The sequence below is a fragment of the Zosterops lateralis genome (assembly GCF_965231275.1).
Source record: "Zosterops lateralis genome assembly, chromosome: 3".
NCBI lineage: Eukaryota > Metazoa > Chordata > Aves > Passeriformes > Zosteropidae > Zosterops > Zosterops lateralis.
Genome location: NC_139764.1, coordinates 110848967 through 110907643, shown reverse-complemented (window position 1 = coordinate 110907643; position 58677 = coordinate 110848967). Strand labels below are relative to the sequence as shown.

Genomic DNA, 58677 nt, shown 5'->3' with positions numbered 1-58677 from the left:
CCCACAGCAATTTAGAGGCTGTACCTGCACAGGGTTTGGAAGTTTGGAGTGCAGAGAAGGAAGAGGGGGTGCCTTGGATGCAGCAATGCAGATTCAGAATGAACAGCAGCATTTTCACATTCACATTTCTGATGAAAATGCAAAATTTTTTAATTTTTTTTTTTTTTTTTTTTTTTTTTTTTTGCTTTGCCAGCATCCATTTTTGTCAGATTTCAAATCTGCATATGCAAACTAAACTCAGCCTGGTGATCAGCAGCTCTTCCTGTGCTGCAGGGAGGCACCTGAAGGCTGATGATGATGGAGAGGCACCAAGGGAGATGGAAGAGCTGTTGGCTGCATGTTAAAACTGTCTGACCAAGAGTTTTCAGCAGGAAAAGGAATCCCAAGTGGGTCAGGTTGGGGAAGGGATCTCAGTGGGTCGACTGGTGCCACCTCCCTGCTCCAGCTGGGCCATCCCAGAGCACAGGGCACAGGATTGTGTCCAGATAATTCTGGAATATCCCCATTGAGGGAGACTCCCCTCCCTCTCTGGACAATCTGTTCAGTGCTTGGTCACAGCACAGGAAAGTTCTTCCTCCTGTCCAGGTGGAACTTCCTGGGCATCAATTCCTGCCCATTCCTGTTATCCTGTTGCTGGGTCCCACACAGCAGAGCCTGGTCCATCAAGCACCTAGGACGTTCAACATTTTCAGCAAAATCTCATCCAAATCAAAACTGAAGCAAACACACCAGGGAACAGACAGGCACAGGGTGAAACAGCCCCTGGCCTGGTTTTGGTGTGGGATGAGCAATCCCAGGACATGGCTTGGGAATGGCCAAGGCTGGGGCCCCTTGCTGACAACCAAGTTGGATTCAGCCACCCAGATGTGACAGCCACAGGAGTGTTGAATCTCAAGGACGTGGCCAGACAGGGCCAGCTGGCCTCAGGGCCAGAGCCCAGGTCTAGCAGGGTGAGTTTACAGCAGAGGTGCTGCTCCCAAGGCTGGATGTCTGTCTGTCTGTCTGTCTGTCTCCTCACAGGAACAGACCACACACTGTCACCCGCTCCCTCTTCTGTAAATGTTTATTTTTAATTCGGTTGCGTAATGGATTTCAAATGAGCTGCCATAAGATAGCAGTGAAAGGCTGCAGCCACGTCCCTCTGAAGCTGCTCCATGAGGTTTGAGTGTTTTTTGGCCTGGATTTATCTTGGATAAATTGTCTTCATACAAAAAAAAAAACAAAAAACCACCTGGTGAGGAGCTGCTGAGGAAGAGTGGCGCTCCCACTGGTGATGCTCTAACACCAACCACTCTCAGTGGACACCTGAAATCAGGTGTGATCAGTCAAAATAAACCTGTGCAACACCAGCACTGCCCACACCTATGGCTCAGTATTTTTTTCTTTTCCTCAGACACAAGGAATCCTTTCTGCTGCCCACAGAACTCCAGAGACTACCAGTTCCCACAGCATCCCTGGGCACAGGATGTTTCCCAGAGGAATGCTGAACTCTTGGGAATACACAGATCCAAGCCTGAGTTTTTGCTGGGATGAGGTTTTGCAAAACCCGAGCTGGAAATTGGTTGCTGTGGTGGAAGTTTGAGGAATCATGGAAGGGTTTGGGTTGGAAGGACCTTAAAGCTCATCCAGTTCCATCCCCCTGCCATGGGCAGGGACACCTTCCACTATCCCAGGTTGATCCAAGCCCTGTCCAACTTGGCCTTGAACATTTCCAGGGATGAGGCAGCCAGACTTCCTTGGAATCTCCTGTGCTGATCTGAACACCACAAACTCTGTAAGGTGCCTTAGAGCCCTCTAAATCTTACCTGGACCTTCTGAGCTGCCTCTTACCACCCAAAATGGGCAGAAATGACCATTGCTTTATCACAACAGAAGCAGCTCAACTCAGTTTGGATTTGAACCTTCTGCTTCCTGTTCTTTCTGCTGGATTTGGGTGATTTCTCCCTGCAGGTGTCCTGCTAACAAAGCATGGAGGAGCTGGATCTCCTGGCAGGGTTGTGTGGCCATTCTGTGGGACCAGTGCTGGAATCTTGCAGGAGCATCAATGGTTTCTTCTCAGCTGGTCCCCAAATAAATGTTTTTCCCCTAAAGCAAAGTCCCTCCAAAGAAAATGTCTGGAAGTACCTGAAGGGAACATATAGGAAAGTTGGGACAAGAACATGGAGTGACAGGACAAAGGGGAAAGGGCTCAGATTGAAAGAGAGTGTCTTTAGAGGAGATATTAGGAAGAATTTCTTCTGTGTGAGGGTGGTGAGGCCCTGGCACAGGGTGCCCAGAGAGGATGTGGCTGCCCCTGGATCCCTGGAAGTGTCCAAGGCCAGGCTGGATGGGGCTTGAAGCCACCTGGGATAGTGGAAGGTGTCCCTGCCCATGACAGGGGATGGTCTTTAAGGTCTTTTCTAACCCCAACCATCCTGTGATCCTGTGGTTCCCTGGGGCTCAGCCTTCCAAGGATGGGAATTGGAGGCTGTGATGCTCCCAACCATCATTTTCTCATCCCAGCCAGGACCAGTCTCCACACAACCACAGGAACCTGTAGCGGGAAAGTCCTCTGGCATGGCTGGAGCATCACCTGGGGGACAAATCGACCTGGAAACGTGGCTGAGGCACCTCCAGAGGGCAGCAGGTGTCCAGGTGATGCTGTGTCCTGGTGTCCCCTGGTGTCTCCAGTTGTTGTCACCTGGCTGCTCATCTCCATGGATCACTGAGGGACCTGGCACTGGCTTGTTTCAGTCTTCACAGAATCCTTGGATGGTTTGGGTTGGAAGGGACCTTCAAGATCATCTAATTCCAGTCCCCTGCCGTGGGCAGGGACACCGTCCACTAGATCAGGTTCCTTCCTTGGGGTATCTACATTATTTTCCCTAGAGGTTCCTCCCAGGTGAGTCAAACACCAAAGACCAAACAAAGGACAATTATGCCTGAAATCCTACCACAGTCATGGAGGGGAATTTTCAGCCCATTTGTTTTTATTTCAAAGCTAAAAGTAGATCCATTTGGTGATTCCATAACTAACTTTGTAAGTGTGTGTATTGAGTTAGTGAATTATTCTTCCCTCAACTCAAAAAAAAAAATTCCCAAGACCTGAAGAACTAGAAATCATTTCCAAATAAAATCAAGGCCCTTTCCAAAGATTTTGACTGATTTGTAATAACTTTCCTTTGATAAACCTATTAACCCAATTCATTGCAGCAATCCATAAAAATAAAAAGCATTTAAAATCTCAGGACTGATATATGTTTTTTCCACCTCTCTTCTTCACTGGAAAGAAGGGATTTCAGTTCCCATTTCACTCAAAATATTTGTTGTAAATTAATTCCAGAAGTGCTAGTGACTAAAAATTCCTCCTCCAGTCTTACCTGTCCATCCAGTAAAGCTTCATCACCAAAACCCACAGCACTGGAGGGGTCTTTAAAAATGCTGTGGCTGCCCTGAACTAACTTCCTAGGCTTTGTGAGGAAGGGAAAGGTAAGAAAAGCCCATCTCAGAGTTTTGATTTAAGTTGGGGTGAATGAATGGTGGAGTCCAAGCTGCAGCTTCCCTCCCTTGTCACCCCAGAATCACTTCCTGCTCACTCCTCCAGCAAGAGCTGGGTGGAATTCCCTGGATTTGTAATTTGCAGGGATTATCAGGGAACACAGTTCTACTTCAGGAATTGGTGCCTTGACAAACTGAATCTGGGCAACCTCCTCAACCCAGGACAATAAAATGAAAGACCAATAATTGGATTTTTATAATTTTTTTTCCTCTCACCCCAGCTGTTGGAATTTTTTTCTATTTCTAAACCAAACTGACTCCTCTGGGGGCATTAAATTGTGAACAGCACTTGAAATGTGTTTGCTCATTAGATTCCTCTGTTTTGCTGTTTCAGACTGATGGATGAGCCGTAAAATCCAATGTTTGCAACACTCCCCAATGTCCACTATTCCAGAGAGATCCATCCTTTGGAATTTGCCTCCAGACAATTTCCCCTGTGGAAATCCATCAGACGAAGGGTGTTATCTCAGCCAGTGGTGATCCTTGAAACTGCAGGACCAAGAGTAAAGATCCAGCCTTCTCTTAAATAATATTTTCACCCCTCATGTCAAAAAAAAAAAAAAAAAAAAAAAAAAAAAAAAAAAAAAAAGGCTGATAAGCTCAGCCAGTCTCAGACAGGATCCCTGTTGTCTTGTTTGATGGGGGCCTGGCTGGTTTTCCTTTCTCCCTGTCTCAGTGTGCAGCAGCTTCATCCAGAATCCAGCAGGATCAGGAGGTGACACTCATCAGCTTCAGGTCCTCAGGTGAGTTGGTGGGTCTGGAACTCTGGGGGTGAAAATGAGGATGATGGAACTTCACAGCATTGCACAGTGAAAATAGGAAGGACCTGGAGCTTCTGGAGTGATTCCAGAGGAGGCCACAGAGATGATCCAAAGGCTGGAGTCCCTCGGCTCTGGAGCCAGGCTGGGAGAGCTGGGAGTGCTCACCTGGAGAAGAGAAGGATCCAGGGAGAGCTCAGAGCCCCTTCCAGAGCCTAAAGGGGCTCCAGGAGAGCTGGAGAGGGACTTGGGACAAGGGATGGAGAGACAGGACACAGGGAATGGGTTCCCACTGCCAGAGGGCAGGGCTGGATGGGATATTGGGAAGAAATTCTTGGTTGTGAGAGTGGTGAGGCCCTGGCAGAGATTTCCCAGAGAAGCTGTGGCTGTCCCTGGATCACTGGCAGTGTCTAATGCAGGTTGGTCACAGCTTGGAGCATCCTGGGATAGTGGGAGGTGTCCCTGCCCATGGCAAGGGATGGAACTGGATGAGCTTTAATGTTCCTCCCCACCCAAACCGTTCTGTGATTCTCTGGTCCCTGAAGACCCTTTGGAATGGAAGGCCCTGAAATCCCCCAGCTCAGGGAGATTTGAGCTGGGCCTCTCCCACAGCAGCTCCAGATGAGCCCTGGGTGCTCAGCACAGTCAGAGCTTCGTGCAGCACCACAAGCAGTTAATGGCACAGAACAGGGGGAAGGCAGATCTCACGAAATCTCACACACAAGTGATAAAGAGATACCAGGATGTGCTGGCAGCTCCCTCCTGTGCTCTTCCCCCTATGCCCTAAATGGCATCAGCTGTCTTGTACTTGTTGAAGAAAGGAGGAAGAACATGACCAGTCTCTTTAGGTGAGGTCTGAAGCGGAAACAGAACCTCAAATGGAAAGTGAGTGAAGTTACAGCCCGGTAACTCAGCTGATTACAAAAAAAGAAACTTCTCAGACTCGAACCTGACTGGTGATAAGCTCACTGAAAGTCAAGTGCACGCAATAAATAACCCCACCCCTTCCATTGGCCCAGACTGCTCTGGGCTGTGAATGGGCCAATTTAGACAACTCCAGACCCATATTTCTCCTCCCATTTTCAGACCAGCTTTATACCCTGAGGCTCCAGGAGATGACTTTCAGCTCACTCTGGCCTGAATGAAGACAATTTGGGGCCCTGTTTGCTGCTTCTTACAGCCTGAGGAGCCTCTGTGGGTTCTTCTAAGGTAGACTCCATTCTAATATTAGTAGTGTGTGAGAAGTGTGGTCACACTCTCCACTGCTATAAGTGTAACAAACCAGCTCCATCTGTCATTCAGCTGTTGGCAACAGGAAACCACCAACAGCAACTCAACACACACACACACGACGACAAGAAGAATTAGGGTTTTCTCTTTCTGCGTGCTCCAAGGATTGGAACTCATCAAAAGGAGCTGATGGTCCCAAGCTGATGATCTGGAAGGGGTTTTTCAGCTCTGGTGGACAGCTAAGATTGAGTGGGATATGATTTAATCTGAACACAGGACTCTCAAGGTAAGTGCAAATGTTTTTCCAGCAGTTTTCCTTCCTTCCTTCTGCCTGTTTTTTGTCTGGTGCTCCACTGGGTGTATTCCCTTAGGGTATTTAAAGATTTATGGACCAGCCTATGGATCAGTGACTATTGGAGCCTTTAGGGTGGGATGTCCAATGAGCCAAACTGCTGCTATGGACCAGGATAGGGGGAGTGTCTGTCTGTCCTTCTGGCAGGTTCCCAGTGCTGGATTTGGGAACATTGAGGTGGGATTGATGCTCCATGTTGGATGCTCACCCAGTAGGTTCACTCTCAGGCACAGACCAACCTTTTTTCTCTTAAATAAAAGCAGTGAAAATAGATGATACCCAGGAGTGAGTGAGTCTCATCCAACTGAATTTCTTGGGAAAGAGAGTGACAGGAGAAAGTGGAAACAGGGACTCAGTTCTGAAGTTGAGGGGAGGTGGAATTTTGGTGTTCAGCTTCCAACACAGCAGCCTTTGAGTGCTGCAGGCAGTGCAGGGAAGGGCCGAATCTTTAATTCCCCATTTATAGAGGTGCACATTTGGGATTTTTGAGAGTTTTTACTTTCTTCCACCCCACGGATGGTTTAACTGGTCTCACTGGATGCAATATTTTGTTTTCACCAGCTCCTCCACTGAAGCTGGTCAAACCACTGCAAAGTTAGTGCTGGTTGTAAGCAAAGCTTCTGGCAAAGTTGGAAATCCCCAACGGAGCTGTAGGAAGAGTAGACTTGCTTCTTCTACCCTGGATCTGCACTAAGCCTGTAACTGTCATTCCTGATTAAAATTTAGGTCAGGCACAAAATTCCAGAGCTCCAAACTGGAGTGTGGATATTTCAGGATATCTGTGCTTGCTGTGGCACTTTTGGGAGGGAATAGCACTTGCTGCCTTGTGGAGTATTTGCATCTCAGACTTCCTCAGGTGTTTCCTCGGGGCTTTGTGGCCGATTATGCCCCACTGAATCCGCTTTAGAGTCCTTTAGTTACTCCACTCATGATCTGGGGCTCTTTCATGATGGGCTGCTCTGATATTTAATAGATTATGGGGTTTTAACAGGACAAAACCAGGACACTGCCAGCAGTGATGGTTCCTGCTGCATGCAGAGCACACACACACGGTCCCGGCTCGGGTACGTGCTGGAGGTGGAGAAGGCAGATGGAAATGAGGAATAAAAAAAAGGACAACTGCAGGGCAGCCCAGGCACCCTCATTAATATGCTGGGTCAGTCATTCTGTCAAGGTTTAGGCCATTTTTATCAGAAGATTTGAGGGCTGCAGAGCTTGTGATTTCTCGTTCATATTCTGCTTTCTTCTCCCAGACCTCCCGCAGCGTTTTCTTCATAGTGGTACCCAAAAGTCAGTGGAAAAAAACACACTTCTTTGCTCATTCTTGTTTTGTTCTGCCAATACAGGGCTATTGCTGCCCTGTAAGGATTGCAAAGTCTAAACCTGAATTTTCTGGTGGAGGAGGAAAGACCCAAGGCACATTAAAGTGAAAATTTTGCAAAGTTGCAGCTGAATATTCTTAATCTTCTTTTCCAATGAGTTCCCATGTTCAGTTTAATCAGCGTAGGGTGTTCTGGGATGTTGTAGCATCTCAGCTTTCAGCTGAGATGGTGTGCTCACAGCTCCTCTTAATTAAACCCACAATATCCCAGGATGGGCATCCCATTCCCTCACAATTTGGGCTGTGTTTCCCTTTCAAACACAGCTATTAGCTCCCTTATTTCTGCTTTGTGACTTTCTTCCTGACTGACCTTTCAACCTTTAATTCTCTGTGGTGCCTTCATGGGCACATCAGCATCCAAAACGGCCTTGAGGACATTTTCAGAAACAGCCCAGGTTCTTTGTCATCTCAAGCAGGTGTGGAAAGGGAGGATTCACACGGGTGGATTTCACAGGGATCACAGGGATGTGCTGAGCAGAGTAGGAGCTCCTGGGCACAGTGTTACTTCATCATTGTTTGCCTTCCTTCCTTCCCCTCATTCTTTCCATTCCATCTGTGTAAAAAAAAAGGAGTTTCCTCACTGCTCCTCCACGGTTCACGAGCCTCTGGAGGCAACCAAGCATTGCCTCCATGTGGGTGAGTTCCCTTGTAGCCAATAATTTCCTGCAGGGGTTCTATCATGGGCAAAAAAATCTTTCAGGACACTTGGGGCTAAATCGTCACCAGCCCCAAAGTTTCCATCCATGTCTTAATCCCATGTGATGCAAGTCAGCTTTTTTCATTAGGCTGACACCACATTGCAAGATCAGAAGTAGCTGGGGGGTGGTAAAAAAAGGATGAAATTCCCCCTTGCAGAGGTCTTGGCAACAAATTACAGCCTCAGGGTCCTGATGCTGGTTGTGGAAGGAGCAGTTGCACCACTGGACATCACTGGACAAAACAGGCTATGCAGGGTCATGGTTCTTGCTTAAAAATAAATAGGAATGTAAACCAGAATTCCAATATTTCATGTGGGACAAGACATTTGCTTCTCACAGGTCAGCCTGTTTTCCATATCAGGTTTAAATCTATCACAATATCCAGCCAAAAAAATCTCCCTCGCCACCAAAAACCAAGCTGAAACCACAGTGACACCTTGTTTAGAAGTAAAAAAAATTAAGTTTAATTACATTTTTTTCCAAGAAAAAGTTGCAACTGAGCAATGTTCCTGTGGTTTTACAGAGCAATTTTGTCTTTGTTAATACTGGTCAGTTTTAATTTCAAAAATGTTGTGGCCTTGCCTATTCAAACTTCCAAATACCTGAAGGTTGAGCAAAGGTGTGGGAAGTGTGAACTGTGTGGAATTACTGCAAGGAATGATGTTGCTTCACTTGCTGGAGACACAGCAAAGAGGGAGGGAATAAACTTGCTGTCCACCATGGAATCATGGAATGGTTTGTCTTGGAAGGGACCTTAAGGATCAGCTCATTCCAGCTTCCTGCCTTGGGCAGGGACACCTTCTACTATCCCAGGTTTTTCCAAGCCGTGTCCAACCTAGATTTGAACAATTCCAGGGATGGGACATCCACCATGGGCAGGACAGACAGTGGTGACTCTTTCAGTGAAGGAAATTAGTGGTGGTTGTTAATAAGTCATTTTAAGGCTATGGGGATTGGAGATCTGGGATAGACTGATAGGAAACAGTGGGAATTTCCATCACTGAAAGCTTTGAAATACAAATTAGGGGGTGTCTGAGTTTAATGACCTTTGTGGTGTCAGTCCTAAATTTCTGCCACCCCGTGAAATACAACACGACTTCTGAACTGAAATACGCTTTTCAAAATCATCCCCCTGCATTTCCTCCTGTTTATTTATCTTCTTACGTACTTATAAAACAGTTTTCCAAATCTGACTCAATCTCACTGAGGATTTCTGCTCCTCTGGAAGCCGTGGAATGTGTTACTGATCAAAAAGCAGCACCCCTGGGGTCCTGTGTGTCAGGCACGTAGGACACACAGCAGAAATAATAAACACATGGCTCACAAATGAATTCTTTGATACTAAACAAGTGGAGAAGAATGAAAAATTCACTCAGTGCAAGGGATGTCTGGTCTGCCTTGGTGATGGCAGAATCGGGAATGATTTTGGTGGATGAAGTTTGGGTGAAAAACTCTTTTTGTCCCTTGATAAAGGGACTTTACAGGCAAGAGGTAAAAGAGGTTCTTGGCTCCATGCCCAGGTCCCTGTGGTCCCAAATTACTACAGGATGGTGTTTCCTCATCCATGGAAGGTCCCTCTTCTCCATGAAACCCATGGAGAAAGGGTGAAAAAAAAAAAAAAAACCAAAAAAACATAACAAAAATCCTGGTGCAGAGGAGCTGCCAGACTTCTTTCAGCCCAGACAGTCCCTTGCCCAACACCTGAGCCATGGTGGCATCCAGGGTTATGTGAACGACTTGGAACCACGAAATTTGGGTCAGAACATCTCAAAATGGGTCTGTGAGGGGATGATGCTTGAGAAGTGGGCTTTGGATAGAGGTTGTGGAAAAATCAAGGTGTCACCTGCAATGAGTGATTGAAAGAGGGAAAAGTGATGCCGTGCTAAACACGCAGAGGAATTGATAGAAAAGCTTTAAATTGAATTTTATCTTGACATTTTTTCCTGGCTGTGACTTGCATATTTGGCCTTGACCATTTTAGAAGCAGAGGAAGAAGAGCACAGCTGCTGGAGGCATTAATGCAGTGAACTTGCACAATTATTAATCTTTTTTTCCAGAGAAAGGTGCCAATACTCGTGGTGTTTCTGTGACAGAACCTTTTGAAAGGTGGTGATTTCCCATGGAATGCTATTTTTTCCCCTGAAAACTGTGGTGAAAAAAGTTGGAAAAAGCATTCTAAAAGTCACTGAGTGGTCTGCCAAGGAATAATAACTGTGAGTGGAAGGGAATTGTGAATGTGGGACTCTGTACAAGGCTGGTCCTAACCAGGTGAGAAAAATCCTGGTTGTTTCAGTGCAGTACTGCTGATGCCAGGCAGAGCATGGACACTGGCAAAGCAAGAAACTTTGGGAAATAAGATTTATTCTGGCTCTGAAACAATAAATTCAGTCCAGATCAAATATGAGGTAACCTGAGAGTGGATCAGCCCCATCACTTCAGTGTCATAAATAATGACTTTCTGTGACAAATCTGGTTGCGAGGTTTGGCTTTGTCCTGACACGTTTCTGTCTCCTTCGAGCACCATAAGGATATTTTGATATTATTTTAATTCTGAAAATCGAGTTAATCTTCTAATTTTGGGTAAAGGATTAAAAAGTAATGGGTTCCTTCTTTCTTTATGAGCATCAGAAAGGAAATAATATTGAGACAAGGTCTTGGCTGCTGCAAGTAGCCAAGAATAGTCATGTTGTGAGTGTGGGACAAGCCTGACAGAGAGGACTGGTCTGGGTAGGAAAAAGGCTTTTCCTCACGAGATCCAGACAAAATCTCTTTGTGGCAATTACTAGCAGAATATCTCCCATCAAGCAAAACCCCCATTTTCATCCCAGCCTCTGGAGATATCCCTGCAAAACCAAAGGAATTTAATAATAAATAATGGTAGTGAAACAAGAGAGAGTACATCTTCACCCCGCACTCAGGGTGATCTGGTGTCTGAGTGTCATCCCAAATACAGGGATGGGATCAGGAAAAATCCTCTGTTTTCCTTCAAACCAGGGAGAAAGGCATAACCTGTCTCTTGGAAAGTCGAGATCCACCAGGAGGGCTGGTGAAATCAGGATAGACTTTAAATAAATGTAAAAAACACACATGGATAAATATAATCCAGGAGCCACCACAGCTTCTGGGGACCAGCAGGATGCAGCCACTAAATATTTAAGAGTGAGAAAGGAAGACCAGTATTGCCTGTTTTAGTAATTGGGATGTTGCCTCAGCGTTCGAAAAGTCCTCGGAGAGCTCCAAAAATGGGCTCTCAAAATGGAGTCTGGTGGGTTGGTTATAACACATCAGCATCTTCCAGGAGCAGCAGGACACTGCCAATAAGCTTTTAACCTGCTGGAGGAGTGGGAACAGGGAGGTTCTGATGGTAAAGGAGACTACTCATTCCTAAAAGGGAAGAGAAAAGCTTGGCCAGCCCATGAAAACAATGCCTGGAGGAAATGAGCTGCTCAGGTTTTGCAGCAGCAGGATGGGGAAGCAGTCCTGGGGTCTGGCTGGGAGAGCAGAGGTACCTTCATCCTTCTTGGAGGGTTTGGAGCAAAGCTGGAGTCACCTCTGCAGCAGAAATCCCACCAGGAATGTCTTTGGCTCAGTGTGAAATGGGTGAAATGTCATGGGATGGGCATTGCTGTAGAAGGAGGCCGTGCAGGGGGTGGCTGTTGGGGTCATCCTGGTGGGCTGTGGGGTCATCTGGAGGGAGATTTGCTCAGGAATGGCTTCAAACTGACAGAGAGTAGGTTTAGATTAAATATTAGGAAGAAATTCTTCCCTGTGAGTGTGGGAAGGCCCTGGCACAGGTTGCCCAGAGAAGCTGTGGCTGCCCCTGGATCCCTGGAAATGTCCAAGACCAGGTTGGACAGGGCTTGGAGTAACCTGGGACAGTGGAAGGTGTCCCTGTCCATGGCAGGGTGGTGGCACTGGATCATCTTTAAGGTCCCTTCCAACCCAAACTATTTTGTGATTCTGTAATTCCATGATTTCACACTTGTGTAGGGACCTGCAAAGACACTGGAGAACATCTGGGGGCTGACGTAGGAAAACAGGGTGGAAGCCACCACCAGAAAGACTCTTCTTGGCTGGGTGAAATCACAGCCTCACAGGGGAACAGGGACAGATGGAGCCCATCTGGAGTGACTGGGAGCTGCAAATGAGGGACTTTCTCCCTTTCTAGTGCCCTTTTTCACAAGCCTTCTGAGGGTTCCTCCTCCAGCTGCTTTCAGAGGACATCCCTGGGCTGAGGAAGCAAATTCTCTGGGCTTCTGGACTCCAGAATTTCCATCTCATAGCCACGAGATCCCCAGGCTGGAGGGAACACAGGAGGCCTCAGGATGAAGGGATGTGCCCCAGGTGACACACAGGACACCTTTGATACCAGAAAGACCTCCCTGGGGTGCAGTAAGCAAACCACAACACATCCAAACCTTTTTTTTTAATTTTTAATTCTTGCTTTTTGAGCGGCTTGAACTGCTGCCATCACTGGGACAGCCTCTGCAGCAGGAGGCTGCATCTGCTGGGTTTCCCCACTGGCAGCAGTGTGAATGTGTCTCAAATCAGAAGCAGGTTTCTGTCTGGAGCTGCCATGCTGTCTCCCTGTTCCCAGGGTGACTTTGCAGACACGGCTTCAGTGCTCAGCCCTTGCTGCACCTCGTGGTAGCTCCTCCTTCCCACCTCAGCGGTGGATGACAGCAGCTTTCTAAAAGGGCAACTTCCCTTTTCATAGGGATAGGAAGTGAAGCTCATTTAGCAAAGAGAGGTCACCCACCAAATGGTGAGGCCCTGTCCTAAATCTCAAAGCATTCCATCTAACCTGAGACTGTCCTCTCCTTCCCAAGCCCCAAACCTGAGTAGCTCCACCTCCATCTCCTGCCCTTAGCTGGAGGAGAATTGGGAAGGGAAGATGCAAATTGGCAAGGGGGAAATTTGGCAAATCTGCAAGGGCTTCCTCATTTCTTTGTCTCTAAGAGCACCTGGCTGAGGACTGCTGGGCTGGGTGTCTGTCCTGATTGTCTTCAGTGTCACCCAGGCTTTGTCAGGAGGTGTCAGAGGATGGTGCCAGGCTCTTTTCAGTTGTGCCCAGCCACAAGATGAGCAGAAATGGACGTAAAATAAACCACAAGAAGTTCTACCTTAACCACGATGAAGAAATTCTTTATGTTGAGGGTGTCAGAGCAGCTGCCCAGGGAGAGAGTGTGGAGTTTCTTCTCTGGAGACATTCCAAACACACCTGGTCGTGTTCCTGTGTCACCTGTTAGAGGTGATCCTGCCTTAGCAAGAGAGTTGGACTGGGTGATCTCTAGAGCCCCCTTCCAATCCTAAACTGTTCTGGGATTCTGGGGTTCTGGGATTCAGAGATTCTGTGCCAACCCTCCATGGTGATGGACTCAGTGTGACTCCCAAAGATTTGCAGGCCCCTGTGCATGGCCCAGACCAGCCCTGCAGCCGTCCACGGGGTTGCCTTTCTCTGTCAGGAGCACAGCTGCACAGCCAAGGCTAATTCCCATCCCAAATTCCCAGGGGGGGCACCAGCCACGTGCACCCTGGAGCAGCCACCCCACCACCCACACCACCGTGTCCTCAGCCACCCTCTTGTTGTCCTTGGTGGCTGGTGAAGGTCTTCTGCCATGACCTCATCTCAGATCTGCTCTGTGAAGCTTTCCCTCCTGTAAACAACACCACCAGCGTGGGGTGACCTTTTAGCTTGTGCATCACACCCGTGTTTGTCCTGCTCAGTGGGGGCAGCTGAAGTGTAAACGACGTGAGGTCACCCCAACCTCGAGCTGGCTGACACCAAATGTCCTTTTCCCTCCTGCTGCCACTTATGACACAAAGATGACGCCATGCAATTACCCACAGAGGTGACTGTGGTGGTTTTTGGGGGGCCTCGTGTTTGCAACAGCTTAAGAAAATACACTGAAAACACCACAGAGGAGCCAGCTCGTTACACTCCCACCATGGGAAGCCTCTGTAGAAATAAACCTGCTTCTTATACAACGTTTATCTCCCAGGACAGAGTTTCAGCCTCTCAATTGAACATGCTGAGGCAAAGTGAGAAAGTCACTTCCTCAGAGCCACCCACAAGTCCCTGACCAGGTCTTAATTTGTTAGACCACGCTGCTATGGTTGAGTAGGTTCATAGAGGGATGGGTCTGGCTGGAATAAGATGTGTTTCATCAGTAAAAGGGCTTTTTTTAAACACTGAAAGGAAAGATCATTGCAAAGCCAGTTTGTTGGGTTGTTTCCTAAAATTTTGGTGGTTTGCATAATGGAAGCACAATCCATTCACAGACTTTTTCACTGTTTTTAATGACAGCTGTTAATAGCCTGTGGCATTTGCTGGGGTTTGTGTCTGGATTCTCTTTGTGTTTCTCGTCTTCCTCATTGTTATTTTCATTGGCCAGGTTGTCTGGGAAATGCAACTCCCACCCCCTCCCAGGTGATCATTTTTTATAATCAAAATAGAGCAAGGAATCCTTAGGGGGGGAGAAAAAGAGTCAGTTCTGACACAAAGACCTGATTAAAAAAAGAAATTCCATTAAAAGCGTTTGCAAAACCAGGCTGCTCCTGCGATCCGGGGGTGTAAAGCTGTTGGTCTCATGGATGGTGTGGATGTGGTGGAAGCCAGAGGCCTCTGAGAGGAAAATTTGGGAAGGGCCTTCAGCCCCATGGAGCATCTGTCATGGGTCCGACCAGTGGCTCGCACGTCCTCGGATCGTGTCCCCAGGAGCAGCAGCGTGGGAAGCAGGCAAGTCGGGGACATCCCACCCCCATCCACGTTCCCCTGAGGGTGGGGAGAAGCCCAGCAGGTTTTCCTCTGTCTTCATCCACTCTCTCATCCCTCCTTGTTCTGTTTCCTCTCCCCACAATCTGGGGGTTAAAGAGATGGTGGAGGCACTTCCCAGTGGATCCCTGCTGGATCCGGCACTGAGGGATGGTTTGCAGGGATGCTGTTCCCTCTGTCTGCTGCAAAAGGAGGGGAGGACAAAGAAGTGCCAGGTGTGCATATCCTGGCACTCCCATCCTCCCCATTCTCCTAGAGCCTGGAGGGGAAGAGAGGATTTGCTTGTGGGGAAGGCTGACAGGAGCTGGACACAGCTGGGATGAGTAGGGAAAGTGCTCTGGCATCCCATTGTTATTCTTGACGTGCAGTGGGAGGTGTTCAGGTGAGGATTTGGAGATGTACATCCTTCCCTTTGCCCTTTGCCTCAGCTGAGTGTGGTGGGAGGGAGCTTCATTCCCTCTGAGGCCTGACCCAAGGAACTGAATTCTTGAGCACCAGCCTGCAACGAGATTCATTTCTCCTCTTGGTCCTATAAAATGCTGTCCTCTTCCTAGGAAAAGTCATCCTCTGGGAGGCAGGGCCTCCAGGAAGGGCCTTTCCCAAGGCAGGAGTTTGGGTGGAGTGGAGCCCATCCATCTCCTCATGTTGGCAGGGCTGGGAGGGCCAGGACCTCCCCACATCCCTACAGATTCCTGTGGTGTGTCCTCCAAGTGCTGTGGAATGGAGCCTCAGGGATTCTGGCCAAGGGACTGTGGCTTGTGCCCACTTCCATGGGATTTGGATGTCAGATAGGGTTGGCCTGCAGAGGGGATTTCTCCCTGCTGTGCCCCAACTCACCCAGGACCCATCCACAGTTTGTCCCACACCAACATTGTGCAGAGAGATGTTTGAGTTGAAATTTGAGTTGAAATTTGAGTTGAAATTCAGGTGGAAATTCCAGGCTCTGCAGGAAGTGCTGTTGGGCAGTGCAGTTTTGTCACAAAACCTGTCCCACCTGAAGAACCCCAGAGTGTCTGGAGGTACCCAGAGGGACGTGCCTCATTCTCCTGGACTTATCCTCCTCCTCACCCACTCCAGTGCATCCCACTGCCCCTGAATCCTGCAGAGACATTCCCAGCAGACATCCCACCTTGCTGCCTGGGCTGAGCTCATGAGGGAAGCATGAAGGGAGGTGGGATAAGCAGTCTGCCCTCCTGCTTTTCCCCTCTCCAAGACCCTGATCCCTGGCTCTGTTTCCTGGCCTGCAGCTCCTGCAGCCCAGCCCAGCATCTGTCGGCTTCCAGCAGGATGGAAAGCTCAACGTAAGCAGCCATTTTTCCTCCAGACAGATGTTTTGATTAGGGAATGACAACTCTGGCAACAGGAGGCTGTTTTCTTCTTCTGGAATGAGCAAGAAGCTTTTATTATCTTCTTCTCTTTATTTTTTTTTAAATTCCTTTTTCTGTGTCTGCTTAAACTCAAAGTCCTGGAAATCTGTGTGCTCCCAGACCCGCCCCCAGCCTCACACAGCCTTCTCCCATAGATTGTTCCAGCTTTTCAGAAAGGCCTGGAACAGATGGATTTTCCTCTTGGTTCGCTTGCTTGGGCCAGGTTCACCTGCAAATCATGGCCTAAGAAAAATGGTAGATTTAGGGCAAATATAAAATATAATAGAAATGGAAATCTGGCTTAGATTGTAGCAGGAGGTCCTAAAAAAGGCCAGTGAGTTTCAGTCTCTTTCCTGAAATGTGTACCCCTCACTTAGGGATAAATCACAGGGCCACAAAGCTCCTGGATTTGCTGTCCATCTGCCCTGGGCTGCCAGGGAACAGATATTTCCAAGACAATTTGGTCACACTGGCTGTGCCCGGGACTGGGACCTGGACAGAGTCCAAGCCAGGGAGGAGAGATGGACTGGAATGGGGAAGGAGGAGGAGGATGGGGCTGAGAGAAGAAGGCAGCTACAGCTGCTTTGGGGTTTTTGGGGTGTGAGAGGTTTTATGATGGATCAGCCTCAACATCTCAGCAGGAGAGCCTGGCTGCTCCTGGGAGTTCTTCACCTTTCCCTTCAAGGACCTTTGGGGTGGACCAGAGTGTTTGACAGAGTCCTCATTGCACAAATACAACCTGGTATCCATCAAAGATCAGGACTGGATTGGGGTCTGAGCACTGCCAGTAGGATATTCCCAGTTCTCCAGTGAGGGTGCAACATGGAAACCTCAACATCTGCTTCACTCCCCAGCAAAAACCACGATGCTTCTTGCTCTGGGCTCTCCAGATCTTCACGGGGACTTCTTGCAGTGCTGGAATCATGGAATCACAGAATGGTTTGGTTTGGATTGGAAGGGACCTTAAAGCAGGGACGCCTTCCACGATCCCAGGTTGCTCCAAGACTCATCCACCCTGGCCTTGAGCACTTCCAGGGATGGGGCAGCCAGACTTTGGCCACCATGTCACAGAGGATGGCTGTGGCCTCCACCTGCTGCCTCTGAGAAAGACCTTGTTGATGGTTTCAGGGCTCTTTATAGCACAGCACGTTGGTTCAGAGTTGTCTTCTTAGCAACAAAGCCGCAAATTATTTCAAAATATGAGCTAAAAAGGACTTGACCGAAACCCAGCAGAAGTAGAAAATGGTCACAGCAAAAATCCCTTCAGTAGCAAATCTTCCTTCTTATTTGAGGAGCTGATCCACCAAGATCTTCCATAATCCTTCAATTTTGTGTCTTGCAAAGCAATCCAAGGGTGCCAGGTCAGGAAGTGTTCTGAAGAGCTGTTTTATTGAGGGAAAAGAGAATTGAATGCATCTGTGATGTGCTGAGAACTGGAGGAAAATTTTTTACTGATCTTTTTCGCTCCTCGCTGATGGAAAAATGCAAATCTGGAATACTTAAATTATTGCATCTGAAGTGAATTGATTTCAGCAATTCTTTCAGGACAGGGGAGCACTTGCAAAGAGAAATTCAGCATTTAAAAGCCTTCATAATAGGCTAGATCTGCATTTTCAAAGTAATATTTTAGGGTTTTTGAACTGATTTCCTTTTTAAAATGTGTTCTTAAAAAAAGAGACATTCTTGAGTTTTAAAATGAATTCAAATATCTGACCTTGATGAACTGTTAAAACACTTTGTTGCACCCACTGCAGAAACTGGATGGAAAGGGGGCTCATTTTGTGATTTCAGTAGGCTTAGGGGGATTTTTTTGGAGCTGCCCTCAGAGTGAAACTCTATTGGCTTACTTGGGTATTAAACTCTTTTTCCATGGCAGATTCGTGAGGTTGAGGCAAATGGTGAGCCAAGACTTCTGCTTTTCTGCTCGATTTGGTCTTGTTTCCTTTCCTGTACCCACCCATGCAATCCCAAGGCTGCCTGTCATTGGCCTCCACATCCCTTTTGCAGAAAGTGATGGATTCTCATCAGAAATGACTTTAGATCTCTTTGGCCCTGGGAGAGGAAAGCAGCCAACAGCAGTAGGTGGAGCAGGGCTGCTCACGGTAAAAATGAGATGGGCAAAGCTTTGAAATGACAGAACCTGAGGCAATGGAGGGAAACTGAGTCAGGGAAGTTTAGGTTGGATGTGAAGGAAAGGTTCTTCCCCCAGAGGGTGGTCAGACATGGATCAGGCTCCCCAGGGAATGGGCACAGCCCCAAGGCTGCCAGAGCTCCAGGAGTATTTGATAACGCTCCTAGGGATGCACAGGGTGGGATTGTTGTGATGTCTAGGAGCTGGATTGATGATCCTTGTGTGTTCCTTCCAATTCAGGATATCCTATGGTTCTATGATCTTTGGAAGAGTTCCTTTTGACTCATTCCTGCTGAAACACTTGAACCTGCATCCACCACCCTGTAACCAAAATACCACCTCAGCTACCCTTGTGAAAGCCACTAAAATTGCATTCTATCATTCCCCAAAGTGGGCACCCAGCCCATTTTAGAGGTTCTGCCCATACATCTGGTGTTCCTGCGACCTGCACATCTGTCCCACAAATTCAGGGCTGGCTCATTGTCCTGGTGTCTGTTGGCTTCTTCAGCTTGGCTCTTCCAGGAATATCTCTGCATCAAATATTTTTTACTCATGACTAGCAGCAGCTAGGCTGGAGTCATAAAATTGTAGAATATCCTGAGTTGTAAGGGGCCCGTAAAGATCATCGAGTCCAACTCCTCGACCTGCACAGGACCACCCCAAGAATTCCAATATTTTGTTTCTAAAACTGTTTTTTTTTTTTTGGTTTTGGTTTTTTTTTTTTGGTTTTGTTTTTTTTTTTTGATGCATATAGAATTATGAAATCCCAGAATGGTTTGGGTTGGAAATGACCTTAAAGCTTATCTCATTACACCCTCCTGACATGGGCAGGGACACCTTCCACTATCCCAGGTTCCTCCAAACTCTGTCTAACCTGACCTTGGACATTTCCAAGGATCCAGGGGGAGCCACAGCTTCTCTGGACAACCTGTGCCAGGGCCTCACCATCCTCACAGGGAAGAATTTCTTCTGTATATCAGATCTAAATTTTCCCTCTTTCAGTTTAAACTCATTACTCCTTGTCCTTCAGTGCATTCCCTGATAAAGAGGGATATGGAAAAAACTTTGCGTTGCCTTAAAACTTTTTTGTTCTGCTTGTTCTGCTTTGATTTTCGGTCACTTTAAAAAGAACTTGTTTTATTAATTTGGAGGTTTGAGGAAAAAAGTTTCCCCCCTCTTAGGAAACCCTCTTGGGTTTATTTATCAAATAAACCCAACATTTTTAGATGTGAAAAAACTATAAATTCACAAAAGGAAATTTCCATGAGTTTCTGAGTTATCGTGCTCTCCTTTCCACTGGAAAAAAAAATAAAAACAGAGTGGGAGAACTGCTCTGATTGGCTTTTCTCATTTGTATTTTTCTCGTGAAGACAATTTTTAAAAGCATGAATCAGAAGTGAAACACGCTGGCATGATGTACACTCAACCCAGCCGCCTTTATTTTGGAAAATAAAATTACTTAACAATTGAAGGGTCCACCAGCTGTGGACTGGGAGCTCCCCAGCAGCTCTCTATATCCAACAACATTTGCCTGCAGGACTATTTTGGGTTTTGTAAAACACCTCCTGGCCCAGAGGATGGTGGCGTTGGCTGCCAAAGGTGTTGGAGGCAACTGGGAGAGAGGGACTGGTGGATTTTGTAGGGACTGTGAAGCCCCAGAGCTGTTCTAACCCCTTCTGTGTGTGGGTGGGAGCCAGTGACCTTTGTGGGAGGCTTGGCTCGAGGTGAGCTGTGCTGTTCCCCTCTCGGAGCTGCTTTTGCAGGGCTGTGTCTCCGACACGTGTGTGGGGACAAAGCTGAGCCTGAGCGAGGCTGCAGAGAGGTGTTTGCAGGCTCAGCAGGGAGCAGGAAGGGCTGCAATGTCCCCATGGGGCTGCACAGGTCAAGTCATGGTCCCCACACCTCTCAGACCCTGCCAGGAGGAGCTGGGATGGCCCCAGGCCCCTGCTGGGACTGATTGAGGTTGATGTTCCTCCAGGCCTTTCCCATCAGTGCCATCACCAAAAAAAGATATTTGGCTTAGGGCCCAGTGATGAGGTGGATGATTATGATTAGATTTGTGGCTAATACAATAAATATTGCCAATGAATATCTAAATAGCAGCTCCATCATCTGTTGCAATGGTTATAGTGTCACCAGGTCATAGTTTCTGCTGTTCTGAGTCAGGAGACCTCCTCGCTTTCTAAACTGCTCAAAGAAATTTAATTGTGTCTCACTCACACCTTTAGTCTCAGATTTGGTCAATGGCATATGACTAAAGCATTACAGCAAATTCAGCTAGAAATTTACAGATTCTCATCTTTGGCCCTGCAGAATCAACAGTTTCAAAGCACCTACGGAGCTGCTTTAGGGTTTATTTCTGTATTTGACCAGAACTGAGAGCTTTTACTCACCCACATAAAAGTGAGTGTTCCCCATCTTTGGGCTGGACATCCTGCAGGTGTCCCTGCCAGGGTGAAGACCCATCCAGGAGCTGCCTTCCATCTTGGAAGATCAGTTGGTCCAGTGGTTCCAATCTCCAACAGCATTTTATATGCTTTTGCAGGCCCCAAATAATTGCAAACATATAATAATAATAATAATAATAATAATAATAATAATAATAATAATAATATAATCAAGAACAATAATAATATATTTATTCATTATTTATTATTTATTCCAATAATTATGTAAGCACCTGGCATTCTTATGATTGGATGAATTATATTGCCCGATGCAGAGCGGAAGGGGAGAGGGAGGAAGGATATGTGTGGGAGGATATATTTGATGCCCCAAATATCTTCCGTTGCCATCACGCATTGAGGGCAACTGAAAACCCCAAAAGAAGCATCCATGATCCCGTAGATGGTCTGTCAATCCTCTCATAAGATCATCCTTGTGACATGACTGGCAGTCAAAGCAAATTGCTGACTCGTGCTGTGTCTCACATCCCCTAAATCTGCCAAAAATGTGGCAGTTGCATGAATTATCTCTCATTTGGGAGCGGAGTATATCAAAGATCCCAGGATTTTCCAGTGAGACCATAACAAGGACAACAAATCAATGTCAAACATGTAGGTGGATTTTCTGTCTTTCACAGTTAGTAATGAGTGATAGCTAAAACTTATCCATCATCCAGCCTTGACTTAAACTGATACCTTGCTGTTCCCTGCATAAAGAGAAAATTCCAGCCACTCTCATGGCAAAAAAAACCCCATGATCCAGAATCTGAAATCCTGGCGCAAAGTTGTGGGTGGAAGAGCTGGAAAATTCTCCTAATAAATCATGTGCCATTGCACCACCAGATCTGCTAAGCAGAGCAAGCTCTGGGTGCAACCTGGAGGCTGCCAAATGAAAATGAAATTGCTGCAGGAACTGCTCTGATTGATTTAATAGGTGAAATTCCCCTCCCAACCATGCTGTCAGTGCCTGGAGCAGAGCAGAGGCATGGGGACAGATGGATGGGCCATCTGTAACCCCAGGTCAAAGGAAATCTCAGAGATGAAAAAGTTTTGGATGGGGGGGAAAGTGTGTATCCTGAAATATTTCACCAATTCCTTCTATTTTGCACACCTTATCAGTGATAATAAAAATAAAGCAGAAGGGAGAAAACATTAAAAAAAATCACCTTAAAATACTGTGACAGCTCCATTAGGAACCTCATTTCAGAGTCCCAGATTTTGAAATATTAGATCCATGCTAGAAAGCAAAAAAAGACTTGCTTTTACTGGGATATTTTTCTCTGTGAGTCTGGCTTGCTGGGAGCTTTTCTGAGCACACTGGTTGGAGTCTGACTACCACGACACAGTGCCAGACTGACATTTGGGGGGTGTCCCTGGACCTGAGGTCCATGATCACTGCAGACCTTGAGGTATTTTGGCAAGAATAAGAGTCAATGTGCCTCTGCACAGCTATGAGTATTCAGGGTTAGAATTTTGGGGGTTTTTGGGCATGTAGCCCACACCTTCCAAATCCTTTGGTTCAAAGCAGGGGTGGGGCAGACTTTGGCACAGGATGTTGCACTTCAGCAATGCTGGCTTCATCTGCTCCTTCATTTTTGAGGCCCCAAGCAGATTTTGGCCATTTTGGCTACCCAGACCCATTATTATCCTTGAATTCCTGACCGGAGCTGAAATTACATTTCTAGGATGAAAGTCAAACAGTCCTTAAGACCAAGTTTGGAAACCTTAATGCAGACCAGATGATGATCCATGGAAAGGGTTTGATTCAGTTGTGTCTAGTGATCCTTGAAGCTGTCCAGGAGGCCTGGGATATCCATAGGGTACAGGGAAACCTAATCCATGATTCCTGGGAGAACCAGACCTTGTGAGGACCCGGAGCACATCAAAAAGTACCAGAGTATCACAGATGGTTGAGACAAGTCCTCAGCCCACACTTTATTGACAGGATGGATACAAGCTGCACCACATTCCTTGAACTCCTTACGGTATTCCAAAGGGCCCAAGAGGTCCTGTGGCTTCCTGGGCAAACCAAGTGTGAGTCTGTGCTGGTGAAACATGAGGAGCAGCGGGACCGGCTCTGTGCATGGCCACAGCCACATCCTCGCGCTGCATGGGAGGGACATGGGCTGCAGAAAGCTCTGAGCAGCCTGGGGTGACTCCTTCTTGGGCCAGGGGCTGTGTGACCCTCCTGAGGCCCTGGTGCAGCTGAACAGCTCAGCACAAACCTGATATTAACTATTGATAAATCCATCTTCATCCCTCCGGCATCGCCCAGCTCTGGAGCAAGTTCAGTATCAGGTGGGGATCTCTGAGCTGGAGAGGGGATAAATCCAAAGCAGTCATTGGAGCTTTTTATTTTTGTTTTTTTTTTCTGGTGGCTCATAGTGTCTGTCTGAACCTCATTTGCCAAGTGTGAAACACCAGAGTCATGTGAGAACAGAAACTGTGGGCTCACAAGGCCCAAGGGAGCAGGAGGACAGGATGGGTTTTGACTCCTCTCTTCACTGTCCCATAATCCTGCAGTCTGATCTTCTCCACCTTGTTTTTCATGAGTACAAAGACTGGTTTGTCCCTCAGTGCCTCCACCTTTCCCCAAGAGCAGTCTCATTAAAAACATTTTCTGCGCTTCCTTCCAGGATGGGGTTGTTTGGCAGCAAAAATCAGCTGATGCCCAATGAGAAACACACCAAGGGCAAACCTCCTCCTGCCCCACCCAAGGTAAGGCTGCAGTTCTGTGTCCTTTTGAGATCCCCCCACAGCTCACTTGGTATCTGGAGTCATGCAGGCAATATTTAGAATCACAGAATTATTTGGGTTGGAAAGAACCTGAAAGTCCATCCAGTTCCACCCCGTCCCATGCAAGGAACACTTACCATTATCCCAGGTTGCTCCAAGCCCCATCCAACCTGGCCTTGGACACTTTCAAGGGTCCAGGGGCAGCCACAGCTTCTCTGGGAAACCTGGTCCTCCCAGCAGATCCCTTTTGGATCGGGATGGGAAGGGCTCTGAGGAACCTCTGTACATTTAAAACCCCTCAAATATTGTGTGTTGGTACTTTGAAATATCTTCTCATCAGCACTTTGGAAGCCAGGCTGATGTTGCTGACTTGCAAGATGGGTCAGATTCAGGCTAAGATTCAAAATTGCAAACCACAATGGAAACTTCACCACCGTGAGTCCTCAGCGGGTTCAGTAAAGAGGGTCTGCAGCCAATCTGTGTGGGGGTGAGCAGAGAATCAGAAATGCTGGACATCCCCTGCTCCCTTTGCATTCCCTCAGCCTCTGCTGGCATGGACACGGAGCAGGAAGGAACTGGGGAAGGATTTAAGAGACCTCAAATGACAAACTTCTTGTTTAAGCTTTGTAAGTCAGTTCACCTCTGTTGCTGTCCAAAGGACATGAATTTATTTTGTCCTTCCTTGCCCCTGCCAGAACTGCAGCCAGCACGAGAGAAACTCGAGGTGCAAGTCTCATGTGAAAGCCATCTCAAGCCCTGGGAAAGGGGAGGAATTGCCAATCATTGTTTTTTATGACAACTGGAGATGTTTTTCTCTCCTTTACTTCCATTTCTGAGTCCTCCCATGGCTATTCAGTCCAGTTTTCATGACAGCAGATGTCAGATTGACCAAGAAGATGTTACTTTCCTAAATTTCATTCTCTCCAGCTCACTGGAGAGGAGCCACTATCAGTATAAATACAGTATCACTGACCACCTCCTGCCATTCTTTATTTTTTTGCCACAAGCAATCATCTCTCACTTGTCAGGGAAAATCCAAATTTCTTCCACTTAAATGAGAAGTGGCAGCGGATGAGCAGCTCTCCCACCCCACACTGCTGCTAAGTTGGGGTCAAAGGGTGGTTCAGGCAGAAAACACGAGGTGTTTTTAGTTCTGTGTCTGTATTTCACCACTTTTGCACGTGTATAAAAATACCTGGTGTGGTCAAACACCCACCACAGGCACTGTGAGGTGGGTGAAGGCCAGTTTCAAACTGTTATCCCCCAAAACAAGGTGGTTCCATCCCCAGCTCTTTTGGAATAATCTATGGACAATTTACTAGTACCAGCAGCAGGGCCAAACCAGGGACAAAAGTCAACATTTAAAAATTGTGCCCAGATGAGCTTCAGTAACTTGCTGCTGTTTAATTTCACAGTCTACAACTTCCTCCTGAGGGACAGTGGAGGGGCAGCTGCAATCTCTGTGACCTGTGCCAGGACCCAAGGGAAGGGCTGGAGCTGGGTCAGAGGAGGCTTAGTCTGGATATTGGGAAAAGGTCTTTCCTCCAGAGGGTGATGGGGCACTGAACAGGCTCCCCAGGGAATGGGCACAGCCCCAAGGCTGACAAAGCTCCAGAATTGTTTGGCCAATGTTTTCAGGGATGCACAGGGTGGGGTTGTTGGAGTCTCTGTGCAGGGCCTGGAGCTGGATCAATGATCCTTGTGGGCCCCTTCCATCTCAGGAATCATAGAACCATTGAAGCACAGAATATCCTGAGTGGATATCCACAAGGACCATTGAATATTCCATGATTTCTACAGTTGTCTGATTAATTTGCTGTTACAGTCACTGCCTCTGTTTTTTGAATGTAATCTTGAGGAAAGGGTATCATACCCCCATGATCCTTGGGACAATTATTGCAGACAATATATCTGGTTTTCTGCTTCAAACAATTCTGCAGCTGCCATTTCTCAACTGGACCATTCATATCTCATTCCTCACTGGTCTGAAACCTGGCATCAGTGGACAGGGGTTGGATAGAGCAGGCTCCAAATGAGTGGGCAGCAGATTTCTGCTTTAACTCAGAGGGAAGCCAGGAGCTATTCCAGCTTTCTGTGAAGACAAGCTATGAACACATCATGGCAAAATGTGCTAAAGCCATCACAAAGTGTGAAGCCAGGCACAGGAGCTGCTGAGTGTGTCTGCAGTGGTCTCTGGACCAGACTCCCACTCGTCTGTGAAGCTGAAATCAGTCCTTCCTGAAACACAGCAAAGCAATAAATATCTCCTTTTTTCCTTTCTATTTCTATCGCAGGGAAGACAAGTTATCAACAGCCCTCATCAAAACCAAGCCTCCACACAAGGTAAGGTTCTGTTTTCTCTGCCTCTCCATGGGGTTTTGCAGGGTCATAGTCCCCAAATGTCAGGGTTGGAGGACGAGCCATCATATCACAGGCGTGTGGTTTTCTGTATTTGCAGCCCTGCCAGGCAGGGAGTTTATCAGAGTGGCTCAGAAAAGACAGTTTGCATCACCAAGTCTTTGCAGCTGCCAATTTCCCCCTGCTCATCAAACAAAAAAGGAGGGAAAAGCACTCCCTCTCCTTTGGAACCAGGTGATCTTTGAGGTCTCTTCCAATCCTGTGGTTCCACGGCTGGTGGATCAAAGGGAGGTCTGAGGCTGGAGCTGTGTGAAATTTCTCTGCCCTGCCTGCAGCATGACAAGTCATGGATGCTTCATGCAGTCAGCTGAAAATTTCAGAGGAAATAGCAGGCATCAGAGAGCCCAGAGAGGCTACAAAGAAAAGGAGAAGAAAGGAAAGAGGATAAAATAAGAATATACAGAGCCCCTGCCTGGAGAAGGGCTGCTGGCTGCATCCACCTCTGCAATTATCTGCGGGTCACAGATGGTGTTTGGAGATTATTGTCGTTTAGCAGGGAGCCCTCAGCTCCCTTTGCTCAGCCTCCAACAACAGCCCGTGTATATTTCTGTCAAAGAAGTTGTGCAGATTAAGGAGACAGAAAGAGATAATTAGAAGAGGGGGAAAAATAGAGGGAGTTTGGAAAAGGGCAGTTAGCAACATAGGAAAAATCTTCACATGGATGAAAGTGTAGGTGTAGCTCTGGTTTGTGGCTGAGGTGTTTTTGTTTTCTAAAATTCTTTTCCCAAAGAATTTTCTGTAAACAAGAGAAGTGTTTTTGTGACTGTACCTACATTACATTCTTTCCCTAGGAGGGATTTCTTCTTAATGTCCCTCTGGCCTGACCAATATGATTGAAAAAAAGTTGTCTTCTTATCACCAATCAAACTAGTCTGTGTAGAGAAATATTAAAAAAAAAAAAAAAAAACACAAAACAAAAACACCCCACGTCCCAAAAATAAAAGAGTAATTTTCAGCCTTCTAAAGTCGAAGTATTGTGTTGTAGTGTACAACAGAGTCAGGTAGGATTTGGGGAGATGGTGTGAGGGAAGAGGAAAGGGGGGTGGTGAACAAATGGGATGGGTGGAATGACAGTGTTTGGTCTTCTTAGGTCTTATGGGTGGTGATGGAGGGTCCCCACTGTGGGCCGAGCACAGGAACTCCTCTAACATCAAAATATTATTCAGATTTGGCTTTTGTTATGGAGATGTTCAAATTTGTGGGAGGTGAAGATCCTCAACCACGTGAGTTGGGGTGTTTCATTTTCATGGAAACACCATTTTTCCAGAAACTACATTTTCTTTTTGCAGGATTGTTTTCATGGCACATTTCCAAGTGGCCCTGCTCTCCCACCTCCCCAGCTGAGCAGGGATTGACAGTTTTTCACAGGATTTTTATCGCAGAGGTTTTTATCACAGGGTTGTTTTTTATCACAGAATTTTTATCATAGGGTTTTTTCCACCCTGGTCAGAGTCACAGCAGAAATTGTGATCAGGGAGCCAGATTTTACTTCTCCTTCATACCCAAAGGCAGAAGTGAAAAGATGCTAAAAAATGGATTAAGTATGATATTAGGCATTTTCAACTCTCAAAATTAATTTTGTTCATTAGATTCAGTTCCAGTTCTGGAGGAATATTTACATTGACAATCTGGAAGACTTCCTATTTTTCTCTGCCAGTGTCTGAATTTCCTGAAATGATGGTACATCTGACTGTGCCCTGTGTGGCAAAACAGGCTGATAAGAACCATGCGAGATATTTGAGATAGCAGAGATCTTCTCCTCAGTGACAGCAATTCAAGTGAATCGAAAGAGAAAGCACAAAATCCAGGCGATCACATCATATTAAAAAAAAAAAAAAATTAAATTCAGTGAGATGAATTAAATCCTGTGGGAGCACTTTAAATTCAATAAGGGAAAATTATTGGCTTTGGAAGTGTGGCGTGTAATGTAAAATCAACTCTTTCTTTTCCTTGTTTTGGGTGTTTTTTTTTTTTTTTTTAATTTTTATGGGTTTTTTTCTCCTTGCATTTTGAATGTTTTTCTTCGTTTTTTTTTTTCCTGATCTCGAGTTGTTGAAATTTTTTCACACTTTCCAGCTTTCACACCCCTGTCTCAGAAATCACTTATTTATTTATTTTTAACAAAAAAAAACCCTAATTCCTCCTGGCATTATTTATCCTCATGGAAGCAACACAAAAGCAGGCAAGAGGTGCAGAACTCTGGATTCAGTGTGGTGTGTGGGGCATCACCAATCCTTTTTTTAATTTGGGGAGGTTCCTCCACGCTGTGAGTCTCCCATTCATTTCAACACCCTTCCCTGAGTAATCACAAAGATTTTAAGGTTGGTTTTAAGTCTCTGTGGAGTCAAAATTTTAATTCTGAGCCCCCAAAGCCCCCAGCACTGCCCAGTCCTGGCCCATGGTGAGCCCCAAACCCCAGAGTCCCATGGCAGAGCTGCTGTTTGCTTGCATTGGATGGATAAGACATAGAAAATAGGTGGAATAACCCCTGCCCTTGCCCTGCCAGCTGCTCACAGCTGGATTTGAATCCCACTTATGGAAAGAGCAGTGATTTTTGGGTGTTTGTCTTCAGGCATTTTAAAGAGTTGAACTCTCTGCAAGGTAGTTTCTTCTGGTGAGGAACCACAACTTCTTCCACCTCTCAGCTTGCTCCTTGCTGACCAAACAATGAACAGGAGTGAGTTTCGGGGTGTGGGAACTCAGCATGCTCTGGAACTTGAGGTCTTTTGTGGCATCTCAAAGTTAATACCAAAATTCTTGCTCGTTTTTATTGTCGTTACTTGAAAGTGGTTTTGGAGTTTGAAAGGAATGATGTCAGAAACGTGAGTTTTGAGCTGAAGTGGGAAAAGGAAGGGTTGCTTCTACTGAAAAGGCTGAGTTTTCAGTGAGAAATTAAAACTTCTCATCAAAAATGTTCGCCTTGATCTGAGGAGAAGAGGCTGAGGGAGCTGGGAAAGGGGCTCAGCCTGGAGAAAAGGAGGTTCAGGGGGAACTTTCTGGCTCTGCACAACTCCCTGAAAACAGATTGTAGTCAGGGGTGGGCTCTTCTCCTTGATAAAAAGTGAAAGAACAAGAGGAGATGGCTTTAATTGCACCAGGAGAGGGTTAAATTGGATATTACGGGGAAAAAAAATCACAAAAAGTATTACCAATCTTCAGATCAGGCTGCCAATGCAACAGAATCACCATCCCTGGAGGGATTTAAAAGCCACGGGAATGTGGCACTTGGGGACATGGTTTAGGGGTTGCCTTGGCTGGGTTAAGGGTTAAACTTGATGACCTCAGAGGTCTTTTCCAAGTTTAGGGTTCAGTGATTCCAACCAGCCCATGCCAGGCTGAAACAGAAAGCTGACCCCATTTCCAGCAGCAGTAACCCACAGCTCAGTGCACCCACGTGCCCAACGTGTCCTGCAAGTTGTCACTCACACCATGACCATCCTAAAATGGCTCTAAACCAATGGATGATCCTCTGGGACACCCTGACACAGTCTCAGCCTGGCTTTGAGGCCACGAGGTGGTTGCAAAGACCTTCCATTCAGGACAAGCCAGCATTGGGAGGACTGATTGAATGATTCCTGTTAAGCCACCAAACTGGCACCCAGCCTCTGCAAACCCTGCTGGTATCAGACTTTCCTGACAGCAGCTCTGAGTTGGGAAATGTTTGGCTCCCAATCAAAGTCCTGGGGCTGGCAGCTTTATCTGCAGAGCTCCTCAGAGCCCCAGCGAGCCTCTCGTGGCCTGAGTGGATCAAACTGGCCAAGGCAGTGTTATCCATGTGTTTCTTGTGGACTCAGGGACAGGAAGAGCCCCTTTCATCATGAGATGGCAACTCCTGCTGGCTCAGGCAGAGAGAGCTTTTCTTCTGGCTCATTTCAGTGTGTTCTCAGCGCCTATTTTGGGATAAGAGGTGATAAAGTATTTTTTCAGCCTACAAACCTTTTTTGTCCTTGCTGTATTCCCTCTTTTTTAAATTTCATTTATTTTCACTTACGTCAGTCGCTTCGAGATCAAAACTCCATTTTTATTTTCTGGAGTACACAGCCACTCTGGGCTTGGAGATATTTACACATTTGCTCCAATTTTTCCAAGCAGGAGTGTGATCACTGCATTATTTCCCTGTCAGGAGGACCAGGAGGGAATGTGTGTGTGTATCTGAGGCTGGCTGTGAACACCTCGCAGGAGGAACATGCCCCAAACCCTTTCATGTCAGAGCAGATGTGTGATAACAACTTTCTCAAGGAGGCAGACAGAGTTTGGGTGCGTTGCTAATTCGAGCTGCCTCAAGGGGAAGCCCCCAACCGTGCCAGCTATTTTCAGACTTCAAAGCATTCTCCCTTGTGACTGATCATCCTTTTCCCATCCTGGGAGAGAGGCTCTGCTGGAACCTCTCATGGATCTCCAATTTCCTTCTCAAAAGCCTGAAAGGAGCTGCTCAAGGCTCTGCTTTCCAAAGCTGCCTTTCCTCCCACGCTGACCCTTTCTCCTCCCTAACAAATTGCCATCAGAGCAGCAGCCAGCCCTGCACAGACACGGACCCCAAGCTGCCCCAGAGACACGGTTATCTCGCTGTGACAAAAGGCCAGTCTGGCTCTCTTGCTGGTGGCATTATTCGAAAAGGTCACCCAAAGACAGTGGTTTGACAGGCTGTTTTGAAAAATGCTAATAATAGGCTGTCTATCGGTCTCAGTGCATTAATTAGGCTGAGCACAAGCTCAAGTCTTGCTGTAGCACAGTTCCCATTCTTCTTTTTCTTTTTCTTTTTCTTTTTCTTTTTCTTTTTCTTTTTCTTTTTCTTTTTCTTTTTCTTTTTTTCTTTTTTTTCTTTTTCTTTTTCATTTTTGTCTTTTTCATTTTTGTCTTTTTCCTTTTTTCTTTTTTCCTTTTTTTCTTTTTCCTTATTTTTCCTCCTTTTCCCTTCTTTTTCCTTTTTTTCTTTTTCCTTCTTTTTCTCTTTATTTTTCTTTTTTCCTTTTCCCTTTTCCTTTCCCTTTTCTTTTCCCTTTTCCTTTCCCTTTCCCTTTTCCCTTTTCCCTTTCCCTTTTCCCTTTTCCCTTTTCCCTTTCCCTTTTCTTTTTTATTTCTTTTTCCTTTAGATTTTATTTTAATTTTTATTCTGCTTTTCCTTTTCTCTTTCTCCTTATTCTCAATCTTCTCCTTCTCCATTTTCTCCTTCTTTTCCTCCTTCTCCTTTCCTTTTCTTTTTCACCACTGTGTTTTGGTTTGATTTTTGCGATCCTGTGCATGTGCTGATTCTTTTTATATATTTTGATTTGCCCCAGAATAGCTGCTCTTTTCTGCTTCAGCAGCTCCGAGCATGCAGAGCACAGGGGAAGGGGTTGCAGCACTTCCCTGAGAGCAGCCCCGGCACCTCCGGGGTTTGCAAACCAAGAGATTCAGCTCCAGCCCACAGGGATCAGCTCTGGCTCTGTCAGAGAGTCGTGGCATGTGGAAATGGCTCATAAAAAGGAGAGAGAGGGACTTTAAATATGGGCAGATAGTGACAGGACAAGGGGCAGCAGTTTTAAAGTGGCACAGAGCAGGTTTGGGTTAGATATTGGGAAGGAATATCTCCCCTGGGAGAGTGGGGAGGTCCCAGCACAGGGTGCCCAGAGAAGCTGTGGCTGCTCCTGGATCCCTGGAAGTGTCCAAGGCCAGGCTGGACAGGGCTTGAGCAACCTGGGATGGTGGAAGGTGTCCCTGCCCATGGGAGGGGTGGATCGAGATGATCTTTAAGGTCTCTTCCCACCCAAACCATTCTGTGATTCATTCTGTGATCTGCAAGGAAAAGTGTTCAAGTGGGAGAGGTGACAAGATAAGGGATGAGCCCAGAGCACAGGCCACAGACTATGAGCCCAGGGAGAGCTAAATCCTAGAAACAGCCTCAAATAACAGAAACTGCAACGACTGTATATTTTTTTTCAATCAAAAATCCACATCATTTCAAGTCCAATTCCACAGCCACCCTGGGAAATATTGCAGTTTTCATTTACCACTGTGTGAAACTCAGGCTGAACTCTGACAGGTTATTTATGACCCTTCTAATTCCACACAAACTCCTTTTTCTTGTTGACACTCTGGGTTTTGTGGAAGGGGTGGGGGGGTCGGTTCTGCAGTGGTTTAAAAATAAATACACAGGAAATGCTTTGATGAATCAGAGTTAATCCCTGAGCAGGGGTTGTGGTGAGCAGGAAAGGTGGATTGGAAGGTGGAAAGGATGGATTTGGAGGGTGACAGAGTGTTTAGTGGCTGAAATACCCCACCATACACCCAGGTGTGCATTGAGCCACTCAAGGAACAGTCTGGACTCAAAGGAGTTAATTCTTCTTCCAGATCACTTGTTTGTGGTTGCACTGTATGACTTTCCTGCCTCGAGTGACCGTGACCTGGAGCTGGTCAAGGGAGAGAAACTCCAGGTCCTCTCCAAGTAAGTGACCTGCTGCCAGGAGGAAGTTCAAAGATGAGCATGGGGAGGGTGGGAAAGGGGAGACCTTGGGGTCACCCACCACTTTGCAGCTGGCCAGAGCTGAGCCTGTGCCTTGGCTTTGCTCCAGAGCCTGGCTGTGGGTACCTTCTTCCCTCTGCATGGTGACACTTCCATGGGTCACAGATAACTCTGGGGCTGGGTATTGTCCCTGCCTGGGTGCTACTGGGACCCTCTTTGCTGTCAGTGCCTGTGGGTGCAAAAGTAGCATAAATAACAACAACCAGAAAAGAAACAGCTCCTGTCCTGTGTTTGTGCTGATTCTGCTTCTGCAAAGGATGTGGGTTGGGTGTAGTCAGAGGAAAGGACAGAACCGAGCCAGACACTTGTGAGGTTTCATTTCAACTTCTTCTCAAACTCACAGCAGAAGAGGCTCAGTCCATAACAGGGCAGAGGTGGGTTTGGGGTTCCCAGACCCTGTAGGGCTGCCCCATCCTTGACTGCTCTGGGAAGTGACCTCCACCCAGACACTGTGAATTGGGACCTGTGGAACAAGGGGATGGAGAACCCCCCACATGGGGATGAGCTGGTGGCTCAGTCAGCAGTGGCACTGCAAGGTGAAGTGTCTGGAACACAAAAGAAGTAGCAGAAAGGACCCCAATGCCCTGTTCAAGAGACAAAATAACCCCCCTGACCCAGATGTTCCTCCTCTCACTCGAGGTGTGTGGCAAAGGTTTGGGTCTGTGGTTGCTCCACATTCAGGGAAAGAGATTGTCACCTCCACAAGTCCCTGAAACACCAACAGCCTCCAACCTGATTTTGGTCCTAGAGAATCCAGAGGGAACTGCAGAGTGGATTATGGAGTCCTAGTCCATCTGCAGTGCTCAAACCCCACAGTCCACGTCCTCACAGGCTCAGCTTGTCACAAAACCTCCTCTGGGCACTCACACCTTTCCCTCTGCTCCCTTTGCAGCGAGGGGGACTGGTGGCTGGCAAAGTCCCTCAGCACTGGGAGGAAAGGATACGTCCCCAGCAACTTCGTGGCACAAGTGGACAGCTTGGAAGAGGAAAAGTAAGTGGGAAAGCTTTTGAGAGGTCAACACAGATACAGTGCCTGGATCTCAGCAAGCTCCAGGAGGAGCTTTATTGATGGCAGCAAGATGTCACTGCTGGGCTGGATGGCAGCAGGTCTTTCTTCATCCCAAACAATGCTGCCCAAAAGTTGCCCAAAAGGACAAGTTTTTAAGCATCATAATGGTGTGGAAAGGGAGGATGAGGTTGTTATGGGGAAAGAAGGCAAAGGTTCTTGTCCCATTGATTGCACTCACTGTAGAAAACAGGGATTTGGGGATGGCAGTGTCAGGGACCATCCTCTGGTCCCACTGGGCCAGTCCACCCACACAAATGGTGTTTAACCCCTTCACCTTCCTAGACAGTATCCATATATAAACTGGGAATCTCTGGATGGGGTGCACTGATCCAGGTCTTGGATCTGCCAGGGGCCACACCAACAATTTAACAAGACAGAAAACTGAGTGCCAGTGCCCGGACCCACAGTGCTGTTTATCAAATGGGCCCAGATGCAGCCTCCCTGCAAGGGAGATTGAATGAAAGACTGGGGTCAAAAGAGTTTATTTTGCCTATAATACAAACTGAAGGAGAATTTCTTTCCATGAAGAAATTCTCTATGGCATTCAGCTCTAAATGATCAGTCCTGCCTGCAATCTCTTCTTGGAGAGACCCAACCATCACTGAGCTCAGCAAATATTTAGCAGTGCACAGAAATGTGGCTGAGACATAAAAGCTCTTTGTATCCAAAGCCTGAACTTCTCCTGTGTATGGGATACTGCACATCCCATCTACTCCCCACACTGTCTGAATTTCCAGGCTGTTAGAAAAGCCCAAAGTGTACCAAATCTGGTGTTAATCTACCCAAAACAATCTATTACTGCCACTTTCCAGCAGATAAAAAACTACTTGCCCATGAAAACAACCCTCAGTTTCACAGTGAAATGATTAAAAAAAAAAAAAAAAGTTTCCCGGGAAGAATTCCTTTTTTTTTTTTTTTTTTTTTTTTTTTTTCCCTTTTCAAGCCATGATTTTGCCTTTTCTGTCTCCCAGGTGGTATTTCAGAACTCTGAGCAGAAAAGATGCTGAACGGCTGCTGTTGTCTTCTGGGAACAAAGTTGGCTCTTTCCTTGTCCGGGAGAGTGAAACCACCAAAGGTGAGACCTGTGGAGCAAAATAATTCCTTGTTGTTGCCCAGGCTTAGAAAACCTTCAGCAGGGCTCTAGAAGTGAGCTGGGGGTTTGGAGGGCAAAGGTTTGCTCATGATGCCACTGGGATGTGCAGTTCTGGCTGTGGTGAGAGTGGCTCTTCCACCAGAGTTCATGGCACAGACACAAGAACACAAATAAGCAGATTTTCCAAAACAGTTTAGGGGTTTTCTTTTCTTTCCAAGGAAATGTCTCCATTATTATTATAATCATAATTATTATTATTACTATTATTATTATTTTAAAAGATGTTTCTATACACTCTTGAAGGAGTATTTCTCCTGTTTGCAACAGAAACTTGCAGAATTTTGGAAGAAAGTCCATTTTCCCAGGGGAAACATGTTTTTCCTGATAATCTGTAGCAAGGGCAATTCATACAAACCAGAACTTTTGGAAGGAGAGTGACTGGAGCAGGATAGATGGATTTCACCCACTTTCTTTCCATATGAAGATGTCTGACTTTTGAAAACATGGATGGAAAGCCCAGAGCATTGTGACCACTCTTCTTGGGCAGTGGATAGAGTTATTACCCATAATATAAACCCATGTAATTTCAATTTCTTTGTTCTGTGCTATTAATTCATAGAGTCTGGATATTAGTTTAGGTTGTCCCATGGGAATTCCATACTGTTCCTTTCCTATTTTTTTCTCCTTGCTTTGTCTTGGCCATTATATGTGTTTACAGCATGGAGGAAATGATGCTCGTGGTGTTCCCATGGTTCTGCTCTGAACCAGATCCATGGAGTTGTTCAGGAAAATGTTTCAGTCTTGTCATTTGCCTCCTTTCCTTTCAAATGGATGCATGAATCTTTCCTTAACACATGGGAAAAGGTGTTTTGTGTCTTCCCAATAGAATCAAGGAATTGTTTAGGTCGGAAAACCTCCAAGATCATGGTGCCCAAATGTGACTTGTTCAGTAGAGAGCTGGAGCATCCATTTGAAATCATACGGAACCTTCTTTTCCTTGACTTGTTTCCCAAACACTTCCAAAGGCCCAGGCCAAACAGCAAGAAGGGGAACAGTCTGGTTCCTCCATCCTACAAATGGCTCTTGCCTCCTGTATCTTCTCCTTCTTCCTTTTTTTTTTTTTTTTTTTTTTTTTTTTTTTTTTTTTTTTTTTTCTTTTTCTCCTATTCACGAGGGAGGTCTCCAAGCATCTGTTCCTTCCACCACGGAGTTGTTCCTTCCACAATTTCCAGAAAATTAAATAATGCTAGGATCTGGATGCAGCAGCTGGAATCTCATCCTCCTGTATCTGTCTCCCTCAGCCACCAGGCAGGTGGGGCTCTGTCAGACTGTACTTTGAATTTCCCCCTCTGCCCCGTGCCTGGACTCACCTCCACATGTCCCTGCTGAGCTGATGCCAAGCTGGAAGCCATAAGGATTTGCAGCTTTCAGAATTTTTAGGAAATATTCAGTTCAGCAAACATTTAAGAGATTTGTTTCTAAGCATTTCACTTTATAAATCACTTTTTCTGCTGCATCTCAGTTTCCCTGTTACCTTTGCAGTGCTTTTGCAGTGATCAGCCTTGGAGTTATCACCATGTGCTGCTCTTCTGTTTATCCCATTCCCACTCTCCCTTTGTTTGCTGGGATGTCTGGGGAGCTGTGTGGTTGTTCAGTGCACACAGGAAGGGCAGGGAGCAGCACAAAGCAAACACTCCTGTGCTGTGTCTGCAGCTCTGTCCACACGTCATCCTGGTCTTTGTGGCATCTCTAGGTGCCACACATATATGAGATCACACCTTTCAGGACTATTGTCCCCAGATTCTGTAGTTATGTGGAGTGTGGGTGAGTCTTGGTCACACAGGGCTCCAGCAGGGGTGATGGAGTCCTGAAATCCAAGGAGAAATCACCAGATCTTTAGTGGCTTCAAAGAAGAATGAGGTGTGGGATATTCTGCATTAGCAGATGTGGGTTCCTCTTCGTGGAAGTCCCATGTGAGTCCCAGATGCTCTGCCCTGTGCCTTTTCTGGTATTTGGGATAAAACATGGGTGTTATTCCTTTGAACACCTCATCCTCTGAATCATCCTGTGTGCCCAACTCCTACCTGAGCACCCTGTGCTTTGGGCTGCCTGAATGGCCTCGTTTGATCCATCTGAGCCACAGCTTCCTCCTCCCTGAAGAGAAAGGGAAAAGACAAAGCCAGGCATCTCCAAATGTGCCATGCAGCTGAATTCCCTGATGTTAAGCACCCTGTGGCTCACCAAGAGATGTCCAGAGCAATGCCATGGAATTAACCCTGCCCTTGCAGCCCCACTGTTTTTTTTTTTTTATTGTTTTCCTTCTCCATGATGTGTGTTTTCATTCACTTGGCACTTCACCAGCAAAATCTGACCATCAGGGACGAGCACTGGGCTGAGCTAACCCCTATTAGTGACCCAAACTGGGAGGGGATTGTCTCATACTGGGATGTTTCAGGCACAGCAGGATGGGTTCTGCACCCTGACAAGGAGCAGCACCTATTCCCAGCCCATCCTGAGCAGAGTCTCATTTTCCTCCTGGTTTGAGATGCAGAAACTCTGCAAATCTTCAGAGCCAACATTCCTCAGAGTCCACGAAAGGCACTTCCAGCACCCTGGGAAGAGGGGGACAGTGTGGGAAGCAGCAGTGAAATCACCGCCAGAGCACCATCCTTGCTGAAGCTGCTGCAAATAAACAAAGTCTCCCTGATGTAATAATCATTCCCAAAGCTGCAGGAGCACATTCCCTCAGCTGTGCTGAGCCACGGGCTCCCGGCAGGATTCCTGCATCTCTGCTCCCAGCAGGAGGGACCTCACTGAGCTCAGCCTCTGCATCCAGCTGAGCTCCTCTGCTGCCCTTTGGGAAGGATTTAAGAGGCTGCTGAGAGCTTTAGGGACAGGAAATGCACTAAACCATGTCTCCAGGTGCCACATCTGTGTGGCTTTTAAACCCTTCCGGGAATGGGCATTGCATCGCTGCCCTGGGCAGCAGGGCTGGACAACTTTTTGATGAAGAAAATTGTTCCATGAATTTTGTACTCTGGACTCTTTGCCAGCCCAGGGTGTGGTGCAGGACTGCAGAGTAGGTGAATGTCCCTTGTGGCTGAGGAGTGAGAACTCCTTTTGTCTATCCTGGATATCATCAGAGGGAATTAGGAGTCAATGATTTTCATTTTCTGCTGTCACTGGGAGCAGGGACCAGGCTGGATGGGGCTTGGAGCAACCTGTTTTAGGGGAAGGTGTGGGGCAGGGGGTGGAACAAGATGAATTTTAAGGACCCTTCCCACCCAAACCATTCTGTCAAGGAAGAATTAAATCTTTCCAGCTCCACTGTATTGCCCCTGCACAGCAACTCCCAAGGGAACAGTAACTGGCCATGAGAATGACAGGGAAGCTCCACCACGCTCCCTGCAGCAAATTAAACTGTGACTGGGGCTGAGATGCAGTCATTAGCTTAATGACAGGGTTAGAATTAACACTGGCAGCTGAGAGATTGGCCCTGTCTCTCTTTGAAAGGTGCAGGAGAGTTTAAAGGGTTGATGGGGCCTGGAAAGGAGATCCTGTGGGAGAAAAGTATTTTGGGTGCAACCACACTGGCAAACAGGGCAGGTCTCCTTTTCCCTGCTGACCCTCAGCCCCCAGACACCCCCTTATCATCAATTCCTGGATTTCCTTCTGCAGGATCATTTGGTCTCAGCGCAGCTGCCTTCACACCACGTTTGGCTCCTTCCTTGAGCTGCCCTTGCCCTGTAAAAACCCCACACAAACCCTAAACCATGTCCCAGGCATGCCAAGCACCCTCTTGGTCTTGTGCCACCTGAGCCCAAATCTCTTGGGCTGCAGCCTGGCCTGGGCAGTATTTCAATCTCTTTGAAACTGAAACATCATCATCACCCTCAACAGCAAGTGATGGAAGTTAATAATAATAATAATAATAATAATAATAATAATAATAATAATGATATATAGGTGTTGTCATCATTGTCATATCCTTCTTCACAGAATCACGGAATAATTTAGGTTGAAAAAGATCTCTTAAGATTATCAAGTCCAGCCTTTGGCCTTGGTGTTCATTATCATTATTTTGGAACTTTGGGCCACGTGGGTACCACAGAGGAGCCAGCAGAGCCATTTCTTTGCCTTTCCCTTGAGGTTTTATTGCCCCAGTGAAGATGTTTCAGGGCTGTTTCTCAGTTGTTCAGCTGCAGGACTGATCAAATCAAAAGGGCTTCTCAATTTGTCTTCTGCCTGACACTCATGGGGATGGAAAGAGAATCAGAAGAGCTTCCTCTGCTGAGGAGACCACCACGTCAAATTTGAGTTTCTCTGGCTCTGCATTTAAACCACCAGGTTTTTCCATGAATTTTACACCACCAGATCTGGTCTCTGCAGGAAAGGAGTCCCCTCAAAATGATTGGGAAAACTTTAGACTCTTCCAAACTCTGCTTGTAAAGATTTATGATCACTCCAACAGAGCAATTATCCACAGGAATGGGGTTTTTTTTCACTGCTTTTTATAAATGCAAATGGTTTTCAGGCACAGTGTAGGGAAAACTGCTGGTGCTGGGTTGGAGAAACACCAACCAGTGAGGATTTTATGTCAATAAACTTTCCCCTCACATGCAGGATTAGGGTTTCAGAGTTGCTGTGGATGGCCCTGCTTCTTTTTATGATCCTGCATGAACAGACACACACTTTTAAACATGTATAGCCTTGCCTTTTCATTATAAAACATCAAAAATGGGCAGTTTATCAGCCCAGGTGACATATTAGACTCAGAACAGCCCAGCAGGCTTGTAACAACTCACTCCAGAAATATGATCCAGACAAAAAACCTCACTGCTAAGCTGCCTTGAATCACATTGACACAGGCTGGAAGTTCAGCTCTGCAGCAACATCTAGTGATGATTTTGTGCACTAAAACCCAAACTTTGGTTTAGATTCTCATGGAGGGAATGGCAGGCTGGAGTGGTGGATGGCTGAGCAGCTCCACTGAAGCCAAAAAGTGACAAGATTCCAGATGGGAATCTCTGGATCTGGTTTAGACACAGTCACAAGTTTGTGCCTGAACAAGACAATTTTCCTGAATTTCCTTCTGCACCCTCCCAGCTGAACCACTGACCTTGGCACAAGGTTTCATAATGTTTAATTCAGAGGAGAATGGCTCTAAATGGCTTTAAATGGTTTTAAATGGCTTTAAACTGTTTTAAGTGGCTTTTAATTGAAAGAGAGCAGGTTGAGATTAGATTTTAGGAAGGAATTCTTCCCTGTGAAGGTGGTGAGTTCCTAGCACAGGGTGCACAGAGAAGCCGTGGCTGCTCCTGGATCCCTGGAAGTGTCCAAGACCAGGTTGGGCAGGGTTTGGAGCAACCTGGGATAGTGGAAGGTGTCTCTGCCCACGGCTGGGTGGTGGCACTGGATGAGCTTTAAGGTCCTTTCCAACCCAAACCATTCTTGATTTCATGGTGCTGAGGTCAGCAGAGCTCAGATGTGAATATGGAGCTGTGGAAAGACCATCCTGACTGAGGGAACATCTGATTGCTCTGCCTGGAGAGGTGCTGCTGATCCCCACAGGGCTTTCATGGGGCTGTTGGACACAGCACAGGCAGGGCTTACTCCAGGAAACCTGGACAGGACAAGTTGATCTCTGATGAACTTTTATCCTGTCCCTTTGCCTTGGAGAAGTGTGCAGCTGTAAATTCTGGGGGACTTGCCCTGGTTTGCAGCTGTAGACAGCCAAGGAAAGAGGAGGCAGATGATCCCTGGGGTGCAGTTTGTCCTCACAGCTGCTTCTGTCCTTCCCCAGACGCCTATTCCCTGTCTGTGAGAGACAACGACTCTGCTCATGGGGACATCATCAAACACTACAGGATCCGCTCCCTGGATGGTGGGGGGTACTACATCTCCCCCAGAATCACTTTCTCCAGCCTGCCAGAGCTCATCCATCATTACAGCCGTGAGTTGTCTGCCTTTCCTCGTGGGTTTGTGTTCCAAAAGAGAGTGGGGACAGAGGGAGGATGGGCTTGGGGAACACCACAGCTGCTCCACCTGCTCTCATGGGCCAGGTGTGATCCTTAAACCAGAACTCATGTCCTGGTTTGCATCCTGGGGAATTGCGAGGGTGAGCTCTGCTCCCAGCCCTAAAGTCAGGGAGAGTCTCCCATTAGGAAAGAGGTGAATGCTGTTGGGATATGCAGGATGGGAAGCAGGGTTTGGAATAACTGGGCAGGATAATTTGCTCCTCTATGGCTCCTTTTGAGCTTTTCCTTTTGACTGGGGCCATTCTGCGTGTCTTGATCCCTGTGACTGAAACTTTTCATGAAATCATAGAATTATAAAGGTTTGAAAAGCCCTGTAAGACCACTGAATCCAGATGTTCCCCCTGAACTGTCAAGGCCACCACTGATCCATGTCCCCAAGTGCCACATCCACACAGACACACAGATTTTAAATCCCTGTGCTTTGTCCTCTTGCAGAGAAAGGGGATGGGCTGTGCCAGCGCCTCACAGCTCCCTGCACATCCCTGGTTCCCCAGAGACCCTGGGCCCAGGACGAGTGGGAGATCCCTCGGGAGGCCCTGAAGCTTGTGAAGAAGCTGGGCAGTGGGCAGTTTGGGGAAGTGTGGATGGGTAAGTGGAATTCCCTCCATCCATTCCGGAAAAAAAAAAAAAAAAAAAAAAAAAAAAAAAAAAAAAAAAAAAAAAAAAAAAAGAGGAGGTGGGAAGCCCTTTCATTTTCCCTAAGGCAAGACTGTTCTGGGAGTGGGGATCCTTGAGGATGAACACATATTTATGGGTACACACACAGAAGTAGCTGCAGGATTCCTGGGAAGGACTGGAGAGCTTCAGTGTTTGCACTTTGAGCAAGGGTTTCACAGGGGATGGGTGTTGAAGTCACTATTTAGTCATCTCTTGGGATATTCACTCATTCTTCCTGGGAATCCTGGGCACAACTGGAGTGATGCCAGTGATCCTGTCACACCCTGTAGGGTATGTGGGTGGCATTTTCCCACTTTTTCTGCCTCCTTGTTCCACTTTTTACCCCAGATCTCCATCCCTGGTGCCTTCCTGGCCACTGTTAATCAGCAGGAGAGGAAGTGGGGGCAGCTCAGCTTCCTTTGCCACCCTCTTTGTGGTTGCTGGTTGCCTTGGAAATCGAGATTGTGGACAGGGCCAGGCTGAGTTTGTGTGCTGACTGCACAGTCCTGCCTTTTTGGATGGTGTTTGGATGATTTGAGATCCAGAAAGGGTCTGGGAAGGTTGTGTGAGGATGGGCTCACTGCAGCGACAATCCCTGATGGAGCCTCATGGATTGACACCTGTGACATGAGTGTCCCTTCTCCTCTCACACCTGCTGGCACTGGGATTTACCACATTTCTTTGTGAAAGATTCAAGCTGTCACTGTGGTTTTCTGCTCCACAACCTCTTCTTCTCCAACACAACCCTACAGTGAGCCCAAAAAATTCCTCAAAACATCATTATCTCTCCACAGGCTATTACAAGAACAACATCAAGGTGGCTGTGAAGACCATGAAGGAGGGCAGCATGGATCCTGACGCCTTCCTGGCAGAGGCAAACCTGATGAAGAAGCTGCAGCACAACAAACTGGTCCGGTTGTACGCCGTGGTCACCAAGCAGCCCATCTACATCGTGACAGAGTACATGGCCAAAGGTAAAAAAATCCCTCCTGGATCTCTTTGATGGGATTCTCTAGAACCAGTTTGGTGATCTGGCCAGTGCTCCCGTGCAGAATGAGGGCGGGCAGGAGGGGTTTTTTTACGAAATCTGCGAGAAAGTGACCCCAAAGTTTGATTCTAATCCAGAAAGAGATTTTTTGGGTGATAAAAAATAAACCATGGTGATGCTCCATTTGAAGAATATTTGAAGTTCTCTTCTGCACTGTTCTCACTGGAAGTTTGTTTCAGGTTTTTACTCCCCTCATGGTGAAATTGTCCTTTCTTTTCCCCCTCTTGTCTGTAACAGTTTAAATGATGAATAACCAGCAGTTTACAACAGATCTGTGCTAAACAGGGGGGAATTTGGGCTGTTTGGGAGCTTTCCTAGTGGAAGATGCTCCAGTGGATCTCCATTCTTGTTGCTCAGATTTTCCTTAGGATGGAGACAGATTTGTTGCAGATATTCAGAGAAGCCCCAGGAAAAACAAATTTATAGATTATTCAGAAGAGTCACTGCAGTCCCTTCTCTCTTTCAGGGTGTTTGCTGGATTTCCTGAAGACAGAAGAAGGAAGCCAATTGAATCTCCCTAAACTCATTGATATCTCTGCTCAGGTCAGTGAACAGTTGCTGGGAAAAGGATCCAAGATTTGTTATTGCCTCAGTGGAATTCCTGCAAGCCTGAAGTCAGTCAGAGCAAAGATTTCCTGGAGAAAAACAGCTCCTCCTGGTGTGTTCTCTTAAGGATTTTCCTCATCCCTCTTGTGTCCATGTGCATATCAGTTCTGTCCTTAAGCAGCCCTCTGATAGCTTAGTGCAGAGCTAGAGATCTGGAATTAGGGGTTTTTTTGGGGGGGTGGTTGAGTTGATTTTGGTCTGATTTTATTTATTTTTATTTTCTGCCTTGCTCAGCAGGAAAAAAAAAAAGTTTCTTTTTACAAAAAAAAAAAAAAAAAAAAAAAGCTCAACAGAGAGACTCCCAATGCAGAACCAGCAGTTCTGCCCTTTTGATGATGAGGCATAAAGGATGTTCTGACCCTCAAATCTGGGAATATTGCTCTTTAGGAAAATAAACTTTTAACTTTTAAGCATCCCCAGGCTGCAAATCTTAATAGTTGCAGCTGCACTGTAACATTTTTATCCAGAAGTGCCTCTAAACACAAATAGGGGGAAATAAAGGAAACCACGTGAAAAACGTGAATGGCAAAATCACTGCACTTTGGTCCCAGCTGTTGACAGAATTTGGCTCATGCAGAGCAGAGTTAAGCTAATTAGGAAATATTGGGGGGAAAAAAAATTCTGAAGCATCAGGCTGAATAAGAGTCTGGGATTTATCCATGAAATCATTCAGTTCTTCTTGTCAAAGTGAACTTGAGGAAACAACGTGCAAAGATTACTGGTTCCAGCCCTCATATAGAGCTACTTTTTAATGAATTAACAACTGAAGAATCTTATTATTTGAGGAAATGTTTTATGATGGTGGAAGACTTTCCTTCTTGCTTTAATCAGGATGAAAAGATTTACATTCTTTGAAGCAGTGCCACCTTGTGTCATTTTTACTTCGAACCGTCCATGGGAGTGCAGAGGAACCTCTTTCTCTTCCTTCCCTCTCCATTACTGATAAATTCTCCATATCTGCAGCTTCGTCATTGTTGTCTGTGAGATGTTATGGGGAAAAATTCACCCCTCCTGTTTAGGCTATTTGACTTAATTACTTCCTTCCTTCTCTCCTCTCTTGAAACCCCCACTTCCCTTCTTCCATCTTTCATTTTTCCATTCCCTCTCTTCAAAATTATAGCCTGTGGTTTGAGTTAAATTCCTGAGGATAAGGAAAATTATCCAAATTAATCCATATTACAGAGTCCTTGGGTTTGGTGGGAGCATTCCCCAGAAACTGGCAGGATGCATTTCTGTGCAGGAGGAAATTCCTGAAGCCAGAGCAATCTCTGGGTGACTCAGAGCAAAAATTTTGGTCAGTGTTAGAGAATTTTGGAATCACAGAATGGTTTGGGTTGGAAGGACCAGAAAAATCATCACATTCCAATCTCCTGCCATGGGCAGGGACACCTTCCAACTATCCCAAGTTGCTCCGAGCCCTGTCCAGCCTGGCCCTGGACACTCCCAGGGGTGGAGCAGCCACAGCTTCTCTGGGCAAAGTGCACCACACAGCAGGACCAGGATAATTGAACACAGACCAAACCCCCACACTCCAATCATGCAAACCCCACAGAAGTTACCCACCCTCAGCCTGGGGTAGGAAGGATTTTACCCATCCCTGAAGCATTGGCATCAATTGCAAGACCAACTTTCATCCTTCCCTCTCCCACCCCAGCACCACCTCCCCAGGGCAGGGACTCAAACCTTCCCTGGGTATCTCTGGGAGGAGCAGCCGGAGGAAAGGGCAGCCTGCTGAGCTATTTTGCAATCTGTTTATCTGTGGTGTTGGGGTGACATCAGAGCCCAGCAGGCGCCCAACCCTCTCGGGCGCAGTTTCTGATCCGATGACATCCGCGGGAGTTAAAATTAGAACAGTCTGGGCCGATGCACTCGACCCTGTGGTCAGTCTTGAGGGCAAAATGCTTGAAAACACTCTGGGCTGGAACGGGCCGAGCACCAGATCCTATCTCATTAACATCAGGAAAGGAAATTACATCAATTCTTCCATTTTCCACTGCAGAAAACCAGCCCTTGCACTTAGAGGGGTGTTGACACAGGTTAGAAATGCAGCATTGGAAAGTACGTGTGAGTATCCTGTTTGAAACCACATGTGAGTGCTGAGGCCCATGTGAATCTGCATGGAGTGGAAAATTGCTCTGCCCTCACCCACAGACACTTGAAAGGTTTAATAGGTGCTACCCCTTGCTGGCAGGGGCTGCAGACATCCTCTCACCTTCCCAATAAATTACCCAATCTGAATCTAAGACTCAACCTGGCAATCTCTGTCTTCTATCAATCTCCCTTTTCAACCCCCAGCACTCATCAATGAAATATTGCTGCTGTCATTGATAGAGGCTCATCACACACCAGCTACCTCAATTACATTTTAGTAATTAATTCTTCCCTATGAAGGTGGGAATGTCTTGGTGTAGGTTGCTCAGAGAAGCTGTGGCTGCCCCTGGATCCTTGGAAGTGTCCAAGGCCAGGTTGGGCAGGGTTTGGATCAACCTGGGATAGTGGAAGGTGTCCCTGCCCATAGCAGGAGGTTGGAATGAGAAGATTTCAAGGTCCTAAGGTCTCTCCCAACCATTCTATGATTTGCTAGTTTGATTTTTTGTGTCTGTGGTTTTTGTTGTTTTTTTTTTTTTTCCTTTTATTAATTCACATATTTAACCTGGAATGTTTATGACTAAAATCCCCACTAGAGAGGAGAAAAGTTTCTTGTGGCAGAAACCGGGAATCCAGTGATGTGGTTTTAGGTTTCGCTGCAGACACGACTCAGGGCTGTGACTTCTGAGCAAAACAGAGAGTGGTGCCTCTGTTCTGCTTCACTTGGCTGCTCAGGCTGGGAAAGCTGAATACCTGCACCTGTAAAAGGACAATATCTATTTATTTACCTGTCTGCTGACCCACCTGTGCATCCATCCATGGGGAATGTAGGCACATCCATGATCACAGAGGGATAACAGCAACTCTGCGAAAATGCTGTGCTTTGCAAAGGGGGGTGAAAAACAGCCAAGATAGAATGGGGAGGTGATGATGAAGATGTGATACAGGTCAGGACATGGCCAGAGTCTTATAAGCCACATGTAAATGTATCAATCTCTGAGGGTCCAGCCCTTGCAGATTGGCTTAAAATAATTGGAGCGAGACTGTTCTTCAGAGGTGTTCTGTAAAGTAAAAGGTTTAATAAATAAAAAATAACAAAATAACAAATGTCACAAACAGAAAACAAAAGAAAAGCCGTGCACAGGTGTCTGATAAAACCTCTGACACCCTGCTAGAAACACTCCAAAAAGCCTTTATTTTCTTTTGTGCTCCTTCCTAAATACTGAATGTTTTAGGAGGGACAATTTGGCTTGCTGCCAATAAGGAGAGGTACAGGATTTGAAGAACAGCAAAAAAGGTTCAATAGATGCTTCTCTCTTGGCACTGAGCCAATCACTGCCAGGAGGATAAAGAAATTTCTGGGTTCTTTATCTCATAAGAAATGCAAGGGGTGAGTCTTAAACTTTCCTCTATATGGAAAACACTTGCTTGTTCAATGTCTGCTCGTAAAGAGACCATCCAAGTGATCACTCCCATCTTCTGCATCTGGGTCATCACTCAGAGGTTCCTCCACTTGATGACTTTCATTTTGGTTACAGTCTGAGCAGGTGACAGACACCAGCTCAGGAGAGCTGCTGCACTGCCCTGCTGAAGGGCAGAGCACAACTTCACACAGGCTTAGTAAGACCCATGGAGGCAAGAGGTGCTCACTCTTGCACCACAGCTGAGCACATTAAAACCACCCTCTACTGTGCTCAGCAAGGCCAGAACAGGGCTAGTCCCAAGCAGGAGAGCCCAAGAGCTGATTTTAAGCCTAAAACCACCCTCTACTGTGCTCAGCTAAGCCAGAGCAGGGCCAGTCCCAAGCAAGAGACCCCAGGAGATGATTTTAAGCCTAAAATCACCCTCTACTGTGCTCAGGGTAGACCTGCTCAGACTGTAACCAAAATGAAAGTCACCAAGTGGAAGAACCTTTGAGCGATGACCCAGACGCAGAAGATACGAGTCATCGCTCGTATCCCTCTACAAGTAGACATTGAACACTTGCTGGGTGTGGGAAATGCATCCCAACATAAAATGGGCTCTTCCTCCCCTCCCAGGTGGCAGAGGGCATGGCCTACATTGAGCGCATGAACTTCATCCACCGGGACCTGAGGGCTGCCAACATCCTGGTCTCGGAGTCGCTCTGCTGCAAAATCGCCGATTTTGGCCTGGCCAGGCTCATCGAGAACGAGTATCTGGCTCAGGAAGGTGGGTGGCTGTCCTTGTAGGACATAAAATAAGGATGAAAGACTCCTATTATTTCAGGAGGCAAAGAGCATTAGAAAAAAAAAAGGCTTTATTGTCTAATTCTTACTACCTTTTTGTCGTGGTTTGAAAGTAAAGTGAGAGGCTCCAAGTCAGAAATACAGTTTGAAAAGAAGAAAGGTAAAAAGGTAAAGTAAAATAAAATAAAATAAAATAAAATAAAATAAAATAAATGCAATAATACAAAAGACCACTGACAGAGTCAGAATACAACCTGAGCAGGGTGGTGGGAGCAGTCCAGGTGAGGTGCTCTTCCTGAAGCAGTGATCCTGTAGAAAGGTCTGGTAGCTCTGCTCCTCTGGCAATCCAGTGGGTCAGGGCTGCTTGTACTGCCTCAAATCCCAGATTATATCCAGGTGGGAATGCTTGGCTCCTCCCCCTGGGCAGAGCATCTCACAATGGGATGATGAGCTGTGAAGTGGGTCCTTGATGGCCCATTAAACAGAGATAACTCCTGGAGGGAGTTACCTGTGAGTCATGGGCAAGGCATTGATGGGCCATGAGCAGAAGAGCCCAAAGGCAGCAAAGGCAGGGGGCCTGGGAAAACACTGCCCCACTTGGTTTAACAGTCCATGAAGATGGTGATAGAATAAATACTTTGTGTACATCCTACACTACAACCCAGGACACTTTTATAAAGTATTCCAATACAGACTGAACATGATTGATGAATAGGAAAAACACCTCTCTTATCCCACTGGTTAAACTGGAGAAACAGCAAAAACACCACCTGGAAAAAGATTGTTTTGAGAAAGGATAATTGTTTGCCAAGATTGTTTTGAGAAGAAGCTTTCTTAAGAAATTTTTCCTTGGGGAAAAAGTTAGCAGCTGCTAGCAGGCTAAAAATCTCTCAGACCCAGAAATATCAGGCCCACAGGTGTCCTCCCCAGCACTGCCCTCATCTCCCACCCTTCTGCCCCCAGGAATGCCAGGATACGAGACTGGCAGCAGGCACAGGGCACCAGAGCCCACGTGGCTGCTGGTGTCAGCACCAGGAGAGAGGCAGAGCGTTATCAATGCCTTAATGAAGGGATGGGACCACTCTGTGGCTAAAAACTGATTTATTACTCAGATAAACATCAGCCTTAGAGGCCCTGAGATTTTAAAGGAGCAAGAAGTTTGCCCTAGCTCAAAAGTATACACAAATTTCTTCATTATAAGGCAGTATATAACATTCTAATCCAACAGAAAGTTGCCACAGATTTTATTTTTGGTTTTTTGACTTATCACCTTTGCTTAATTTTGCTGCACTGCGTGTACTTTTGTCCAATGGGCTACTACGACATGTACACACATATTCTTCTAACATCTAAACTCTTAGCTTACTCTATAAAATTACATTACTACACTATAAAATTCTTCACTGTCTTACCTAATACAGTTTCTTACTTACTTAAGGCATATTCTTACAACTATAGAAACATAAGTTTATAATTTTTTTGCCTAATCTCTGTGTGCTTTTATTTTTACATTAATCTGAGCTTCTCCCAAGGCTGCAAATGAAACACTTCAGTAACTGTGGAAGTTTCTATTTTTCCATTTCCTACAGCAGAGAAACAGAAACACCCAAAAATCCAGTTCTGGTAGAGGCAGCAGTGCTTGGGGACTATAAAACCAACTGAAAACTGCAGAGTGAAATGGGGGAAAAAAAACTTTTTTTGGTTCTATTTGAGGAAGTCTTGCTGACCCTCCAGTTGTTTGCTGGGGAAATTTGACCTCTGCTAATGAAATCTGCTGCCTGTGGCCAGGTTTTCACAGGGATTCAGTCCAGAGGGAAGGAAACAACAGAGCTGGAGCCACAAATGTGGATCCAGCAGCAGCTTCCAGGCAAACCAAGCCCTGACCACATCAGGTCCCTTCCACAGCAGAGGGACTACCTAGAAAACAATAAATCACTGAATCATTTAGTTTGGAAAAGGCTTCTGAGATCATCCCTGTACTGAGCTCTGACTCTGAGGTCAGGTGTGAGATCAGATTATTCAGATTGCAAAGGGACTCTATGGAGCACCAGGGAAAGCAACAGAAGAGACTGAAATAAAGCAATTGAGTCAGGCATATGTTGCGCTTACCAGAAGATTTTCAAATTTTGGAAATCTGTCCTGTTCTAGAGTCAAGATGAGATAAAATTTCCCTTAAAATATATTCTGAGGAAAGGAAATGTAATGGGGTTTGTGGGCTTTTTATTAAGATAAGAAACATTTCTTTCAATTTCCTGTCCCCAGAATATTTTTTGATAGAAATTATACCCATTTCAACATGCAAAACTATTTCAGAGAAGTAAAAGATCCCAAATGTAATTCGGAAATTGCCATGAAGGGGAATTTTGACTTAGCTGCAAAATTTTTAAGGCAGTTTTATCCTTAAGAGAAGCTTTGATGAAATCAGTATAATTCTGTTAATAACCAAAGGAGCTGCTTTTCCAGCAGAAAGCAGCTCCCATCAGCATTTTTCCAGCTAGCTTTGCTCTGGAATAACAGTCCCCCCTCTATCTGCTCTGAACAATTCTCACTTCAGGGATTGCATTTCCCAGCCTTGTCACTCAGAGTGTGATGTGCAACAACTGAGGTGTTTATTTCACACCCTGCAGTTGCATTTCCAGTCCTGCAAGGATGTGTATAAATAAAAATGTGGTTTCCTCTGCAGTGTGACATTATCAGTTCCCACTCATCAAGGTGGTTTTGCTGTTGGTTGGGTGTTTTTTTTTTGTCTTAGCTAAACAAATTGCAACTTTATGGTCATTGCTGTCCACAGTGGGTTAAGCAAGAACTTGGTGGACAAAATAAAATAGGCATTATTTTTGTTTTAATAAAACTATGCAGCTTTCAGGACTGGAGAATTTAGATTTGCTGTAGTATTTATGCACTTTTGCTAAAAACAACCCACTTCTAATAAGTGATTTCACAGAATCACGGAGTACCAGATTGGAAGGAGACCTCAGGAATCATCTGATCCAATTTTTCTTGGTGAAAGCCAAAGGAATTTTATCCAGAATAAAATTCTACTGTTGTTGTCCCATAATAGATCTGCCAAATTGGTTTTGAATATTCCATCCAGCTCTGGGGTGGAGCAGGTCCACAGGAGGACATGCAGATAATCAGAGGGTCGGAGCCTTTCTCATGGGAAGAACCACAAAATCATAATCAACAGCCCAAAGGAATCAGAGATCAGTTTTGGGGAATTCACGTACCTGTGACAGGTGAGGGAGATGCTCTAACTCCAGGATTTATCTCCTTTTGTTTCCTTTGGGACAGGTGCCAAATTTCCCATCAAGTGGACAGCTCCAGAGGCCATTAACTATGGGGTGTTCACCATCAAATCTGACGTGTGGTCATTTGGGATCCTCCTGACAGAGATCATCACCTACGGCAGGATCCCTTATCCAGGTACAGAACTCCTTACCTGGGCACAGGATTCCTTATCCAGGTACAGGACCTCTTATCCAGATACAGGATCCCTTATCCAAGTACAGGATTCTAATCCAGGTACAGAATTCCTTATCTGGGTACAGAATTCCTTATCTGGGTACAGGATTCCTTATCCAGGTACAGAAACCCTTTCCAGGTACAGGATTCCTTATCCAGGTACAGAATCCCTTATCCAGGTACAGGATCCCTTATCTGGGTACAGGATTCCTTATCTGAATACAGGATTCCTTATCCAGGTACAGGATTCCTTATCTGGGTACACAATCCCTTATCCAGATACACAATCCCTTATCCAGGTGCAGGGTATACAGGATGTATATCCAAGCATTTTTGCTGGGAATACAGGATGAGTGTCCAGGTACTTCCAAGGATCCAGTGCTGCTCCAGGCTTGGAGGCACTCACTGAAGTGTGCCCAGACACACACACAGCTGTCTCTTCCAGTCACAGAATTGTTTAAGTTGTTTAATTGTTTAAAAGGCTTCTAAACTTAACTAACCCAGCACTGCCAAGGCCACCACTGATCCATGTCCCCAAGTGCCACATTTACACTGATCCATGTCCCCAAGTGCCACATTTACACATCTGGTAAATCCCTCCAGGGATGGGCACTCCACCACTGCTCTGGGCAGCTGTGCCAGGGCTGGACAACCCTTTCCATGAAGAAATTGTTTTAAATATCTGATCAAAACATCCCTTGGTACAACGTGAGGCCATTTCCTCTTGTTCACTGGGAGCAGAGCCCGACATCCCCCAGCTGTCCCCTCCTGTCATGGGGTTGTGCAGAGCCACAAGGTCCCCCCTGAGCCTCCTTTCCTCCAGGCTGAGCCCCTTTCCCAGCTCCCTCAGCCTCTCCTGGTGCTCCATTCCCTTCCCTGGACACACTCCAGCCCCTCAATGTCCCTCTTGTCACACGAGTCCCTTCAAGCTGTCTTTCCTTCCCCCAGTCATCCCTATGCAAAGCCAAACTTAGAGAGGGAAATCAGGGAGAGGACAGAGGGATGGAGGGGAAGCAAAACCCTGAGGAAAGGGATGATTCCCAGACATGGGAACCACTACAGCCCCTCCAGCCCTGCCTGGGAGGGAACCGCTGGCCCCACTGACCACTCTGGGTGCAGAATAACTCCTGCCTGGTTTTGTTCCCCTGCAGGGATGACCAACCCCGAGGTGATTCGCAATTTGGAGCGGGGATACCGCATGCCCTGCCCGGAGTCGTGTCCCGGGGAGCTCTACGGGGTCATCCTCAAATGCTGGCGCAGCAACCCCGAGGAGCGCCCCACCTTCGAGTACCTGCAGTCGGTGCTCGAGGACTTCTACACCAACACGGAGAAGCAATACGAGCCCGAGCCGCAGCAGTAGAGCCGCAGCCCCGCCAGCTCCCGGAGAGGGACAGCGCTGCAGGACGAGCCACCAGCCGGGAGTGACTCGGGGCGGGTGTTTCCCTTCCTCCCGTCCAGCGCTTGGAAACGGGGAATGAGGATGGACATGAGGGACATGAAAGGGGAGGATGCTGCCGGCTCTGTGGTTGTCGCAGAGATTGAAGAGGTGGATGAGAGATGGCGCAGCTCATAGGGCTGAACCCACCTGCGGCACCAAGGACAGAAAACCCACCTGGACAGAGAAAAAAACTCTCAGCCCCCCAAATGCAGCTCCGGGAAGAAAGGGCGGTGCTGTGGGGGTGAAGAATCTCTGCCCCGCTCCGCTGGGGATGCTGCACCCCCTCCGTGCCGCGGGCAGGGGTGGGAGCGTGTCCTGTCCTTGGGCCACACCAGCTCTGGAGTGTTCCCGCCGGGTGATGCCCCCTCTGCCTCAAGTCAGTAATAAAACAACTGAACACGAGGATTTCCCGTTTTTTTATTGAGGCGTCAGGATGTGAGTGAGCCCGTCTGTCCTTCCCTGGAGGAGAAGGGAGAGGCCGGGGGTGATGCTGGGGTGGTACCCGGGGAGGGATGGAGGGATGCTCGAGGAGGGAATGGAGGGATGCTCGAGGAGCAGAGATGTTCGTAGTATGGCCACGAGATGTCTCTCCTTCCCAGCGAATCTGGGCGGCTCTTGGGGAGTAAAAAAACATGTTTAAAAAAAACAACTTCAGAAATAAAACACTTCCTCGCTTGGCTGAGCTTTCGCTGCACAAGCTCCTGGTGCAACATCACTGCAGGTCCCGCTCTGCACCCATCGCTGAGAGGGTTCAAATGCCATTTCCCTGTTTTTTTTGGTGAATCTCCAGCCCGGGAAAATCCCCACAAGAGGCTTCAGGCTGGTCTGAGTCAGGAATTTCACTGGGCTGAGCAGTGGAGGGGAAAAAAAGAGGGCACAGATGGCACAGGGCAGGAGTGTGAGGAGCACAGGGTGAGCTCCAGGCTGGGGCACAGGGGGACAGTCCAGAACCATCTCCCCGGGGTGTTTCATCTGCTCTTCTCTTCTCCATGATGTAGATTTTGAGTCCAGCTGTAGAGGGTGCATTTCACAGTGGGAAAGGGGTGTTGTGGGAAAGAACGAGCAGAGATGGAAAGAGAAATCTCTGGTAGAGCTTAAAATATTCAAATGGGGTTTGTAAGAAAGGTGAGGACAGACTTTTTACCAGGAGCTGTTGGGATGTAACAAGAGGTGATGTTTTTTAACTAAAATAGGGTAGATTTAGACCAGATATAAGGAATTTTTTTTTTTTTTTTAGAATGAGGGCTTAAAAAACACTTGCACAGGTTGCCCAGAGGAGTTGAGGAACTCCTGGATCCCTGGAAGTGTCCAAGGCCAGGTTGGACAGGGCTTGGAGCAGCCTGGGATAGTGGGAGGGGTCCCTGCCCATGGCAGGGGGCTTAGAATGAGATGATCCTTAAGATCCCTTGCAACCTTAAACCATTCCATGATTCTGTGTCATGTGTATCAGAAAGAACAAACAACCAAGCCCAAGACATGACACAGAATTACCTGTACGTGCCACTACTGCACAAGAGCCTGGGAGAAGAAGGAGTTGTCCCCCTGAGGGGGAAAGGAGGTTTTAACAACAATAAATGATCCCCCAGACTGAGATGGCTGAGATGACCCAGTCTCAGAAATGGATCTAGAAACCCTAATGTGTCTGGGATTTTTCCATAGGGATGGTGGATGGAGGTCTATGGGAGATCTACACCCCTCTAGGGCTGCACTGGAGTTGGATGAGAAACCTTGGGCTGTGGAAAAGATCTCCATCCTCAGAACCTGAACCCTGTGAACTCCAGGCTAGTAAGTCCTAGAAATAATTTAAGATTAATCAGGCTCGGTCCAGTTCCTTTGTGGTTCCCAAGGGACAAGTTACATCTGCTATAATTACACAAAGCCCATTTTAAACCACAGGGAAGAAAAGCCATTTATTCAATAACTTCACTGGAGTTGAAGGAAAAGTCTTTCCCCTTGCTTGAACTCCAGCTTATCCTCTCCCAGATCCCAGGAGCTCCGTGCAGAACCAGCAGATTCCTGTTAATGAGATGATAGTCAGGAAATAAATACAGATGAAAGCTATTTGCCTCCTTGGCTGTTAATATTTTATTGAAGTGAAAACTGTGGATTATTTGTGCTGGAGCAAAGCAGGAAGAAAGGCTGCAGGGTGTCTGCTGAGCACTTGTACATTGCATTATCACCCAAGGCCAAAGTGTCAAGTGTTGTAGCTCAAATTAGAAAGGAAATGGATATTTTTATGGCCAGTTGCAGCACGTGGCCAAGCTCAGGGTGAACATAACAAGAGGCTGTGAGCTGAGCTTCCTCTGCACTGGACACCATGGTCCTTTTTGTTCCTGCTGAACAAACATGTTAAATATATTCCCTGAGGCAGACCTGGCTCCAAAATATTCTCCATGAAGCCACTGGAAACTCTTTTCTTGCTTTGGGGAGTGGGCTGGGGCTGTGCCACCAAGCTGAGCCTCTCCAGGGGATGGAGGGAGAGTGTGAGCTCTATGAGCAGCCACAGTTTTACAAAACATCCACAGTTTTACAAAACACCCACCAAAACTGCTGGGAAATGGGCCCTGCAGCTCCTCCACCACAGCTGGACAGAAAAGGACCTGCCCTCCTGAGCACGGACATCAGGGAGAGCAGTAACAGGCCCAGGTAAGGAGTGGAGTGCTGTGCTCTGTCACCTCCAGCCCAGGAGGTCTCCAGTGCCATCAGAAAGCTCTGCAAGAATCCTTTTGTCCCCATACCAACCTGGCAGCCCAAGAGGTGTCTCTGCACATGGGTGAGCTCCAGCCTGAGGCGCACAGGGGAGTCTTGGAGCAGGAGAAAGGTGATGAAAGGGATCCAGGCACTCAAATTCAACCTACCCAAGAAGAACTTGTTGGGATGTGCAAAGATATTTTACAAAATATGAGTCAATTCCTGCCACAGACAGAGCATGAACCCCTGAATGGCCCAGACAAGGATTAAAAAGTTTATCAAGGGATGTGTGTCCTGCATAATATCCAAGATAATCCTTTCATTTCTTCCTTGGGTGCCACTGGAATGGTCTTCCCAATTCTCACACTGAAAGATTCAGTCCTCCACTATTGGTCTCTGCTTTCCCTTGCAGCCATGTTCCTGCAACTGCATCTCCATCTTCTGTCTGAAATTTCATCTCTGTGGTTAATATCTGGTCATGTGCAGAGTTTGTTGTCTTTAACACCCTGTTGACAAGTGGTTTGAGGCTTTGGAGAGAAGGTTTTTGTGGTATTTCTCAGTTCTTCACCTTGCAGATGTAGAAATACCCCATGGCTGCAGTGAAACACCTTTTCTGGGCAATAGCTGTGCACTGTGACCTCTTGGCAATGTGGAAACTTGGAGGCAGAGCCAGCAGGGGAGACAGGCATGGAAAAATCAGCAGGTGCTGAGGGGAGAGAGGTGGGAGAGGGAGGGAGAGCAAAGGAAAACCAGTGAGAGGGCAGGGCTGTGGGGAGCTGCAGCACCGGGTGGTTTTTCTGCTGTCTGTCTGGTGTGGTGTGAGCTCCAGCTTTCCTCAGAACCCAGGCACTGCCAGCAGTGTGGATTTTCTCATGTCTAATAAAAGATTCAGTACAGCACACACTCCATCTGCAGCTGGATCCTGGAGCTGCTGCATGGGTTTGGTCAGTTGGGGCAAAGCAAGCTTCAAAGTCATGTCACAGAGCCATGGAATCACAGAATGCTTTGGGATAGAAGGAACCTTAAAGTAAATCTTGATGGGCAGGGACATTTTCCACCATCCCAGGTTTCTCCAAGCCTCATCCAACCTGTCCTTGGACATTTCTAGGGATGGGGCAGCCACAACTTCTTCCTAATACCTAATCTAAATCTATCCGCCTTCAACTTAAAGCCATTGTCCCATGTCCTGGGAAATGGAATTTTATTTCAGTGCTGGTCTCTCATTTAGAGCAGGACAGCACTGGCAGGAACAGCTCACCCACATGCAACACTGCCACATTCCAGGAGCTCAGGATCTCTCCCAAGGGGACAAAGGAAGGTTCAAAGAGTCTCCACCTGCTCTGTGCAGGACCGGCTGCCTGGAGCTTGCCTTGCTGGCACTGCAAACCGAGGCTGCCTGGGTGAGGAGTCTTCACCTTGCTCTGCTTTACCTCCACCCACACATAGCGGGGTAAATATTCCCTGGCAAACACTACAGAGCAAACAAGGGCATCAATGTCCTGCCAGGCTGAGCTCTGGTCTCCGAGCTGCTCCACCAAAGAGAACAATGACCACTTTTTCCCCTCCCTGGCCAGGCTGCTCAGTAGTCAAATGCCAAGAGAGAATTCACCGGGCTTGCTTCTCTGAGGAGTCTTGGTTCAGAGCATCCCCAAGGGTGGGGACACTCCAGGCTGGCTCTGAAAAGCATTTTTGGCCATCTCTGAGCACCCCAAACCAAGGAGAAGCTGGGTCTGCGTGTCACAGCCAGGCTGTGAGGGTGGCAGAGAGCACTGATGTGTTCCTGGTGGGAAGCAGAGACAGAACCTGCACAACAAAGCAAATCAGTCCAAGGGAAGTCCTCTCTATCCCCACTGGCTGCTCAGGGCAAAATTCCATCTCTGCCAGCAGCCAGGAAAACCTGACAGGGATAACAGGATTCGAGGAAAGCATTTTCCTTAGTCACTCAGGCTGCCTCAAAGAAGTTTGTGTTGGGTTGCAGGCAGAGGACTGGGACTGTTTCTGGAGGATTGCTCATCCCTCAGGGGGCTGAGCCAGGTGTTACAGCACCATCCCTGGCTTGGAAAGTCTCTAAATCACTGATTTCCTTGTTCTGCTCTCCCAGGACTCGTGCTGGGCCCTTCCCTGTGACATTTGGGATTGCCCACCACTGCAGAGAGGCTGTGACCTGCCATGTGTTCTCCTTTTCTAGGTTGCTTCCAGACTTTTCTCCAGGGTTTCCATCCCACCTCAATCTGTCCAAGGTCAGTCCCAGCTAAAATGAGCAGTTTATCCAGGGTTGGAGAGAAGGATGACCAGCTGCTCTGGCCTGCTCATGATCCTGGGAGCTGGCAGCAGGAGATCCAGCTCTGGCTCCCCTTGGAGATGAGGATGGCCTTGCCATCCTCGTGGTCACAAGAAAAGGATTCGTAGCCAGCTTGTTCTTTCACCTTAAACCTGAGCTACAGGTCTCTGCCAGCAAAGCAGGAGGAAGGAACATCTCCCTGGAGCCACTATCTTCTAAATGCCAAATGCCACCCTGGTTGTACCAGAGCCAGACATTTTCCTGGCCATCATTTTCCCTGTGATAGCAGGAGATTCCCCTCAGCCTTTCAAATGTGTATTTAACTCATCCTCACATGAAATTCCTTTCTGATCTCATCTTTCCTCTTTTCTTTTAAGGGTAGGCTGAAGCCACAGGGGGGAGATGGTGGAAAGGCAGCTGTGGCAGGGTGGTGGGAGTTTTCTGTGGTCATCCCATTGCACCTGGGGGTGCTCAGGATCATGATCAGAAATGGGAGTTAAAACCATGGGAATGAGGGCACTGCTGGAAATGACGTAACAGCCTGCCCAGGGTAGTGGCTGAATCACCATCCCTGGAGGGATGAAAGCACCTGTGGATGTGGCACTTGGGGATACAGATGAATGGTGGCCTTGGCAGTGCTGAGGGATGGTTGCATCTGATGATCCCAGAGGGCTTTTCCAGCCTAAATATGGGAGGCCTTACCCCTGTTTTCTCATGCAGATCAAACCTCCAGATCAAACTGGCCTATCTCTTCCAGGAGACCAGAAATTAATGTCACACCTTGCCTCTCCCATCTGCATCTGACCAACTCCCATAAAATCACAGAATCACAGAATGGTTTGGGTTGGAAGACGTCTTAAAGACCATCCAGTTCCAGCCTCCCTGGATAGGGACACCTTCACTGGACTTTGTCATCTTCAAACAATGACCTCAGGGGCCTTCCTTTGGCAGGACAAACACTGTCAGGGCTGCTCTGTCTGGTGTTGACTTTCCAGTGCCCTAAACTTTGGCACCTACTCAGTACAGCTGTGCTCATAAACAAAAATAATATCAATTCTTTCCCCTGGTCCTGAGGCCAGTTGGTCTGCTCTGGCCATGTCCATGCTATTAAACACTCTCAGCCTCCAAAACAGTGTGGACAGATCCAAAATATATTTTGGGAGCTGTTTCTTGATGTGTGCTGTCTTTAGTCTGATGCCCAGGGATTGTTTGGATTTCTAATAGTTTCTAGGAGGAACAGGTAAAGAGTTTAGCAGTGCAGATGATCAGATTCCTGTCTGTGTTGAATTTAATACTACAGACACATCCAATAAACACAAATTTGCCTGAAATCACCACCTTTGGTGAACAGAGCCACTTCTCTCCATGGGCCAACACCACAGAGGATGTCAATCAACCCAACAGGTCAGACTGGGAAAAAAGTCACCTCTGCCAACCGTGGGCTGGCAAATGTTTATCCCAGGTGTTCAGATGCTCCTATAGGTTCTCTATACGGGCCAGGAGCCCTCTGTATCTCCAGATCTCCTCCCCTTTGGGCTGTGCAGCATCTCCCCACAGCTCCTCTCTCACTGTAGGTGGTCCTCCAGCCCCACCGCATGGTCGCTTCCCCCTGATAACTCCAGGGTCCCAGAGGTCACCCCAAGGGCAGCGGGGGGACATGTATCAACCAG

General features: G+C 47.0%; 1 protein-coding gene across 1 annotated transcript; it reads left to right on the top strand.

Moving 5' to 3' along the window:
* Positions 1–5367: 5367 nt before the first annotated feature.
* BLK (BLK proto-oncogene, Src family tyrosine kinase) lies at positions 5368–51990 on the top strand. The gene is made up of 13 exons (XM_083857399.1): positions 5368–5811; positions 23310–23391; positions 25704–25752; positions 32158–32251; positions 33222–33320; positions 34370–34473; positions 40295–40444; positions 40965–41117; positions 41981–42160; positions 42701–42777; positions 46968–47118; positions 50427–50558; positions 51749–51990. The coding sequence occupies exons 2-13, from the start codon at positions 23311–23313 to the stop codon at positions 51955–51957; spliced, it is 1479 nt and encodes a 492-aa protein (XP_083713525.1). The 5' UTR covers positions 5368–5811; position 23310; the 3' UTR covers positions 51958–51990.
* Positions 51991–58677: the final 6687 nt, after the last annotated feature.

Coding starts and splice junctions, on each gene's coding strand:
- BLK (XM_083857399.1), top strand. CDS start 23,311: ATGGGGTTGTTTGGCAGCAAAAATCAGCTGATGCCCAATGAGAAACAC. Junction 32,252..33,221: donor AAACTCCAGGTCCTCTCCAA/GTAAGTGACCTG, acceptor CTCCCTTTGCAG/CGAGGGGGACTGGTGGCTGG. Junction 47,119..50,426: donor CGAGTATCTGGCTCAGGAAG/GTGGGTGGCTGT, acceptor CCTTTGGGACAG/GTGCCAAATTTCCCATCAAG.